The 69,407-nt window shown below is 37.9% G+C and overlaps 2 protein-coding genes and 1 long non-coding RNA gene across 10 annotated transcripts in view; all 3 read right to left on the bottom strand.

The window, feature by feature from the left end:
- Nucleotides 1-29,192: 29,192 nt before the first annotated feature.
- On the bottom strand, nucleotides 29,193-40,516 carry rnd3a (Rho family GTPase 3a). Its single transcript, XM_081385558.1, has 5 exons — nucleotides 40,193-40,516; nucleotides 39,953-40,040; nucleotides 33,491-33,600; nucleotides 31,973-32,107; nucleotides 29,193-31,631 (listed from the first exon to the last, which is right to left on the bottom strand). Exons 1-5 carry the CDS (start codon nucleotides 40,340-40,342, stop codon nucleotides 31,383-31,385), a joined length of 732 nt encoding a protein of 243 aa, XP_081241684.1. The 5' UTR covers nucleotides 40,343-40,516; the 3' UTR covers nucleotides 29,193-31,382.
- A 9,569-nt stretch (nucleotides 40,517-50,085) lies between these two features.
- Nucleotides 50,086-54,507, bottom strand: LOC308702596. The gene is made up of 5 exons (XR_014031626.1): nucleotides 54,396-54,507; nucleotides 54,214-54,279; nucleotides 52,153-52,226; nucleotides 51,433-51,576; nucleotides 50,086-51,288 (listed from the first exon to the last, which is right to left on the bottom strand). It is a non-coding gene; the product is annotated as an uncharacterized lncRNA (long non-coding RNA).
- A 13,140-nt stretch (nucleotides 54,508-67,647) lies between these two features.
- The window catches only part of r3hdm1 (R3H domain containing 1), a 44,598-nt gene continuing 42,838 nt past the window's right edge, over nucleotides 67,648-69,407 (bottom strand). For 7 of the 8 annotated variants that reach the window (XM_081383687.1, XM_081383690.1, XM_081383684.1 and 4 more), the window contains one exon: nucleotides 67,648-69,023. In XM_081383687.1, the coding sequence (XP_081239813.1) occupies nucleotides 68,680-69,023 (344 nt within the window). In that variant the 3' untranslated portion in view covers nucleotides 67,648-68,679. The remainder of the gene's footprint in view (nucleotides 69,024-69,407) is intronic. The other variant, XM_081383691.1, reaches the window with a different exon arrangement.

The following is a 69,407-nucleotide window of genomic DNA, read 5'->3' as shown; positions in this document are numbered from 1 at the left end:
AACTATAGACTAAAATACAGAAACATAAGCTATATTTCTCCATGTAGCTCTCAAATCCAATATGGCACCATCATTGGACAAAACACACTTAATATTACAAGTAATCAACATGATTTTATGGATGTTAAGGGTCAAAAACATTTAGGCAGATATCAGGATAATAAATTATGTGTAATTACCTGAGTTTTTACTGTCGATTGATGGAGAGAGTTCTGGCTCAGTTCTGTGTTGACACAAAAATGCATACGTAATGTTGTTTTGGCATCTCTGATTTGTAAAATTAGCATACTCTTAAACATGCCGTCATGAAATTAAAACTGACCTTATTTTATGTCTTACAGTGTAACCAATTATTTCATTCTGCCAGCAGCCATATCATCCTGTAGCCCAAGACTGGTTGCCCACTGAAGCTAAGCAGGGTTGAACCTGGTTAGTACCTGGATGGGAGACTTCCTGGGAAAACTAGGTAGCTGTTGGAAGAGGTGTTAGTGAGGCCTGCAGGGGGCGCTCACCCTGTGGTCTGTGTGGGTCCTAACACCCCAGTAGAGTGAAGGGGACACTAGCCTATACTCTATTACTGAAACAAGCACAGTCTTTCGGATGAGACGTTAAACCGAGGTTCTGACTCTCTGTGGTCATTAAAAATCGCATGGCACTTCTCCTAAAGAGACTAATTCCAAATTCCATCCATTGTCCCTTGCCAAACTCATGGCCTCCTAATAATTCCCATTCAAGTGGATGCTGCACACTGGTGGTGCTTGAGGAGAGATCCCCTGAATTGTAAAGCGCTTTAGGTGTAGTAGTACATATGAAAGCGCTATTTAAATGCCTCATTTATTCATTCTGCAAATTCGTTATGGCAATATAATAGCGACAAGTGACTGTCTTGAATGATTCATTGACTCGTTAACTCGATTCGTTCGAACACGTGTTGTTTTAGTTAGAAGGTCACTGAATAAATAATTCAACCGAAGTAATTCGTTCAAAAACAGATTTATTCTGGAACTAAATAAGCATCTGTTTTTTATTAATCAAACCGATTCATTCATAAACACAGATGCAAAGAAACGAAGCAAAATCGTTCATTTTAATGATTTGTTCTGAAACACCCTGTGTGTTGCTAGGAGTTACACGACGGTAGTTTTACTTTGACTCATTTGAAACTTGCGAGTGGAGCAAAAATACAAACATTGTAACAAGTAACATTTAAACATTTCTTAACCCTTAAATGCATGAATGTTTTCGACAATCATAACATATTCGGGTCTTTAGCGTCCCGGATCTAGGCCTATATCTAACATGAATATCTCTAAACTCTCCTCATATTTTCATAACATTTACAAATGAATAAAATAAAGCATATTTCGTTACCTTTTGGACATTGGAAGGGTTCAATTTACCGTCGTCATCGTCAGAGCTCATTTCACCAGTACATTCAGCATCTGGATTATATTCGCGAATCGCGATAAACCTCACGTCAATTTATCAGACATTGGCACCTTGTGGAATAAAGGTGAATCGCACTTTTTATCTGAGAAATCAATAGTCATCCGAGATTCAATTAGAAAAAGTACACTATTACATACCTCGGGTCACTAACGACCCTATTCATCTTTTACAAAACCTTAATAAGTAAACAGAAATTATTTTATATATTTTTTCTTGTTATGTTGTTGATAATGAATAGATTGAGGAATTCTAAGAAGGTTGATGTCTAATTTTAAAAAGCGAATAAAGGGGAGGTAGTGAATGACGTCCTGGGTCGATAAAGAACGGAGGTATGCGTTTCAGGGTTATGCGTTTTAATGAAATGCAAAGGAAATGTCCATTTACTACAGTAAATCTGGAACACGGCACAAAAATAATAATAAAACAAATCACTTGATTAGGTATTCCATGTGTGTACACACACACACACACACACACGTATACACAAACTAACGTAATAAAGACCCCATGATGGAGTCACAGCATGCAGGCCTGCGGGCTTTTGACAAGGTGATTAAGAACACTGCGTACATGCACATTTTTGCATGTACACACACACACAGACACACACACACACACACACACACACACACACACACACACACACACAACAGTGTATGACAGGAGCCTCACACAAATAAGCTACAAACTTTCTTCCGGAAGAGCTTAAGAAATAAGCTGCACCTCAAGACCTATAATGTGTGTTTGTGAGAGAGTCTCTCATGCACTTGTGAAACATTCCTGCAAATCTAAAAGGGAATATGGGAAAAATCATAAAACATGATGTAATGATTCACATATTTTGTTACAAAGAAGCATGTTATCCTTATTAAAAAACGTTTCAAGAATTTTTAATGAAAGACAGAGGTTGCATGTGTTGATTTCATGCCATTTTATGTTGTCTCTATGCATTATACAATTTAATATGCATACTTAATGAAGGTTATTATAAAGTGTTACCAGTGAAACTTGTGGTTGATGAGTGAAATTGTACTTTTTTAAATTATAGAGTGTCATGTATTTGTAGTGCATAGTGTCTTGTTTCCCAAAATGAAATAAAATAAAAATCTTCAAGATTATGTTTGATATTGGTGACCCACACACTTACATTGACCCAGACAGTATTAAACATTACCCAGCTGGCACAGAGGGCCAAAATGCCACAATGAACCACATTAAAGTGAAAATCCTCTACCTATCAAAAGTGCACTTTGATCCAGACTGACTGTTAATGGTCACATGCAGCGTCTGTAAAACACAGAGACTTACACGCAGTTATTCTGGCCACACAGGTAGATAAAGAGACCCACTAAAGCTGGTAAAGTGCCACGTGAGAGCAGTTTACTTGATGAACCGTTTATGAAAAAACCTCAAATACTCACAGAAAACAGTGCCAACCCTGCTGGAAAAAAAACTAAACCAGTCTAAAGTGGTTTGCTGGTCTTAGTTAATCTCCAAACTAGGTTAGGCTGGTCTACAAGCTACAATGCAATAAAATGCAAATTAATTACTTAAAAATCATACAATGTGATTTTCTGGATTTTTGTTTTAGATTCCGTCACTCACAGTTGAAGAGTACCTATGATAAAAATTACAGACCTCTACATGCTTTGTAAGTGGGAAAACCTGCAAAATCGGCATTGTATCAAATACTTGTTCTCCCCACTGTATATATACTGTGTATAAATCTATAACAACCCTGTAGGTGTGTATGGCAGTCTTAAAGCACAGCAGGGTGGATATTGTTTAGGTTTTGCGCTGAGGGGGTCGTTTTACATTGAAAGGAAAACAGCTCACGAGAGGCTTTACAGCTGGTTTGGAGACATAAATATCTCTCTCTCTTTCTCTTTGCTCATAGTTAATCACGTGCAGTTCCGCAGACATCTGGCCGAAAGCCAGACCTCAGAGAAATGTGTATGTAACCGGATCCGCTTTACAACATGTATGTGTGTGCGAGCATACTTCAGCCTCAATGAAGGTCTGGATGGAGAACAGACCTGAGGTCAGATTTGACATGTTGTTCAGGGACGGTTATAACTGTGTCTGGCTGATCCAGGTAAACACAGACAGGGTTTCTCCATCTGGTTCCAGTGAAGCTGACTCCTGCACTGTACAGTGAATGATTACACCTCCGTCGAGGGCAACGGTCCAAACACAACCTCTCTACAGCAAAAACATGACGTAAAGCACATGTTTGCAATCAAGTCTTCTGACCTGACCTATTCAGGACTTTTTTTTTCCCAGAGGAAATCAGGTAACTTGTTTTTAAAGGTGATCTAAAGCCTGTCTGGATCAAAAGTTTTTTTTATCCCCCAGCAAACTTTAGTAAAAACTGAAGTGAATTGCCTGTTTTTCAGCTAACGGCATCCTCTGAGAAATCTAATCCAGTCAGAAATGTTTATGATTGTGGTATGTACATTTTTTAGCAGGCAATTATATTCGTTTCCATCGTAAATGAAGCCTTGTGCGCTTTCATTATAAGTAAATGTCAGACCAGCAAAACACCAATATGTTATAAAAATAAAAAGTTATTAAGTAACATAAAAAGCATAAAAAGTTAAGTAACGTAATTAGTTACTTTTTAGGGAGTAACAATATTGTACAAATTCTGGCTGATACTGATAAGCCAACAATTATTTCCATGACGTGACTGCAAAAGGTTGATATTAAAATTTTGCACTATTTTATCTAAATATATACAAAATATATATTATTATTAGTATATATATTGTTCTATAAATGTATATAAATAATATATATTGTTATTAGTCTAAAGCATATTATTTTGTATTTTTATTTATCTTTATTTTAACTAAAGATTGCATTTAACATCATTATTAAATTATTTGTGTATCATTAGATGAAAGCAAAGGTGTAAAAATATGGGAAATAAGCATACAATAAACTATTGACAATACTGAAATTGATATATCATCTGATAATACATCAATATGATACTTATACAGTATATATATATATATATATGTACATGTACATATATATATATATATGTATGTGTGTGTGTGTGTGTGCATATATGTGTGTATATATATATAAAGTAAATAAGTAAATATATATATATTTACTTATATATTTGAATGTACATATAAAAGCCAATTTTGAGGAACATTTTTGCACCAAAGGATATATCACTATACAACCTTGAGAAATCATCATCTAATTTTCATAATCATAACTGCCATGCTATAAATAGACCCTAGCAAGACCCTGTAGGATGAAAATACATCCTCTATCTTTCTCCCAATGGAATTCTATAAGGATATACACCTTTTCATTAGATGTTTATGTTATATTATTCACGCTATGTCCATAAATGTACATAAAATGCACTTCTTGCTTCAGTAAAAGTGGATTTCTTTCTACATGGGAGATGAAAATGGTCCTAAATCTATTTTCAAAATATAATCTCTTTTCGAGTCTTTTGATTTTGGGGTGGAATATGATCCAAACATGCTCCTGACAGTTTGGGTGAGATTTCCCCACATAATTTAGCACAAATCACATATCGAATGCAGTCCTCAAAGAAAGAAGGTCAGCCCTCGACGCTACTGATGTTCAGAGATGTCACACAATAGGCAGTTCACTTTTTTTCCAGGGCATAAAGTTGTGACATTCCGGACTGTAAAGACCCAGATATGTCATAAAGGTGATATTTTGAAGAAAATGTCATCTCTTAACTCAATCCAGTTCCACTCCAGTGGCTGCGGGTTGCTTCCAGATTGGTTTTCTATAGATGATTCTGTCACTCTGAGTAAACATGACAAAGAATATGTGACGCCCCTGAGCCAATGCTGCAGTGACTGTGGGCGGGTTTATGATGAGACACTAGAGTCTCATTGGCCAGGAGCTGACGAATTAAGAGGAATCCTGACATCCTGTTGGCTAACAAGTCGAGCGCTCAGTAATTGTTGCAGAGACAGCCACAGGCAAAACATGCTGTTTACATACAGTGCATTCATACATTTCTGTGTATTCTCGAACTTAAAGATCATAGAATATCAAAATGTACCCTAATAAATGTCAATGGTTTTATTGTGCTTGACTCAGTGTACACTATAATACAGATAGATAGATAGATAGATAGATAGATAGATAGATAGATAGATAGATAGATAGATAGATAGATAGATAGATAGATAGATAGATAGATAGATAGATAGATAGATAGATAGATAGATAGATAGATAGATAGATAGATAGATAGATAGAAAGATAGATGGCTGGTTGCCAGGATGTTGCTATGTGGTTGCTAGGGTATTTGGGTTGGTTGCTAGGGTGTTCTGGGTGGTTGCTAGACAGTTTCTAAGGTGTTCTGGGTGGTTGCTAGGGTGTTGCTATGCAGTTGCTAAAGTGTAGTTGTTAGTTGCTATGAAGTTGTGTTGCTAGGTGGTTGCTATGGGGTTTTGGATGGTTGCTGGAGTGTTGTTAAGCAATTTCTAGCGTATTTTATCATGTTTTTAGCTTGTCTTAGCATGTTGCTAGCATGTTTATAAAGATTTAATATCTTTCAACGTTATACTTTTTTTTTTTTTTACTTACGTAACTAATGCGTTGTGGAAAAAATATATTATCCAATAATAACATTGGAGTAACATTGGATAATATTATTATTTTCACAAACCAATCAAATCCACTCAAGTCCCGTCTATTTACTTTTTTTTTAATACACGTCCCTCAACTTCTGCTAAATTCCTCAGCGCACATTTTTATAAAGAAAAAAAGTTTATTTTCATCAACTTTCATGAAAATGTGATCACATCCACATCTAAAACGCCCAATAATAATAATTGTAGCCTGCTTTCACGATCCAATCAAATCCAGTTTATAAAAATCAAGTCCCGCCCACATTATTTCATCGACAATTATTTTCCCGCTCGAAAATACTTTGCATTATAAAAGTTACACGCGTTTCATGTTGTCTCCAATACATTTAAAATGAAATCAGAAAAACAAACATAAATGTGCTAAAAAAAGTCATCCAGGTTTATGAACGATGACACCACAATAACTCAAACTATCTTCCCTGCCGGCGCTGTCAGTTTTATTCCCACACTGATGCATTCGTTTGCCATTTAACCACTTCGGCACATCCTTGTTTTCTTTGCGCTGTGAATAAGGCAACTGCTGACACGCGGATTATGCAGAGTCACATCAGCATGTTAATATCGCCTGAATGCTTTATGATACAGATGGGGGGGGGGGGGGAATTGCAATATTTCTTTCTTTCATCTTTTAAAGCTGAGGTGCTTGTCAGCAGTGCTGAGCCGAGGCTTGTGGGTTGGATTGTATAATGCAGCAGTGACAGTGAAAGGCTTATGGAAAATCATAAGCCAAAAACCTCTCCTCGCGCTCTGTCGTTCTCTCCTCGTTCTGTCCATCATGTCCAAGAAGTGCTCAGAATTAGGATAAAACCACTCAAGTGTCAAACCACTATAGCCATCAACCCCCCCCCCCCCCTGTAAACAAAAAAAAGCCTGTAAACAAAGATATGGTAAATATTTCTCAATATTTCAGCTTGCATAATGTGGCATATTTCTGAGCGGTATAATATAAATAATAAATTAGACCTTATTTTATTTATAAAAAGTAAGCTGTTACATTATTGGTTAAAATTGTTTTTCCCCGCCACTGTGACTTGTTAACATCAGCAGGAAAGTTGTTACAAAAGCAAGTATTTAGTGAATTTTAGTAAGAAAATGAGAAACAGAAACAAACAAAATGTGACCAAAACTTATTTTGAGCCAATCACCTGAGCCGTAAATGCCATGTGACTAATTTCCCTGGGGAACAATAAGGCAACGCTGATTGGCTGGTGGCAGTCAATGGCATCAATATCATTGGAAATATCAGTGATGTCAAGCAAACAAACAAACAAACAATCAAAAATTCAAAGATACAGTGACAAAGATGCAAAATTCAAGATAAAAGTCATGAAATTACTTCAGAATAAAAGCTGAAACAAGGAAAACAGTTGGGAAAAGCCCATTAAATATTACTATTAATTAATCAATAAATTATTATATAAATATTTGATATAAATAAATATTTAAAAGGCAGCACATATAAGACATACGATTTTGTTACAAAAAATTTAAGTACAAATATGATACAATATTCAATATAATATTATGTTTTAATATTTAAAAAAGACTATTAGAAGGATTATTACATTCAAAATTATATACAAATGATTAATTAAATAAATATTTTTGATTTTCTGTTCAATAAATGATTAAATAATTACATATCTGATATAATTAACCATTCCATTTTATTATATATATATTTTTTAATGTGAATAATTATTACATTTAATTTGATGTTTTATATGTAAACATTTGATTAAATAATTAAATAAACATTTAATATAATTCATTGTTTTAAAATAGCACGAATTGATTAATTGTAACCAATACGACCAGTGACTTTTATTTAAAAAGTAATTGCAATTTATTTTGTGTTCATTATTTGTCTTAAATATAAAAAATTTGGAACAATCAGGGGGAATGCATCAAATATAATACAAGAATTTAATTTCCCTGAAGTTTTCCTGAAATCACCTCAATATGAAAGACTTACTGTAAATTATACATCAGTTTATCATATATTATACCATGGTCTGGGTGAATACTCGATTCTGATTGGCTGCAGGGTGCCCATTAAAAAGTGATAGAGGAGACCTAGTAAATAAACCGTCAGGCGTAACCAGGGAAACCAAGTTATTGTTTGTAAAAACTTTAGATTTCGATTGTAAAACTAATTAAAATATAAACTAATGTTTTAAAAATGTGTTATTTGGCAAGTGACCATGGTATAAGCGGGTTAATGCCCTTCGAGGTGTCCATTGTCAGGTATTAATCTTCACGCCTCGCCGTCGTCCATTAATACCTGACAATGGACACCTCGAAGGGCATTAACCCTAACATACGTAAAATAAATAATTTAAATACTAATTTAAGAGGATCAACAAGTCTCAAATCAGATCATTTGCAGTCAGGGTTGACGTCAATAACACTAAACGCCATGGCTACTTTTATGGTCATTTTGGGGGATTTTTTTCAAGTTTGACTGTCAGAATATGCCTTTGTTGTATAGAAAAAGCAGCATGTTCATCAAAAATTCTTTCTATGCGTTCAATAGAAGAAAGAAAGTCGCAGAGGTTTGGAGGGACATGAGGGCGAGGGGTGATCTATACCTTTAAGAAGTTCCTGAGATGAATGTGTCCTCTAGAGAGCAGGTTGAACTTCAGAGTCCTATACCAGTGTTTTTGATATGAGATCACAGGCAACCTTACCGTCTCCATATGTGCGGCAGGAAGCCGCGAGTTGTGTTTCCATGGTGCCGTGAATCATCTCAGCACTCGCGCACATACATACATGTATGCTTTATGAGGTGTTGGAAAAATTGAGTCAAGGATTCGGCTACTCCAACTCCCCTAAACAAAGGAAAACATTCATTTCCTTTAGATGTATCCAGAAGTAATCAACATTCCAGCTCTTTTCAGGAAAATTCATGTTAGGTTTGAACCTGACTCACTAATGCTAAAGTTATTACCTTGTGAGATAGCAGAACCTCTTGCAGATGTAAGAACTCTCTCTTCACTCCTCTTCTGAGTGCATTATTCTGTAATATTACATAAGTTTGTAATATTATTATAAGTAATATTCACAGTGCACATTTTTATTGTAGTAAAATTATCACATGTTATTGTGTCAAAAAAGCATAAACAAACGATATTTAAAAAATATGTTCTGAATATTGCGATATTGGATACTTAAAATTTATCAGTCAAAAACATGTCAATCTCAATTTCTTCGTCAAAAATAGGTAAAACCTATGTTAAACTGCCATCCATGTGTCTTGTTGTGAGAGTTTGAATGCTGAATTTTGTACTCACATATTGATATTTTAGGAGATGTGGCCTACATTTCTCTATGTTTCTTCATGATGTTTCTGACAAGTGAAGAGTGCATTTCTGGAGTTGCAAAAAAAAAGATGTTTTAAAGTGGAGTTTCTCAAAAACCTGCGGAAAAGATGCAGAGCAAACAATCTGAAATGTCGTGAAAAAGAGCCAACGCATGTGTGTAAAGACGGGGTGTAACTCCATGACTTCATCAGAACGAATGAGGCCAAAGTTTCAGGTCAAAATATTGGCAAGACGAGGTGGAGCCCAACAAATGCATCCAAATAAAAGATTCTCTTTCACACACACACACACACACACACACACACACACACACACACACACACACACACACACACACACACACACACAGAAATACATGAAAGAGTCCAACTGGACTGCAAAACCCAGAATAAAACAGCTTTCTGTTGTAATTGTGCCTGCTGGTTTTGATTAGTAAAACATTAAATCATAACACGTACAGCCCATCAATAAGAAAAACAATTAAAAGTAATGAAACTGTGACAAGTTTGTTTCCTTGACAACCTGGTATGAGTTCTGCTCATGTTTTTCCGTCTGGTGGGGTCGTGTAGGGAACACACACACAGATACGCACATTCATATCCCTAGCTGAGAAAAAAAGTAAGTATGATTCTACATTGTCTTATTTCATTTGGGTAGAAAAGCCTGTTTTTAATCACAAAGAAGTGAACAAACCACAACATTTTTGTGACGGGTTATTAGTGATGGATATATCAGAAAGGCGATTAATCGGATGACATTTGGCCATTTTGAGACTATTGGCAAGTTATCTTGAGGTTAGCGCAAAACCCATTTACTAGCTTGGCTGATATATCAATATCTAATAAACCACATTAAATGTACTCTGGGATTTTGTGGTTTGCGATTAAAACCAGACTTCCTTCCACAGAGCTCGAAACTGCTGTACAACATGATGTAATCACAACCATTATTTTAGATAACCAGTTATGTGAAGCAACATTGTGGACATGTAGTGGCAGTTCATAAAGTGAATGATTCACTGACGCATTTCCTGTGCGGAAAGCAAAATTAAGCAAAACTTAATGTTGTTCCACTATGTTATTGTATGTGCTTAACTGTAATGCTGCCACCCTAATTAAGATCCTAATTATTTTGTGTAAGATTAGCCTCAATGTATAGAGCTAATTGTCTTAGTTAAACTGTAGCTTGCTAAGCTAAACGAATCATTTAAGTAGCTTCCCAAAAGTGGTTTATGAATCTCATTAGATAGCTTGTAGTGTAGTTAACTAGTTTAACAGCAGTTTGAAAATGTAACTTGCTAAGCTAATCATAATGCTAATCGTACCTTTCCCAAGACAAATTTCTAAATCTTGAGCTGCTTTTGTTAGCTTGTAGTGTAGTTAACGTAGCTTGAATCTTTAAATCCTTGTGAAATACAACTTTACACTGACTAATTCTTTTCTGATACTTCCTCATAGTTTTCCTAGCGGAAATAAACTACACCTGAGGTTACATCAGTGACAGGATATGACCTCGTCAGATGACTTCCTGCATCCTGTGAGATTCAGCTGAAGGGAAGTGCTGTATCCGTGTTTGGATTGGCTCATTTCCCTCCCTCCAGCATGATGATGGACATGAACAAGAAACATTGGATGCTTTTTTAGACCTCTTACAGAAAATACACTGTTTTACCATGGTAAAATGATGGTATCAGATGATAATATAATGGTAATTTGATAAATATGTTCAATATACCACAATACATGACCAAAAACATGGTACATGCCATAAAACATGGTATTTATGGTACTTTTTGTTATTATCTAGCTAAAATACATATTTATTTTCAAGCCACAAGTCTTCATAATATCATTCTAGTGATGTTTTTACCACAATTCACAGACACACAGCACACTTACACAAGCATTTCTTTGATTAATTATTAATGCACCTGAGGCGTATTCTCAGATTCATCCGAAGTGGCCGTCAGCCACACAAGATGAAGATGAATTTGTGTACGATCAGACAATAAATCACCAATATTACAGTTCAAAGGGCCGGAGAAAATCTCCACACTCAGCGAGTCAAATTTCATGTTTACTGATGAGATGAAATTAAAAGTCAATCAGTGACAGAAACTGAATTGAATTTCTTAAATAAATGCCACTTGGTTTGATATTTTGCAATGACATTCAAGCATTTATAAAAATGTCCAAACTCATTTTAGGGCTACTGTATCTAAAATTCCCGTTTCATTGCATATTATAGGGATCTAGCTGGGGATCTAGGGCAGACACTTACTAGACCAGCCTGAAAAAGACTGGAATACAATGAAAAAAGTGCACGCAGACACACACACACACCTTAACAGGTCGTTTGAGACGCATGAGAGCGCGATTAGAAATTTGGCTAAAGAAGAGCAGAAATGAATCATAAAAACTAGAGAAGTAAATAGAAAGCGACAAGGAAGAATAGTCAGTGTTCCAGGCTTAAAATTTGACAGTTTCTATATTAGGCAGAAGAACATATGCCCTAGATCGCTTGAAGCGTGAGTGTGTGTGTCTCTGGGGTCATAAGGGTCAAAAAATCACCTCCTTTGACGTCATAAATCCCCAAAGGCATCAATAGAAGAACTATTGCAGCACAGCGTTAGCATAACCTTCACAAAACGCTGATGAATTGCCATGCAGCCAGTCCAATATGTTTCTCTTGTATAACTAGCAAATGCAATTTTATATGCAGAGTACAATTCATTTTAATGAAATGGCTCATTTGGGTGATTTGTTTCAATGAACCGGTAGTGCAATATATATGTTAAAGGCAAGGAATTAAATCTTTCGCGACACTAACGACACCAAATTGCTTACAATTTTTGAGAAATCAAGATAATAAGAATAAAAACAAATAACAATAATAATAGAATTAATACAAAACAATATTATGAGCACATGAATTTAATTTGTATTTTTCATTTAATTTTATGCAAGAAAATGTACAAATATCGGTACTGGCCGATATATGTTCATTTTTAATGTTGTCGCTATCTGCCCAATAACAAAATTTGGCCGATATATTAAAGCCGATAAATAATGTATTATTTCCTTCAGCTGAGACACTTCAGATGCCATGAGAGTTTTGAATTGCTTGAAATATGAGTGGAATCACTTCAAAAAAGGAAAATACAGTTCAGTGCAACATGTGCAACGCATGTCTGTCATATATAGGCTACATACAAATTGTGTGCTTGGGACATGACTTTTAATGGTGAGACTTTTGTTTTTGTGATCAGGCTCTCAAAAATTATATAAAAATTTGGATTTCGATTTATCGGCCAATATATCGGTTATCGGCTTTCAAATCTAAAGAATTATCGGTATCGACCAAAGTTCGTGAGCTTTGATCGCAACCGCACGTGACAGTTATATCCTATATAATATATATTTTCCACATAGAGATAGAAATATATTCCATAATCAATATAATAAACAAAAACAGCAATTTTTAATTGAATGAATCACTCAAAAGAATCAGTTCAGAAGAATAATCTGTCACAATTATCTGGTTGAATTTGATCTTCTAAAAATTTGAGTTTTCACACTTTGATTTCAAGTTAACCCTTACTGACGTAACACAGCAGACAAACTTGTTTAATACAAGTCTGTACACCCATAAAACAGGAACTTGCAGACACAAATGGCGTTCTTGCGGATTGTGACACACTAAAGCTGTCAAAAACTTACAAACAAAGATCAACGTTGTTCATTGGCAGCTGATGTTTTCCAAATCTGTTCTTTTTGGCCTTTGTTTCTTTTTAAACTGATAAACGGCTTAAAATACTGTCCGTTGGCAGCTTAACGGCGGTTTCATCATATCTGTATCTCTCGGGAAGCAAGAAATAGATCTGGGAAAATGTGTCTGCGGAAACCCTGAAAACAGGAACATTAAAGCCATTTCCTGATCGTTCTCCTCAGGCGAGATGTGGCGTAGTCAATTGCTCAGCGTGGCGGCAGAAATTGCATTATGATCGAGGACCATTGGAGTCCTGCAATACTCCAGCACTGCAATGCCTTATCAATCTATCCTGAACTGGGATTGGTGGAGTTAGACCATCTTAACACATTGCTGCTTATTCTGGCCAAGAACCACCCACTCAGGCCATTAGTGTACATACAATACATCAAACCAATACAAGTGGGTGTCAAACAAAACTGTTTCAATTATTTAAAACTATTAGTTCCTCCTCCGTACTCATTGTAATGAACTTTCCAAGCTAAAGGCACCCACACATTACTAGATAATCAGGCTGATTTAGGGCCCAATTCTCCCCTTCCAACAATCCTAGGTAAAGTCCTGATTATCTTGATGGTTCTACAGATATCAGATTTTCCCATGAGGTGTGTTAAGAGTGACTGAATCTGCTCAGAAAAACGTCAGGGCCACACACCGATCTCAAATCGTAAAAATCTAACATGTTAATCCTGTTGCGTGGGGGGAACCCCGAGGACAAACGCACACAAAATCTGCAGAATCTCACGTGGAACGAAATTATACCCAATCAGAGACGACTTCTTCCAAACCTTTTCCTTTTTTACGTAAATTTTCTGTAAAAAGCAATCCAAACACTATTATTGCCATTTCTTCTTGCCCGTCGTCCGCCATGTTTATTTACTCTAAAGTCACGCTTGACTGCGAGAGATTTTGCGTTTTTTCCCCATCTTCACAGTCAAGTCTCTGGTTGTTTGTGAATGGAATCATGGCCATATTTTGTCTTCACTCATACATTTAATATAATTAATCTTCATTAAAGCTACAAAAAGTGATTTTCTCTTTGTATTGTTGTTGTTTGATTAACAGACATCAGCAGGATTATTATGCTGCGGTCACTTTAAGTCTGAACGTACAGAACCAATATAATGATACGCATCCGTTTTCTTTCTTAAATGTTTACGTTGACATAAGATATAAACGTCTGTGTTTACAAGGATACTCACTGAGACGGGGAGTTTGACTTATATATATCCGTTCAAGCAGGGCTGGACTGGGACAGAAAATCGGCCCTGGCATTTTGGCCCAGACTGGCCCACTATGACCATAAACACCACCAATCTTTGCACGCCCTTGAATATGTTTTTGTTCAACTCCTATTCATTAAAATAACTAATGCCATGTAATGAGTGAGTAGGAACGAGTTAACAGATGAAATAAGTTCAAAATTGTCATTTATTAATACAATTGAACAATACTCCACAGTCCACAGTGATGCATCCAAAAAAACAAGCTATAAGCTGCATTGGCATAGCAATACCAGTGTTTCCCACAGGATCTTGGTAAAACTGTGGTGGGTGGACCTCTGTCCCTCTAGGGGGGTTCGTGGGTTCGGGGGCATGCACATACATATATATTTTGACACATTTTACATTGTCTGCTTTAAGGGCCTGTGTCTATTTTTCACGCTATTTCTCTGTACATTCCTTGCGTTTCTTCTCCATCTCTCAGACTATTTTGACAGATACACACTTGACACTGCACGCTCACTCAAAGCCCAAAGGGGGAGGTGTTTAAAGATGTGATTGGGCCAGCCCACTGTCAATCAAGAAAACAACCAATGGGCCGCTGATCTACGGGTTTTCACGGGTTTCAAAAAAACTAACGCTTACTTTTTTTTGACCAATGCATTACACCGGCACTAACCCAGCGCCGTCAATTAAACAAAACAAAACGAATGGGCCGCCAATGTACGAGTTTTATGGGCCGTTAAAAAAAAAAGTATTAGATGTATCGGCCCAAAAAGCACGTTGGCCCACCGGGCATTTGCCCGGTATGCCAGATTACCAGTCCAGCCCTGCGTTCAAGCACAAATAGGCGCGAAAGAGAACGGAATTCGGTGTTCGCGTGCTGTCGGTGCTGTTTCTGAATTTAGGTCTCTTTCGCGTCTTCTTACACTCAAATGGTCTAAAATAAGCCTAGAAATCTAGACGCACCCTAGCGGCAGCAAAATTTATTTTGCAGCCAGGGTAGTCTAGCAACTCTCCGTTGACTTTCGAGCTGTAAAAACCTAAATTGGGTCAGGCCAATCACGTTGTGTATAGAGTAGGTGGGGCGGGCTTAACATAATGACGACAGTGTTGCGACGGTTCCCTACTACTTGCAGAGCCGGATTAACGCAAAGGCAAACTAGGCACGTGCCTAGGGCCCGATTGGCGGGATGGGGCCCAGACAGAGGGACAAAAAAATAAAAAATAAAAAATAAATAAATAAATGTACAAATGTCCTATCTACAATTTATTTCAAAATTTATTAATTAACTAAAAATAGTGACGATGTTTATCTTAACCATAGACTGTTACATTACGTCACATTAACGCCAGCCCATGACTGTACAAAAGTCTACATAGGCACGCAAAGAAGCACAGCTCGTAATGCAGGTCATCGATTTTGGAGTGATTGCAATGTATTTTAAATATAAACGTGTGGGCTACTGTAGATCAGCGTCATTTCTGGAAAAATCATTCACCGCTTTGTTAGTCTACGAGTTTAAAAGAGTGCGAGCGTCATTAACGTGCCCAGACGCGACGCTTTGAATTTGCGCGTACAATGAATAACATCGCGTTGGGAGCTGACTAGTAAAAAAGCTACAAAAGTAAAAGATAAGACGTTTGTATTCAAAGTTAAAAAACCAACACACTGCAACATTTTTAAATGTTTCAAATAAAGGATCTCATATCTATGGGTCTATCTTCTATATTCTGCTGATGATTAGATAATACCCTGACATCATAGCCTATACGAATATTAGTTTAGATTTTTTTCCCTGCTCAGTAGCGATCGTATCTTTCTCTTCCACTTGATTTGTGTATAGCATATTTAAGGTAGCAATGCAATATCTGCCCATAACGCAGCTATGAAAACAATTATAAAAGCACGTTTATGTTCATCTACTGAAGTGGTATTCTGGAACTGTGAATAAACTGAATACACCAGCAAAATAACAACAAGAACAATAACATCTTCATTAAACAAAAAAGAGATTACTTTAGATAAAGTTTGATGTAGTAGGCTACCAGTAAAAAGTCTGGACCCATTACTATTTTTATTGTTTTTGAAAGAAGTTTCTTATTATGCTCTACAAGCCTGCATTTATTTGATCAAAAATACAGAAAAAAAAAAAACAGGAATATTCAGCGAGGATGTGTTAAATATATAAAAGTGATAGTGAAGACTTTTTTAAAACAACTTTTTAATAATCAAAAAATCCTGAAAAAAAGTATCACATGTTATAAAATAAATATTAAGCACCATTTCTAACATTTGATAATAAATCAGAATATTATAAAGTTTTCTGAAGGATCACGTGACACTAAATTCAGCTTTGCATCACAGAAATATATTTTAAAGTATAGTAAAATAGAAAACCATTATTTTAAATTGTAATAATATTTCACTATATTATTTTTCTGTATTTTTGATCAAATAAAATCCAGGCTTGATGAGCATAAGAGACTTCTTTCAAAAACATTAAAAATAGTAATTTGTCCAAACTTATGTACTGTGTAAGTAAAAATATACTAAATTTAAAATGAAATGTTGTATAAATAAAAAAGTTAGGAATCATATTTGTTTCAAGTGTTTTTTATTGGGGGTGGGGGGCCTCCAACATGAATTTTGCCTAGGGCCTCCAAATGTCTAGAACCGGCCCTGACTACTTGAAAACAAAGAATGGCTGCTGCTGCTGGCGAACAGTCTTTCGAATCGGCTTTGGCCGCGACTCTGGAGGACTTGGAGTTTTTCTTTGAGAAAAGAGCAAAGAACGGCACTTAAGTCATTTTTAAAAAAGGAAGATGTGTTCGTAGTTTTGTCGGCCAGATTCAAAAGTTGAATCTATCAACTAACGTTAGCTCCACTGTTGGGAAAACGCTCTGGTTGGTTGAAGCGCTGTCCTATTGCGTGCAGAGTGAATTTGAAAGACAGCCGTTTATCCCGCCCCTCGGCTTGAGCCGTGTCTATGGTGAGTTGCCAGACCAAACATCTTGTAGGTCTGGCAATCACTTGAATGTGTAAACTGACAGGACCTAAAACAAGTGAAAATCATCAACCTTCGCTTTATAATGTTTAATTATTCCAAGAATCACGTGCGTTTTGAACCGAGGTGGCTGGTCTGTACGGATCAATTACGATCCCTATACTTGACATCGCACATTCTGTGATGTGACTATCGCAAATGCGAACATCGCGATATCGTTGTTAAAACAGTATATCGTGCAACCTTAGTTTTATCATGTTGCTTTGTGGTTGCTATAGTGATCTGAGTGGTTTTAGCGCACTTCTATGTGTTTGCTAAAGTGTTCTGAGTGGTTTTAGCAAGTTGCTATGCAGTTACTCATGCCAGAATGGGTTGTTCTGAAAACTTGGTATTGATATCGATTCGTCCCACTCCTAACCTCTAACGTGCCAATTCCTGGTTTTAGAAGGACAGGAGCAATTTTTTCCAGCCTAGAACCACGCAAAATTGTTCTAGATTCGTCTCGGGCACCAACAAAGGCACCATTTGAGACGTGAAGACAAATTCAGGCCTGTTCCCAAATGTTTTAGGAGGTACAGAACACTTAAGATTGTAGGATTTAAAATACCCTATAGCTTAAATCCCTCTATTTTTATCTCCAAATTCCCTTCTTTAGCGGCAAGCTAATAGCTTAAGCAGTGAACAAACGGAGTGAAAATGAGACATGGGGAGTTCTCTGCTGAGCCGACCTCAAAGAATGTGTCCATATCAGGGTGGAACGCTACATCTGCAGAAATGAGGTCAACAAACCCTCTTGCTTATTTCTAATTTTCTCAAAAATTGCCCAACATCTTGCAGAGGCTCCCCGACCAACCGTTCCCAAACACATCTGGACCACAGCGAGCCAGAATTCGCTCCTAATCCATCCAGTTTTCCTTGGCTCATAGGATTTGCCACAGTGCTGCCAAAACTCATAAAACAAACAGTAGGTTAAACCCAAAATCCCCCACTGCAGACATCAACAGTCAAAAACACAGTTTTTGCCCTGTCTAACAAAAAGAGAGGGAGATGTCTCAGATTCGCACAGATTTAAACGCAATCATGTCAGAAACGCTATCAGATTATTGATTAGCGGCTGCCAGGAGATGATAAGACCCTGCGGCAGCTCGGATTTGAGCCCAGATGGCATCCCGGTTCACTCCTGCCCGATAATATGGAGTCCATGCCCCGAATGCTCAGAGAGTCCCTGACATTGTTGGCATCTCATATCTCTTTGTTTATTTCAGGTGCACTCATTAAAATACCCCAACCGGATCCCTCCCGCCTCGGATCGCTCTGCTCCTCTTCTTCGTTCCTCCATCCTCCCTCAATCTCCCCGTCCCTGAGGGCGTAATAATGTCTCCCATCTCAGAGCACATTAGCATCACAATTAAAACCATATTTAACCCTTTAACACGCAGCTGTCTGGAGGGAAGCACTCACAACTGAGAAAGCTGTAGATGATTCAGATCCATATTTGCAAAAACAAGAGGTTAAACAAGATGATTATGTTTGTTACTGGGGCACTTTCCACGAATTGGGTACAAAGAACTGTCAAGTAATAATAATTGAATGTTACTAATTGATAACTTTTTATTATTTAAATTAAATATATAATTTAAATATTCAAAATTATTTTAAACAAATGATAAACATATTAAGGTGTTAATAGTAATATTTGTGTGTATTTTTATTGTAACCTGCTGAGGCAAAAAAATAAAAAATTCGAGAATAAAGGAGTAGAATAGATAAATCATTTTTTAAAAGAGTTATAGCTCTATTTTGTGCCCTATTTAATGAAATATATTAAGATATTTAGTGTAAATTCCTGAGGTAAAAATAAAATAAAAAATCAACATTTTCCAGTGAATTCTTTTTTCTCATTCAGATATAAGCCCATCTTGTGCCCTCTTTGCGGAAAGTACCATAATCACTCTTTCTTTCACTGTCAAACAGTACCATAACAAACCATGATGGCAGCCATTCATAAACTGAATAAAGTGAAAGGGTTTTTCTTCAGTTCAGAGAACAGAGGCAGATATTGAAAAAGACCCCCTTCCTATGTCTCAAATGCTGTTAAGCTAATAAAATCTGTCCTGGGTTAATGAAATCTGTCTTGGGTTAATGAAATCACTGCTCATGTTCAATTAGTCTCCCAGACTCCACCCACTCTGAGAATTCTTTGCTCCCTGATTGGTCATTTCCTGTGTTGAAGCGTTCCAATGCACCACCCATGATAGCAGTAGCATACTGAAAATGGTTTGCAGTCAAAGGAATAGCTGATCCTACTGATATTCAGCTGATTATTTTGAAATTAAAGGGATAAAATATAAAATATCATTCAATTCAAACATAGCGCATTAAGACTACACACACACATACTGTACACATTTACACATATTCATGTTAGATGCGCTTAATCCCGATTAATCATGTCTATACATACACACACACACACACACACACACATATATATATATATATATGTATATATTATTGACAAACCTTGATGCGATTAATCGCAATTAATCGATTTGTCAGCACTAAAAATAACCAATGTCGTTTGACATAACTAAAATCAAACACAAGCAAAAACTGGCAAAGAGCTACATTCACAGATGAAAACAACAACAAACATAGAGAAAAATTAAATTTGTTCACAATACTTGTCTGTACAATAGTACACAGTACAATATCTGAATATTCAACATGACAGGCATGAAAACTTACCTAAACTTTTATGAAATCATCCATTTAATGCACAACAAAGAACAAACCTGAAGGCAAAATGCAGAAAGTTAACTGATTCACAACAAAAGGAAAGACAAAACACGTTCAGAATAGAAGACTTTAAGACATTTCAAAATAAAAGTCCAACATGAATAAAAATCAATCAACAAAAATCCGTTTTCCGTTTTTGAGTGAACTGTGCCTTTAAGTTGTTAACATCCAGTTCATCTCTACTTCTGCCCAAGAAAATACAATTTGACAGAGAATAAATAAGATAACAAGCCCAAAACCACAGATGTCCCTAATCACAGAAAGGCACATATTTTAGACATCTGCGGCATTTCAGCGCAAATTCCTGCTACTTATTCACTAACTACTGACAATTTCGTTTAAACAATTTAATTTGACCATTACAGCACTCCGAAATGACCTTAGTGTCAGGAATTGCACCAAACGCTATTTTGTGCCATTCTAGATTGACATAATCCCTTTAGTACTAAACAATGCATGAGCAAATAAACAATGTTATCCCTTCATTCTAAGCTAATTCCTCCCTGAATCTTGAAAGTTGGAATGTTTGTGTTGGATTATTCCTATCCACAGACATTTCCCTTGTAAGTCTGATCTTTTAATAACAATAAACATTATTATATATTCATGGCCGTCTGTGTTGTTTCCTGCGCAGCACCAGAAACAAACGTCTCTCTCTCTCTTGACACACACACACACACACACACACACACACACACACACACACTGTCTGATCTTCATTCGTGGTTAACACACAACATAATTACACCATTCCGTGCTTAATGAATGGATTAAATGTGAAAGCACTCTTTGGATACACGAGGGCTCCTTTTCCGTGCCCTACAGGGTCACATGAGCACACCCAAACAGCTCTTCACACTGACAGCATTTTCTAAAGAGTCCATTATTGGACTGGACCTATTCATTAGCGGGGGAGAGACGGGCTCGTCTAGAGCAGGAAGACAGGAGGGCCGACAGACAGGCGAAATGATGGTGAATATGGTGAATATTGTTGGAGACAGCTGGCTGATGGACTGATAATGACCCGAGCGTGTCTCTGTCTCGCTTTTTCTCTGTCGCTAAAATTTGGTCAATCACTCCTCACTGGGGAGCGGGTCATTTTACCAAAAAAATCTAAATTATTTTAAAGAAATTATATTTGCAAAAATACTATTTAAAGGCCATTAAGATTTTTGGTACTAGGACATTATTTTCTTGGAAATTAAGCAAAAATTAGTGGATGTTTTATTTTTATTTTTTGCAAAATTCACGTCACGAAATGCAAAAAAAATAAAAATAATTATTGAATATATATTAAATAACATGTACTACATAAATTAAAAGCAGTATAACATATACTATTAAGATATACAGTATATATCTATATATATATATATATATATATACACACACACACATATATATATATATATAATTGTTTGCATTATGTAAAGAGAGTGATATTTTTTACATTAAGGTAATGAGAATTCAGTGTTGTTATTGCTAACTAAAACTAACTATTTAAAATCATTTTCGTAAAAATCATAAAATCTTAAATAATAATAAAATATTAATATTTGATGAAAAACTTTTTAGAAAAACTAAAAAACTTAAGTCAAAGTGCAAAAATTCTTAAAATTTAAATAAATTAAAGCTAAATAGAATTATTCAAATTGACAAAAGCACATAACAAATTTACTAAAACAAAAACTGAAAATGTAAAAATAACAGCTAATTCAAAATATTAATAAATACAGAACTATAAAAATAATAAAACTGCTCATAATTTAAAAAATCATCATAATTCCAAAATATCTTAATGGTCTTTAATGTATTTAAGCAAAATATAATGACTTATTTTAGCATGTTTTTGGCATGAAATATGACCCCGGACATGTTCTAGACAGGTTTTGTGTGAGATTTTCCCTGGGAATTCTTTGTTTCTCGGACAATTTCTCTCTACGCTGATCCCATTATGATAAGAGACTCCCCGCTAATTGAGTCATTAGTGAAAACCGACCGGTATTATCACACGCACGTGCTATTTATTCCAACATACGACCTCAGAAATTAATTCATTTTGTACAGAAGGGTAAAGACGATTTCAAGCAATCTCTCAGATAATTACACACCCTCACATCAGCAAATAGCAAGACCCAAACATACACATTTCAAGCTCCCAAAAGTTGAATGTTCATGCATCGCAAAATTAGCATGACCTTTACCACACACACGTTTGTCTTGTTTATCACGTATAGCTTCTGGTTCCCAGAACAGACATCCTAACATTCTCTGTTGATTATCCAGAAATGTTTTCTTTACATAAATAGAACATTTAGAGAATGTTGCTAACACTCCCATTACGCTGCCAGAACGCTCTGAGAATGTTCCCCTAACCTCTTTACTCCGATATCATCCACAGTACCCTGCTGTTCATCAGTAACCATCTAGCACCTGTATAGTTCTGGGAAGCTTAGTTTTTTATTTAAAAAAAAAAGACAAAAAGAACCTAAACATGTCCATTAAAGAATGTCCTGTTACTATACAGTAGCTACGTAAAACACAGAAACTCTAAATTAATCAAAAAAGTGAATTTGTTTGGTAAAATATTGAACATGTAATGCAAACGCCTCAGATAATCATACACGGTCAAGAACACGTTTCACACACACACTTTGCCAAATTAGCATGACCTTTAAGGTGAGGACCACACACGTCAAGTGTCACACATACAAATACACAAAAGTAAATTGTCCTTTCCAAATGCACATTCAAAGGATGATTAATAGACTCCTTATTAAAATGACAAAATGATCAAACGGAAATGAAATGATGCGTGAAAGAGTATTAGTTCGAGAGTCACAACTCATGCTCACACTGGTGGCCAGGGCCAGGTGTGTATCAACCGAACACAGTCTTTCTCTCACACACACACACACACACACAGAGGCCAAAGAGCATAGCAGATGGCAGAGATAAATAGTGTGTGTGTGTGTGTGTGTGTGTGTGTGTGTGTGTGTGTGTGTGTGTGTGTGTGTGTGTGTGTGGCCAGAGCAAAAGGCACTTTAGCATATGTTCAACTGGCTGCCCACTGTGAGAGAATTTACGATTGTGTGTGAGCTAATGATGCAGCTATTGTACTGGTGTCCTTTATCCTCTGTGATCTACAGAGTAGTGTTTGTTTTTAGTCAGGGTTCATAAACACAACCATGACTCACGGGAGGCATCATTTAGTCAACCGGCTATTAGTCATTCTTGCAAAATAAATCCCAATGTGAGGTGGAGAGGCATTGTAAGACTGAAGTAGAAGCTGAGAACGAGAACCGGTTCTTCTTCAGAATCTCACTCCTCTGGCCTCAAGAGGCGCACTAGCGACTGACGCTACAGGCTGCAGTCTTTATCATCCTTGTCAGCATGCCCACCTCTCATGCCTGAAACAACAGTTTGAATCCCACTCAGACCGGTGGGGTTACATTGGTGCCGTGACCCGGGTGGGAGTGAGGATTCGGAGGGTGAGTGTAACAGAGGCCAGTTAGTAAACTTCACTCCCCTGATCTCAAGAGGCGAACTAGCGACTGATGCTAGTGGCTGCAGTCTATAACGTTCTTGTTAGCGCACCCGCCTCCCATGCTGGAAACGCTAGTTCGAATCCTGCTCAGGGGTGCGTTTCCCATACAACGTCGTAACTCGCTGCATCACTACCATAGTACGATGCATCGTTGGTGAAATCAACTTGCTAGTCACGACTGTTTCCCGAAACCATATTGTCGCAAAGTGGTCATTTAACCACCTTGGTTTATGACGTCTCGCACGTGGTGGAGTACTAACCTATTTTAATTAAACTGTCTGAGATCGAATTAACGCTAGATGTTTTGATATAAATTACAGACATGGCATCTGAGGATTATTTTCTCCTATTTTCTAAACTCAATCATACGTCTCTTTGGTCGTGTGTCAGCCAATTCAAAATTCAAGAGAATATAATTCTAACGTTAGTCGTTGTCGTTGTCTAGGACATCTCTCCTCTAGCTAATTTCCCTCTTCATGCTTCTCTCTCCTCCACTCCCCACACCCCCCTTCATGTGCACGCGCACTAACCCTCCAACCCCCACCCCCAAATCATTCTTGTCGGTTATTGGCTGGAACACTGTTTGTTATGTTTCGTGGTCCAGGCTGGCCCAATTTGTTTTTGTTGCCATTTCGGAGCCTGGGCTGTCTACAGAGACCGCGTTTTTTTACAGTGTGTTCATGGGACAGATTGCTAGCGGATAGTGAGGAGATGTTTGCTGTATGTGACAAAAAATGTTTCAGCCTAAAAAGCGTGTGAGAGCGCCTTTAATTTTTATTTTGGAGTGAACGGTCCCTTTAAAATGGTGCCGCCGCCCCAGCATTCAACATGCCGTGACGTAGCTTCACATTCTCTATAATCTATAATCACTACTTACTAAATTTACAGCAAAATAAGAAACATGAAACTTAGAACTTTATTTGCTTATGTCAACAGTGAAATAGTTTAGTGTCAATCTATGCAAATATCTGAGCGCAGAATGTTGCACTTGACCAATCAGAATCAAGTATTTCAGAAAGCCACGTTATACGTTTTATTATAAAGAAAACTCATTTCAATTTAACCTAAGATCAAAAAAATTAATTTGAATGATTGAACAAAAAATCCTTTTTGTTCAATCATTCAAATAATTCAACTAATTTAATGTTGCTTTTGAAAGTCTTGTGAGCGTTTAATTGTACAGGTAGCTGTTCTATAGCGGTTTGCTTTGTGTTCAGATGTTTTGATCACACAAATCTACACACACACACATACTGTGGCCATTGTCTGATTTCTCTCTGTCTGTATACTGCAGCTGTGCATGACTGATTCTCTCATGCAGCCCCAGGATTTACAGAACAAAGCTTTGCAGACAGCACCTATTGAGCTTGCATCGTGTGTGTGTGTGTGTGTGTGTGTGTTACAGGGACACGGAATGGCAAGTGACATGTCTAACATTTGAGAAACACCTCCTTGGGAAGAATCACTGTTTCAAAGCCCAGTGAGCTGCCTTGCTGTCTTTTCCTTATACATAAGCAGACTAAAACATAACTTTGTAATATTGTTTTGTTAGTCTACATATAACGTTAGGTGTCATAAATAACGCGTGAATCACACGGGACTCTAACCTGGTTTCAATCAAATTTGAACGAGATACTGTCATAGAATCTGATAAAAATCCATTTGGCTCTCTGTTCGGAAAAGCATTTATGATGTCTTAATTAGTGGTGCTTCATTTTTGCGAGAATCTGTTGAGTGAAAGAATCATAAATGTGGTCGTATTTTGATTGAGTATGGAGTGTTTGTTTGACTTACACGACCAAAAGCATTCGAGCGCGGGCTGTGAAGGAACATTTCCATTGGTTGGAACTACAGAACGGCCACGCCCCTTCACAGGAATCGGCGAAATAACTTGTTTTGGTTTCACTGAGGCTGCGTCAAAAATCGCATAATGTCTGTGGTACTTCTTTTGAATTATTTGGGTCGTTACAAAAGTGAGGTAGCCTATATTTTTTACAGTCTATGGGTAATGCAATCCAGACCTACTATATTCATCATGTTGTCGTCTTGTGACCTACTGTCACTTCAATGCCATTCATAATTCCTCAGAAGCAAGTCATCCAGGTACAATTTGAATACTATTTTATGAAAACTATGAATTTGGATGTACTACTCTTTTCACATCCCAGACAGCAACATAGTGTCGGCCCAGATCCGGCCTACATCTGGTATGCCTGGAAACCACCAGATGTATCAGATGTGGCCCGGATCTGGGCCGACACAATATTTATTTAGCTATTATTTCTAAGGGAAGTATGCATATTTGGATGCAGCCTATGACTTTTTGAACAAATGGATTCATTGACTCATAACACACAAAATCACAATAATTGAATTTCAAATAGCATACTAACATACTACTCAGTGTTTTTAAATAGTAGTACAAAAACACAGTATTATAGAAAGCGGAACTGCATACTAGTATACTCTTGGTCCTTTTACAATACATTTCTATGACAGGAGTAGTATGCTAGTAGTATGTAGTATGCTCTAAACAAAACGTCTTGCGTCAAAATTGGCCACAGCAGCTTCTTCAAGCTTCTTTCCCCAAAGGCATCATGGTTAGGCGGGTCAAGACAGACACCAAAAGCACAATAAAAGTCAATCACCCGTGCGGCCCATTGCTGATCTGCTCTTAGGGGCCATTAAGAATGGAATTTCAATTAGTGCCTGTCTTATCAGCGCTGTATGTGCGTTTGGGTGTTTGTGTTTCCAGCGGTAGGACATGATTTAATTTCCTCCCTGTCTGACAGGTGTTAAAGCGATGCGTGTGAATGCACTCAGTCGTCTCTATATAAGTTACCACATATGTGCCATAAAATAGCTGTATATGAGTCCATTATGACACTGTATCCTGAGACACATGAACACATATGACCTTTAACCCCTGTTCATCTCACAAAAGCAATAAAACACGTACAAAGAGGTTCAGGTCTGAACGTATTGATTTTTTTTGCTGGAATCCCAAAGTGCTAAATGGTTTCCTGATTCACCCAAGAGAAAAACGCAGTTCTTCCGGAGATGTTTTGAGCGCTACATATTGCTTGACATTTCATCTGTCACGTACAGTAACCTTGGTCGATTAATGCAAAATGTGAGAACAACGACGGTGACATTTACGGGTATCTGAGCACACACGGCGTTAAAACCCGCCAGGCATTGGTTTCAATATATCGTCAAATATTCAGAGGTGTTAGAAAACAAAAGGCCAGACCAGACACAACACATCGACGGTTATTGTTATCAGATCTCTCCTGTTCTCCGGCTCTGACATTTGTCCTGACTGCAGCTGTTGCTCACATTCGAGCATCCGTTCAACCAGAAAACATCCAGCAGAGATACACAGACACACTTACTCTAAACATCTACATCAGATATGATTGTAGCTTGTCTAGCTTGTTTGGGAAGGTTGGCTGAAGCTACAACTCTCAAATTTGAGGAACAGATGCAGAACAACGACTTTTTGACGTTAAAAGGGTTCGAAATTACACTGTATCTCGAACTACATTGGATTTTCTGAAAAAATCTGATGCATGCAAAAGTCGCCGCCGGAGGTGTGGTTGCTTAAAATGTGGTAACGTTGTACCATGATAGTTTTACAGTTATTTGGGCATGGAAATACCATGTTTTTTGGACTTGTAGCTTGGTAATATTGTGGTATTCCTTCAAATACATTGGAATACTATATTAATACCACATAAATATGGTAATCATCCAATCACTTACAAAAAAGTACCATGGTATTACTACGGTAATTTGTACATGATGGTATTCTTGGAAGTACCATGGTACTTTGGTACCCTACCATGGTATACAAAAAATGTGGTATGTATAATTAATAAATATTACAAATAATAAATATATTTATACATATAAAAAAATGCATATTATTTATATAAAATGTATATTTTTTTATTATTTAATATTTTAAACTTATAATTTTATATATTATATATAATATTTTAATTCACAGTATATGAAACATTTTATTTACAATGTTATTACAAAATTATTTAAAAATATATATACAATTTTTTTTAAACATACCAAGATGTATTATGGTAATAACTAAAAATTAAAATACTGTATAACATTTTAAAAAATATACATATTTTTTCTATATAAACTTATTTAATATAACTTTATGCAAAATGCATATAGTTTATTTATAGTCATTTTATATATTCTATTTACATTTTATATATATATATATATATATATATATATATATATATATATATATATATATAAAACATGATATAATTTTTTTATTTAATAAAAAAAAAAAAAGTAAAATACCATGTGATGCTGTATATTTATGTACCAAAGTATTTCCACAACTTTTTTTTGGTTTTGTTTATATGCACAAAGGCACTTTAAATCTGACAGGCCTGTGTTATCATTCATCATGTTTTGTATGAATCTATTCCATGTTTCTGCTTGTGATATATGAGCTATCATGCATAAAGGAAACACTATTAATGCGTGTTCCAGTCAGACGCTGCTGTAATGAATCACTTTCACTCAGCCTTGTCTCCACGTAACAACAAAGCACTTTCACAACTCTCACACAATTAATCAAGGCCACAGTTCGGGTTTGTAATGGTCTGGATTTATCTCTGCAATAGCTGTCTGTCAGAAACGAAAATACCGCCTGATGCTCTTGACAGAATAAAAGTGTGTGTTTAGTCTGCATTCACACAAAGAGAAGACGGCGAGGATGAAAGAATGAATCCGGCCTTGACTGAAGCTCGTCGATGTGGCATTTCTATACCTGATCGACAGCTTTCACATTCAGAGTTAATGATGAATAGTGTTCATCTGAACCACATGGAGAATATTTGATGCCATATTTGTCTGAGGAAAGCCACATTTAATGTTTTGAATGGTATAGGTCAAAGAGCTTTGGCCATCTCAGTGTGACTTCATCTACACAATACACAACTGAAATGAAGGAAAATATGCCTATATTTTCAGCTCTAACTGCATAAGATGAAGCTAGAACGCTCTGAACTAGACCCCTGGGGTTTGTGAATGAAGACTCCGGAAAGGGCTGGGTGAAGGTCATCTGAAGGTCATTTCCTTCCGCAGGGGGAAGTGACCCGAAACCGCATGAATGAATTTCAGGAACACACAGGAAGCGATCCGATGCCCAGGGCAAAGTCACACTTGGAATGTAATAAGGAATGAGTCATTAGGAATGAGACGATGAATCTCAAACACATGCCAGCTTATATATATTATTATAATGTATAGTATCTATGTATATATATATATATATATATATATATATATATATATATACACACACATATACACTCTGACATCCCCTGTAGTTGATGACCCACAAGACAAGCAAAAGGAAAACATTTCATATCAAAAAGATCCTTTTCATTTTATTTTTGGATTTATTTTGAAGGGAAAAAAATATATAATTCAATAAATAATATGGCAACATCAACAAAACAGACATACATGGACCTCAACACACAGAAGGCATTAAAAAAATTACAGACATCCTACATTAGGAAACATTTTGTTTTTGTTTTTTTATAAGCACCTACACATTTCTCAACATTTACACACACCAAAATTTGTAATACTGTCTATGCGAAAACAAATTTGTGACACGGTCGAGAAATTTCTCTCTGACCAATTAAAAACAAAGACAAATGAAACAAAAAGGTTTGTTTTGCGCCAGTTTAAACAAAAAAAGTGCAACTACAAACATGCAGCAAATGAGATTTTGCAGCTAGCTTCAAACTTCGGAAGATTTTTGTTTTGAGAAACTTTAAGCACTACAACAGCGGAACGCATATTCTTCCACGGCTCTGCAAGGCAATATACCGAGTCACAAGAATTTTTTGTTTTGAAAGAAAGAATGTGCATTAATCGTTTTTTTCTCAATCCTCTCGCGTGTGTTCAGAAGCAGACTGCATAGTTTAGTAGAGAGAGGAGAGACATTTTTTTCTTAACATGCCCTTTAAAAAGCATTATTTTCTTTAGAAGCGCATGTTTAATATGACCTTGAATTTGATGTTTGATTGTTTATTTAACGTTTTAACAATTGTGCTTAAACAAAAGAATGTCACAAAAGGCACAATTGTTCATGTAACATTTTATAGATAACGACTTTAACAATGAAAAGCTAGTCATGTGCTTGTTCAACAATCATTTGTTACTGCAATAGTGTTGTTATTCTCATGAGGCGTTCACACTGACAGAGATTAAATCACTGGATATCGCCAACTTGCTATACAATTGGTTTCTAGTATGTGTTTCTACACAACGATCAATCAGTAGTACAAAAACTGACTTGTCGTTTAGCGAGGTTGTCTAGTTTAGGAGGATTTTGTCTGAAATATGTTTAATTTTCAGAGGAAATGCTTAAATAAATTAGCATGCTAACAGCCAGCATTATTTTTGTTTCAGATTTGCATGAAGTTGAACTGCATTGCAGTGTAAACGGTCTCTCTAGCTCATGAGACATCAAATCACCAACTCTCATTGCAAATTAAAGACTTCCAGATGTTTTGTCCCTGCAAATCTCTGTCAATGTGAATGCCCCTTCAGGGATAAACCGAATGCAAATGAATACTAAATGATCGGGTCAATTCTCAAATGTCATATTTGCGCTTCCATATAAAGCGGAACCATGTTCTTACGGAACCGTGAAAGAAATTCTCATTGATCCACCAAAAGCCCTCAAACACACATCCATCATGCACTCCAGAACGTCAAACATTGATTCATCCGACTTGAAAACCTTCCAGTTCTTTGGTTTTTCTTTTTCTGAATCCTAATGAACCGTAATGTGATTATGAGGAGTTATACAGAAAACAGTGCGAGTTCAAATATACCAGCGGCGTATCCATGGTGACGGTTTTAGCTGAGCTTAGCATTAGAAAACGAAAACCACGCACACACACAAACTCGTGCTCTTGGTCTACAGAAGAAACAAAAACAGGCCGAGAAGGATCGGAGGAGGAAGTGATCCGTAACCACAGTGATACGCTCTCGTTTCATATCCTCGTTAAGCTGTACAGACTCGAAAAGAAAGAAGCGAGAGTTCAGAATTTCGCCATTATGAAAGTCATCTTCCCCTTCGCTGTTTCGTTGCACGGCCATTAACGCCAACTGAAATGTGCATCTTTTAAAAATAGCTGTGAACCAAAGCTCAGCGGAAACACTGGACTCAATGGTTATGTGATTCTACTTCCTCCTTCCTTTCCTGCAGCAGAAGCTTCCAGAAGGAACCCTCCAGAGAGGAAGCAGTTTCACATCCAGGAGCAGGAAGGAAGGCCTCTGATCGGCCGAGAGGGTGGTGACATCCTCCTGCTGAGTGGATAAGTTTAGGAGAGGTGGTTGGGGCCGTACTATGGGTTTACGTCCACAAGCTGGAACCCTCAAACCGGAGAGACCGGAGAGATTCAAGGACATCAAGTAAACACTCCCGCTCTCCACTTTTGCTTTGTCAATGGAAGGAATTCCAGACCTTTCTTGCTTCCACAGTTCACCCTCACCGTTTCCCAGAATAAATCTTTCCCCCCGGACACCTTGCACTACATGACCGTGCAACTCTTTGCTTTGTCTTTGCGTAGGTCTGTTGCAACGGCAGTAAGATCTGGTCGACTAGGCATGTGTGAGATGCGTTTGGTGGCACGTGCCGATTTGTTGCGCTTGATGTTTTTGTTGTTCTTATTTACGCAAGCCAACGTTGCAACGTGGAAAATGTCCCGCACGCTGTTCTCCGACTGCACTGCGGAGCATTCGATATAAGGTGCGGAGATCTGCTTAGCCATAGCTGAACCCTAAAAGAGAAAGAGGACATAATGAGCTTTGATCAGCAATTAACAGTTCAGTCGCGATTAGTTCGTGAAGTTCTACGATTACTGCTTGCAATTTCATCAAAATTAAGTTCAGCTTTGAGCACTGGAAGATTTAGCTCTTTATCACCCAGACATTTAATGCACAGATAAGATTAGTAACCCAAACCATTGCAATGTTGCTGAACTGCCTTTGCTGCTAAACGTAATTACTGGTAAAGTAATAAGATAGGCGTTAGATAACTTGGCAAATTAAAGATCTAAAGTTGAGCGTCTCAATGCCGTCCATCCAAATTTCAAATGCAGTTTAAAAGAAAACCACCCACCTGATCATAGGACACCGGCATCTGTCTGTGATTGGACAGCTCCACTAAAGTCGTGAGGTCCGTTCTAAGGTCTGACTTGCATCCGACGAGGAGCATCTTTGTGTTGGGACAGAATTCCTGGATCTCTCCTTTCCACTGTGAGAGAAAGACACAAAACCAACATGGAAAGATGAAACCGACTGGCCTTGATCCAGAGGACAAAAGACAAGAACAAGTGTTTCCTGTTTCCATTCTCTTAGCGGATCACGTTCCATCCCATCCCTTTTTTCATGAGCACAAGAGTATTAATCTTCCTTGCCTCACACATGCTTCCTGTGGGGATAAAGCTTGCACTGTAATGACTGCTTTTCAGGGTGTGTATCTGTGTGTGCTTCTTCCCAACAATGCTACAGGTGATCTGCATTCCTGTCCTTCCCAAACAAAGCATTTTTTGTGTCGGTGTGGCATTAAATCACCGGATTTAATCTGGCGGGAGACAGGCGGGTACAACACAGCCATACGATTGTTCACACAGGAACACGGACACCCTACATTCCCTCATTCCCATGATCCTTTTGTGCTCACCTCTGGCTCCCAGAGGCCTCAAAGTACTAGCTTATTCCAAGCAAGGACTCACGTGTAGCCTGATCGTATTTCCGATTCTGCGACCCAGTTTTCAACCGTTTTAAGACAATTGGGCTGAACTTCCACTCACATGGTCTGGTTAATGCCAGCATAATACTATCAACGGGGGCCTAACCGAGTGAAACAGAGCCATAGGCCATTTCAGACACCTGACCCCAGACTGAAAGTCTACGAGAAGACATCCAACCCTACCAAACAAAGGACGACTTTATTGGGATGCAACAAAGAGTGAGAAGAACACAAAGGACTTGTAGAAGAATTTCTCTGAATCACAGTCAAGGCATTTAAAAGCCAATTAGACTGTTTGGAACCAGTAAGGTTAAGCCTACGGTTCGATATCCAAGAAACTCTCCAAATTCAGTGCACCACACCCGTATTTTGCACCAAGACGTCAACTACTTAGACAATAAATCATTTTTCTTTGTCATCAATATGAAAGGAAGGTTGCATGTCTTTAATCAAGACCCTCAGGTGGAGCCCTAAAATCTGATTGGTTGATAGCAATGTCATTCAATCCCTAAAACCCATCTCCAATCCTAAATTCTGACAGGTTGATGGGAACCCCAACCCCAGTCCTAAAATCTGATTGGTTGATAGTAATGTCATTCAATCCCTGAAACCCATCTCCAATCCTAAATTCTGACAGGTTGATGGGAACCCCAACCCCAGTCCTAAAATCTGATTGGTTGATAGCAATGCCATTCAATCCCTGAAACCCATCTCCAATCCTAAATTCTGACAGGTTGATGGGAACCCCAACCCCAGTCCTAAAATCTGATTGGTTGGTATCAATATCATTCCAGGAACAACAATGGATGTTAATAAAGGAATATCCTAGTTGTTTAGCTCACATCAAGTGTGTCAGCTCAGTACTACTGGTTTAAAAATGTTCACCTTCTTTAGGACACTGTCCAGGGTCTCCGGCCGGCTGATGTCAAAACATATGATGACGGCGTCCGAATCTGGATATGAGAGTGGTCTGACGTTGTCATAGTATGGGGAGCCTGTAACACAAAAAGGTGCATTGGTCAGGAGGAACAAGTTTGCTTGAACATTTGCACGCTCAGAGAACTGAAGGAGGATAGTGGTTCTGTCTGCAGGGCAGTCAAAATATTACTTAACCTCATTTAACTTTCACTCAGCGACGCAGTACAGACAGTAATTTGAAAGCATTCATGAATTTTTAAACCATTGAAGCTCCTCTTCAGACACACTAAACATGAAACTTTTACAGATAATTGCACGCTTTTGCTTTCCAGAAGGAATGAAAAAGCCTTTAAATTGGTTTTTATTCATAAAACCAAAAAAAAAATATCTCAGTACACAGAACACTTCCAGTTGTTTGTCACTGGTGCAATGCGGATAGTTTATAGTGCAAAATTATGATTGATAACGATTTACACAAGCACAAGACACTTCTTCAAATCCCTAAATCAAAGTATGAGCAATAAAAATAGTGATGCTTGCCTTAGCAATGACAGTTAATAACTAGACCCTTGCCAGATGTAACATTTCCCTTCCTGGCTAAAACCGGAGATGTTTTTCTTTTCGAGGACAGTACAATCCAGGATTTACTCTGACAGAACGAAGCATTCCCACCCATCGCTACTCTGCCAGACACGGTATGTAAAATCCACACAGGACAAACACATTTATAACGTGCCAGATTCCAGGACAGAAGTGGTGTTTACGAGAGAGAGAGAGAGAGACAGAGGGAAGGGAGGGCTGTTTAGTTTGACAGAATGATAATTCACAGTGCCAGAAGTTAAGTAGAAAAATGTGAAGTTAAAAACACATGCAGCCGCAGGACTTTACAGCTCATATTCCAGCCACAGCCACAGGCCAAAAAACATGAAAACAACGAGGACAACGTTTTACGGTTTCACGTGATATATTTGCCTTTTATTATGGTTAATTATTTAATCACTAATTTGTAATGTCAAGTAGTAACTACATCTGTATCTAGATCTAATGATCAGTTATTTTGAACAAAAAAAAAAAACAATACTTTTTTGTTAGAGTGGCCTTCTGCCTTTTCTGAGACACACAACAGATGCCCACACACACACACACACACACACACACACACACACACACACACACACACACACACACACACATGCATATACACACTCTCTACTACTACCCCCCACACAGTTTTCTCTCTAAACAGTAAACACATTATTTTATTTCTCTGTCCAGTGCACACATAACAAACCAAAACCCAGCTGAGCGTGTTTCTGTACAGTATTTATGTAAGTAATAGCTAACTGCAGTGACACACACACTTGTGGGACACCATAGCTATCACGACACAGACTGTGTGTGTGTGTGTGTGTGTGTGAGGGATACTGACAGCTGATGGATTCCCTCTCTAAACATGTGGTGACTACAACCACGTAAAAGCACACACACACACACACACACACACACACACACACACACACACACACACACACACACACACACACACACACACACACACACACACACACACACACACACACACACACACACACACACACACACAGTAAAGAATTCTTGGCCACTGGCATTTTTTGGCTTAGATCCCTCACTGTCTTCAAACAAACAAAGCAATAAACAGAAATAATTCTCCAATTCTGCAAAGTGAATATAAAGCGTAAACTAAGCTATACAAAATCCGCCTGAAAACCCCTTGATGAGTTGCTAAACCACTATTACAAACTTTTACAAAAAGGTCTTTTCGAACTCCACATCAGTACACAAGTTCCTCCTGAATGTAATTTCCTCCTTGACTAACAAGGTAAGAATAATTTCAGAGAACATAACGGTTCACATGGCAGTTTCTTTTCCCCTGACGGTCCACCACACAATAGCTGCTTTGTGGAGAACGAGAGCAAACCTTTCCTCACAGGAATGTTAGGCATGCGGGCCCAAATCGCCGAGGTTAGAAATATGATCCAACCGACAATAGCTGACCAGCCTTGAGGAGTAGGTCTGAGAGAGCCTGTCCCGGCAGGAGCCCATTCAAATGATCCCGGGAACGTTTTGTTTTCGGGGGTTAGTTGATAATGAGGTCTTCCCTTGCTGATAACAGTCAAGGGTTGGATTAAGAAGGTTAGATAACAATGTCTTAGGTCAAAACACTGAAAAAACGTGCAATAGCTGAATGATACTTATTTACAAAATAAAATGTAGGAAGTGTAAGACGTTTTTGAATGTATAAACAAGATTAAGCAAACACTTTTAACTTCTAAATCTACAAATTCCAAATGCAACCTCAAACGCTTAAGATTTCTCTTTATTTCAGCTCTAAATACAACAAAAATTGACTACTTAATTTACCTACTTAATTGTCCCTGGTGTAATTCTGCAGCTTTGTTTTCATTGTCTTTCATCAAAATGTAACTAGATTTGTACAATTTGCAAGAAAGAGTGGACAAGTGTGCTTGCACTGTAAAAAAAAGTTGCTGCCTTAAACATCCAAGTTGATTGTACTTAAAAATGTAAGTAATTTCAACTTAAATTACATTAAACTGACTTTTAAAAATGAGTTGAATCTTGTATAACTTCTAAAAAATGTGAAAATTGCTTAACTTATTTTGATGAGTTAAAGCAATATAAAAACATGTTGTAACTTATTGATCATATAATTTTTTACAGTGCATGCAAAAACAGTGCTAGGGTGTTCTGAATAGTTGCTAGATGGTATCTAACTGGCCAAAGTCAAAGAGCACCCAACACCCTAAGCCTCTAGGATATCCAACTAGTAGTGATTTTTGACCATAAAGAACCACTTTTCAAGATCCAATCAAATTTCAATGAATATCAAGCCACACCTTTCATTATTTCCCAATTAATAGCCTATTTCAGTGTAAAATACATCACATTGCAGAGTTTAAGTTTTTAGGCTCTGTGCTAGAGATTCACATTACATTTTTGTAAGGAAGTATCTATTACAGCCCACAACCTCAGCAATCAGATAAAGGAGTTTGATAAAACATTTCAGCTGCAAAAAAGTGACATCTCACAAGGTCACCCAATCAAAGTTGCCAATTCAAAGACTCCATCCAATCGAATTGTGTCATGACAGCGTATCTTTCACCGGCCCAAGGGCCAAAGAGATCGGACGCTTGAGGAACAATGGACTGAATGTGGCACTATAGTTTTCCGAAACAATATGCTTATTGTAAAAATGTACAACTCACAGAGGAACAAAACGATCCCAGAGCAGTGTGCATGTATTGATTGATCATGGTCTGACTGGTGGATAAGGATCCTTTCAGACAGGCATGTCAAGATCCTGGCTTCAAATCTACAGGGGGTTTCTGGTCAATAAGTGTCTGGAAGAGCAGAAATGGGGGAAGGGGTCTGATTCCGCAGAGAATCGGCTGTTAGGGGATATACACATGCATGCTCATGGCCATCGAGAAGATCAGAAAGCGCGCGGTCCCTCGTCACCGGTAGTGTAATCCTGACTTCTTGTGTTTCGTATAACACACAATACATGCACATACACAATTGGGTTTCAGATTTAGAAGGCCCTTACTAAACCCTAGAATCAATATACTCAAGAAACCCCTAATGAAACATTCATGCGGCGGACTGACGACGGCATTTTGACATTGAAATAATGAACAAAGATTGCTCGGTTTTGCATTGCCGTAAACAGAAATCATTTTAACAAACGCAACAATGGGCGACAGTCCTAAAAAAGATGTTACGCAAGAATTGAGCTCAATCAAAACTAAAACAAACAAAAAGAAACACATTTGTATTCACCTCTTTTGTACTCGACAAAAAACTCTAGGTTGTACTTTCTCAAAAGCGAACTGTTTGAATTCGGATTGGTACGCACGTATTCTACTGTATCAATGGGTTCCATGGCGGATCAGTGACGGATATCGCCAGCTGAATGGTGAATGGGGTCGTGACTCAACAGCTGATTGGTGGACAATGACAAGAGCAGTCAGCCTCTTGGTTGACGGGGGTGGCAGCTGTTGGAAACAAAGCAGCAAAAAGAAGAGATGCCAAGAAACGATCCATTCGGGCAATTCTAGGAGCAACCCCCGAATTCATCGACTGTTCCCAAGGAAATAAATGAACGATTATTTGAGGACAAATGCACAAGGTTGCCTAGTCCACATGGTCTCTTTCTTTCATTATCTGGAATGTGCTCAGGTGTGTTTGGAACTTGTTAAATCCCGGACTTAGGCATTTGAGAGGAAAGGCCGCACACACGCTGGGGAGACCTTGGAGCCTGTCTCTGACACAATAACTTACACAGTAATGAACAGCAGACTGGAAGCCCACAGCCTGAAACAAGCAACTAACTACATATCCAAACGTCAGTACCAGACGGGCGGCCCTGCCCGCAGACGCCTACCGCAGACATCTGTCAGCTGAACACTTTCCTGTACCTACCTACATCACAAACCAAACTGAACCACCATGCATTGAATTATCATCAGATATAGCTCTAATTTGAGCTTTAAAATGGCTCTTGATTGAGAAAATAATTCTGGATTTAAGCAATAACTCTAGATTAACACTTAGCTCAAGTAATTCTAATTCAGGACAGACTATTATTCAGGAAATTGATCCAGATGAATCCAAATGTTGGAATTTGCTCTCAAGATTGTAGCACATTCCTCTAATTTTAGGGAATAGCTCAAAATGTTATGTTTAGACTTATAATATAGATTCAAAAAATGGCAGCAGATTTAATTTTAGGTCAGTTCTCTAGATCTAGGACTGATTCTACCATGCGATTATAACAAACTAGGATGAATGCCATTTTTTACCACCAGCATTCAAAAAGCCTTTTTGCTCTGTGCTAGCCTTTCAGCAGGTCAAATTAGCACATGGTTCTTGATTTAGGAAATGACTCCAGACTGGTACTTGGTTTAGGATGCAAGAAATTGGTTCAGATTGAGAATACAACTTTAGGAACAGGAATTTACTATTTGCACATGGCTGAAAAGACCAGCTTAGCTGATTTGGTGTTGGTCTACCTGGCCAGGCTGCAAAACCTAGCTGGTAAAGTTGATCAAACAGCATTTCCTTCCTGGTTTACCTATTTAGGAAGCTTGGTGGCTTAACATACACATGGGGAAGGAAATATTTAGCACATAACTGTTCATTTTAGACCACACACAGCACCAAACAACTTAAAGCCCCAGATTCAGGTCTGAATGCATTTACCCCAGATCATAGCTAAGCTCCAAAGAGGCCACCGTCTGAAGCAGTCTGTCTGGCTGGATGCTTTACAGGGCCTGTGATTACCTCCAGACAGCAGGTCTGATCTCTCCTGGGTGATCCGGGCGCAAGCTCTGGAAACGTACCAATACCCTACATTCAGACGGAGCGAGTCAAGACCCTCCTCTAATATGCCTGTGTGGTAACGGCTGTTTGGTTTTGTTAAACGTGTGAATTGCAGCACGACCCCAGCTGTGGCAACAGTTTTGGTTTCATTTGTTTATCCAAAACATCACTTACAGCGACGTTCCCGGTGATACCATACTAACATTCCTTAAAAGTGAGGTTTCCGCGGATCATATTCCACAGATGGGTGGAGTGTGTGAGAGTGTATAAGCAGGGTGTGTGTGTGTGTGTGTTATTAAACGCTTGGCAGGCTGTCGTACTGACTCAACGACCAAGAATCGCTCATCCGTTCAGAATAAGAAAGAAAAGCTATTAAACAAATCCAGATTTTCCTCCAGGCATAAACGTAAGCGCTAACAATCACATCATTACCCTGCACAACACACTGATGCATCAAGATGATGAAATGTTCACTGGCTTTATGAATAAACACAACAAGTCTGGACATGTCTTGAAAAAACATCTTGTAAATAAAATACAACTTCTGAAGCTTCATAGGTAAAACACTGACTTTTTAAATTGTAACAAGGCCTGCATTTACTGAATTCATTGTATATTAACAGCCACAATGTTCACAACATTATGGCATTATATAGTGCATATATATATTTACGCTGCATATCAATATTACGGGTGTCTTCAAAGGGGGTCTGTGATGCCACTGAAGGTAATTCGCAAATTAATATTTGATATAAAACACATTTTTATTATTATATATGAACTTATTCAACTCCAAATAAAATTAAAGAAGCTTAAGTTCAGCATAATACGATAATATGGTGATATATGCATATTATTATAGACCACACTTAACCTCATTTTTATAAAATATGTAACAAGAGGTCCCGGCTCTGGTTCTCTATTCACCAAAGGGTCCTGAGAAGGGATGAAGACCCCTGTACTACAGTATATATTTAGTGTATATTCCACTTTATAATGCAACACATTTTAACTAAATCGTACATGACAAAAACATGATTTGAGACTCACCTGAGGTGTCCCACAGGCTGAGCTCTATTCTCTGCTTGTCAATCTCAAAACTTGCGGTGTAATTCTCAAACACAGTAGGCACGTAATTCTAGGATAAAGAAACATGAAAGAAAATTGCAAATATTATCAAACATGTCTATTTTAAGAGATTAAAATGTAGATAGATAGACTACAGAAATGAAAGAACATGCCCAAATCGTAAGGCTCAGTTGCGCACCCACTGGATTTTACGCATCTCACCTCTGGGAAGCAGTCCTTAGCAAAAACGTGGAGCAGAGCGGTTTTCCCACACTGACTGTCCCCCACGACCACGATCTTACATTTGAGGCTCTGACTCGGATCCATTCCGGGCTGAAGGGACAGTTTCTGGATAGATCTTCTCTCCTTCATTGATTGTTTTTACGCGCAAGTCCGCGGAGGAGCACACACGCACAGCTCTCTATAATCACTCTTGGAAAGGTGCGGATTCCCTCTGTCCGTGTTCTGATCTCTCTCTCTACACGCTACACACTCTCTCCCTCTCTTGCAGGGATATACATCAACTGCTTGAATTACAGCCCTCTCACTTTTTGGGTATGTGCTGTGTTTTATATGCGCCTGGTAAACCAATGGCTGTCCTTGAAGACATCCTGAGATCCTCCCCTTTCCTTCAGCAGGGAGAGGGAAAGAGCGCATCCTACAGGCCGTAATAAATATGAATTTGCTTTTAGCTCTATGAAGAGAAAATGTGATGCATCTCCAATGACAAAATGCTCGTTTTTTAGCAGTAGTTTAGTATGATTTCAAACATCTCGTTCAGACTGTCTTGAATATACATACATTTTTGCCCTTCAAACTACATAACAACAATTCCATCATCATCATCATCATCACCATCATACAGAGATGTGTTAATGATGTAATAAAAAAATGATAAAAATAACTAAAAATAACCATTTCTGCTGTTTAATGTGCTGACTCAACTTTTTTCTTGTTATTTAAAAAAATAAACCTACACTGAAATGTGTGACAAATTACCCCGGTTGACTCAATAATACACAATAGACACTATAATACCTTCTGGAAGACACGGACCCAGCGTATATTTATCTGCTATATACACATTCATTCCATCAGCAAGTCATTGGCTCTTACAGTAGATGCTGTAAACTTGACAACATATATTGTCCAGAGGTTCTGTGGTTTGACAATTTAATTTTTAAGAGTAATACTCCATGTACATTCTTCTCAATAAAATAATGACAAAAATTCTGTTATATTTTAGATGTAGTATTTCATGCTATCTTCCGAGTTGATTTGTTCAGATTTCATTTATCTTCCGAGTTGATTTGTTCAGATTTCATTTACACAGGAGAAATGTGAAGTAATAAAAAAAAACATGAATATAAATTTGACCACAGGAGCAGGTGTGTGTTTAAATGGGACACACACACACACACACACACACACACACACACACACACACACACACACTAAACTGATCTAATAATCATATCGGCTGTAGAGCAGTTGCCCAGGTGCGGAGGCACTGGAGCAGAAACAGCCCTTCTGGAAGACACGGAGCCAGTGTATATTTATCTGCTACACGTTACATCTGCAAGTCATCGGCTCTTAAAGTAGATGCTGTGAACATGTCTGTCTGGCTGAGAGAGAGAGAGAGAGAGAGAGAGAGAGAGAGAGAGAGAGAGAGAGAGAGAGAGAGAGAGAGAGAGAGAGAGAGAGAGAGAGAGAGAGAGAGAGAGAGAGAGAGAGAGAGAGAGAGAGAGAGAGAGAGAGAGAGAGAGAGAGAGAGAGAGAGAGAGAGAGAGAGAGAGAGAGAGAGAGAGAGAGAGAGAGAGAGAGAGAGAGAGAGAGAGAGAGAGAGAGAGAGAGAGAGAGAGAGAGAGAGAGAGAGAGAGAGAGAGAGAGAGAGAGAGAGAGAGAGAGGAGAGATTACTAACAGACAAAAGCACCAAAAAGTACTATGGCACTATCATGCCTGTTTGGACATGCGCCAAGGTGACAGAGATAGATAGATAGATAGATAGATAGATAGATAGATAGATAGATAGATAGATAGATAGATAGATAGATAGATAGATAGATAGATAGATAGATAGATAGATAGATAGATAGATAGATAGATAGATAGATAGATAGATAGATAGATAGATAGATAGATAGATAGATAGATAGATAGATAGATAGATAGATAGATAGATAGATAGATAGATAGATAGATAGATAGATAGATAGATAGACAGACAGACAGACAGACAGACAGACAGACAGACAGACAGACAGACAGACAGACAGACAGACAGACAGACAGACAGACAGACAGACAGACAGACAGACAGACAGACAGACAGACAGACAGACAGACAGACAGACAGACAGACAGACAGACAGACAGACAGACAGACAGACAGACAGACAGACAGACAGACAGACAGACAGACAGACAGACAGACAGACAGACAGACAGACAGACAGACAGACAGACAGACAGACAGACAGACAGAGATAGATAGATAGATAGATAGATAGATAGATAGATAGATAGATAGATAGATAGATAGATAGATAGATAGATAGATAGATAGATAGATAGATAGATAGATAGATAGATAGATAGATAGACAGACAGACAGACAGACAGACAGACAGACAGACAGACAGACAGACAGACAGACAGACAGACAGAGATAGATAGATAGATAGATAGATAGATAGATAGATAGATAGATAGACAGACAGACAGACAGACAGACAGACAGACAGACAGACAGACAGACAGACAGAGATAGATAGATAGATAGATAGATAGATAGATAGACAGACAGACAGACAGACAGACAGAGATAGATAGATAGATAGATAGATAGACAGACAGACAGACAGACAGACAGACAGAGATAGATAGATAGATAGACAGACAGACAGACAGACAGACAGACAGAGATAGATAGATAGATAGATAGATAGACAGACAGACAGACAGACAGACAGACAGACAGACAGACAGACAGACAGACAGACAGACAGACAGACAGACAGAGATAGATAGATAGATAGATAGATAGATAGATAGATAGATAGATAGATAGATAGATAGATAGATAGACAGACAGACAGACAGACAGACAGACAGACAGACAGACAGACAGACAGACAGACAGACAGACAGACAGACAGACAGACAGACAGACAGACAGACAGACAGACAGACAGACAGAGATAGATAGATAGATAGATAGATAGATAGATAGATAGATAGATAGATAGATAGACAGACAGACAGACAGACAGACAGACAGACAGACAGACAGAGATAGATAGATAGATAGATAGATAGATAGATAGATAGACAGACAGACAGACAGACAGACAGACAGAGATAGATAGATAGATAGATAGATAGACAGACAGACAGACAGACAGACAGACAGAGATAGATAGATAGATAGACAGACAGACAGACAGACAGACAGACAGAGATAGATAGATAGATAGATAGATAGACAGACAGACAGACAGATAGACAGACAGACAGACAGACAGACAGACAGACAGACAGATAGACAGACAGACAGACAGACAGACAGACAGATAGATAGATTTTATATTGTCTTCAGTTTATAGATCTCATTTATTCTCTGTGAAGATATACTGCCAATATAATACAATGAGCTGTGTGTGTGTGTTGAGGGAAGGTCATTGTATATTGACACACATTCCTTCAAGTTTGTTTCCGTGAAATGAGAGCAAATATTGACCCAATGTACAGCTAATAATTTGAAATCTACCTTGCTCCTGTATCCAATGGTAACTGCATGAAAACCCTGGCCTGTAGCATCCGTCACACAGCTGTAACATCTCACATCGCTCTGTGAGGTGAAGCGCCGCGGTCAGACCTGTCTGCGCACATCCCAGCTCAAAGATCATTAGATGCGTCAGCAATGATGCTAATTAAATCATGATTTTTGGGAGTCTAATGAAATCACCTACGCACTTGGTAATGCCATGTTCTTCCTGGTCAAAGGTCAAAGTCTGAGAGCACTGAAATAAACCCGCTTAGCCGTCCTAGCTGAAACACATAAACAATGTACATATTCACAATTCAAACTACACTATAAAACTGAACAATTAGCACAATTATCAGCAATGCTAAACAACTTCTGTGTGGTAGACATCTTTATCAAGCTTATCCATTTGCTATCAAATTAATGTATTAATATCAAAAAAGGTTGAGGTCAAGATATTTAGTGTATATAGTGTTTTTATTTTATTTTATTTTATTCAGTGTAATAAAGACCCTCATTTCCTGAAGAAAATGTTAGTGATGCTAAGTACTACTATGTTAACATTTAAGTACTTTCTAGGGTGTTTCTATGTGATTGCTAAGGTGTTTTATATGGGGTTGTTTACTAGACAAACTCAGAAGAGATTGCTAACGCTAACTATTAGCAATAGCAATAGTGAAGCTAGCCTTAACACACCAGAAGTGATTTGATTGAGTATCTGTCCAATTTAAACACCTTTCTGTTGGTTTTATCACAGTAAGCGACTTAACATACCTCATACTGTTATTTGTTTGTTTATCCGTCATGTCCATTGACTTGTGTTTAGTGATAATGGCAGATTGTCATGGTTATTCTGCGATGCACGGTGACAGTAAAATGGCCCTTTTCTTCTTAAATTGCTTTCTGCTTCACAGATCTTTCTGTCAATAGTCGTTCAGGCAGACACGCTGACATTTTCCTCAGACTAACACTGCTCAAATCCTGCTCGCTTTAAAGGGAAGATTCATTTTCCTCAAGTGGAGGTGACTGCGAGATGAGATCAGGACTGCGATGAGGCACATTGAAGGGAGAATTTCAAACGTACATCACTGGGCGACAAGTTGATACACATAATATAAGAGAGAACTGCGGGAAAGGTGTTGCAATTTGACAATTTCCCTGAGCAAGACCCTCTAACTCACACACACACACACACACACACACACACACACACACTTGTTGGGGCCGGTCAACTTTAAAAGGTGTCGGCTTGCACTGGGAATGGGAAACAGATCTATCACTTCAGAGCTTTGTCAGTGGGCCGTTCCAGTCTTAAACACACAGAATTAGTAGTAACTTGAGATCACAATTGACACCATTTACTTCCTACACAAGTATTACAGTAATACATTCTTAATTTCCACTCAACTTTACCTCAGAAATGTGTCACATTACGGAATGTATTGTTCCAAATGGGAGTTAATGCTGTTCCGCTTCACGTTGTCAAGACACAGAATATAATGAAGACAAATTTCAACTACCATACATTCTACTCACTTTAAATTAACATTTATGGGTATAACTTCTTATGCTTTTACATCTTATTGCTTTGTTTGTGCTTTTAGGGAGTGCGTAGTACAGAATTATCCTGCGACTGTGGAATGAACCAGAAGCATTTCACAATTATTCCACCTGTCAATCACAGGGTATGTACAAAAGACCAAAACATGTCCCTACGTTCAGTTTTAAGTCTGTCTTCAGAGGCTGAACTGTTCATTTAAAGGTCATTAACATGAAGCCAGGTTTTGTCAAGATATAAATAAGCGAACACTGCTGTAAAAACTTGTCTAATGAAATTAAATACAACGTGTCAGCTTGACATATACGTGTAACTCCAAAAATCCCCCAGGGTGAGTGAAGTAAATAGCTACCAATAACTACAGTTCCTGGAAAGACTATGTTTAGGTTCAGTTTATTAAAAAATGATTTGCGTTCACAAATTGTTCATTAACTGGACTGAAGAATTTGTTCACAAACTGGACAGAATGATTCGTTCACAAACTGGACTGAAGAATTTGTTCACAAACTGGACAGAACGATTCGTTCACAAACTGGACAGAGGAATTGGTTCACAAACTGGACAGAACGATTCGTTCACTAACTGGACTTAAGAATTTGTTCACAAACTGGACAGAACGATTCGTTCACAAACTGGACAGAACGATTCGTTCACAAACTGGATAGAACGATTCATTCACAAACTGAACTGAACGATTCGTTCACAAACCGGACAGAACAATTCATTCACAAATCAAACTAAAGCATTTGTTTACAAATCAGACACAACAAATCGTTCATAAATCAAACTGAATCATTCATAAGATGGACAGAATGACATGTTCACAAATCAGACTGATATGAACCTTTTGTTCACAAATTAGACTGAATGAATCATTTACAAATCAGACTGAACAATCCGATCATTTATCTGACTGAACCATTCATTCACAAATTAGACTGAACAAATCATTCACAAATCAGAATGAATGATCTGGTCACAAATCAGACTGAATGAATCCTTCACAAATCGGACTGAACCGTTAATTCACAAACCAGACTGAACAAATCATTGTCAAATTGCCAATCTGATCAACTCCCTGAAAAAAAGAAAGTATTTTAATTTCCTAAAAATGATACACTTCACTTCAAGTCTCATAAAAATGAAGACAAAGCTAAATAAAACCATCAGGATTTGTCAAAGAAGCACTTAATCTGGGACTCTGTTGGCGGCTGGTTTGTGCAAGTTCCCCTTGATTGTCTACATATGTGGTATTTTACGCTTTTGATCCACAGAACGTGACAAACTGATTGGAGACTTCATACAGTGCTTATGAGTTATGCTTGTGTGACAAGACTCCCATAATTCCCTGGGTGTGGACAGTAGTGACATAGGGGAAAGTCTTTTGTTGTAAATCTATCCCTGAGGTCTTTGATGTGGAGTCGAGGATGTGTCGTTTGTCAGTGTCACAACAATAAAAGCCAAATCTCATTACCGGCCCATTCAGATCTCACTGTAGAAAGGCGACTGCATCAAACTGCCGTTTGTTGGCCCAGCATTTCCTCCACAAATATGGGAGCCCAAGATTGAACCCTGAGGTACTCCAGAACGAAGAAGAAAACTATGTGGAGGGAAGCGTCTGTGGTAAATGCCATAAAAACTGCAGGTCGTGAGAGAGCGAGTTGACAGCTGCAATGCAGATTTGCGATACCACACACTCAGATAACAGAGACGGAAGGGAGCGCGGACCACTTCCACTCTGGCACACAGGATATGGGATTCAATAAATGCAGCAGGAAAAAATGTAGTGCTTTCAATGCTTAAATGAGTAGTTTTGAAATTTTAAATTGTGCTCATTTCTTAATCACCCTTATGTCATTCCAAACCTGCATGATTTGATCTCATCTGTTATACATAAAAGAAGGTGATTAGTAGAACTTATAGGTTGCTCTCTTTCATACAATGAATGTGGATGGAGAGTCTAAAACGAAAAAAAGTAACTATTTCTCCATCCATCCTTAAGCCATTCTAATAGTGGGTGTAACTATTCTTCTTAAAGCTCTATTCTTGTCCACTACTTTTCTCTCTATCCATCTGTCTTTGTTTGTATCAGGCTTTTGTTTCTCCCTCTTTCTGTGAGCTGCAGAGGGAGGCGTTCCCTCCGGAGCAACAGCGTGCCAGTCCCCGTTGACGACGGTGGCGGTCTGCGTGTGTTTAAAGGGCTCAGTTGCGGTTCACACGCCGGGAGATCGCATTGGCATGCAGCCTTTGATCCTTTGAGGGTTCTCAGAGCGTCCTCTGGTTTTAGGCAAGCATGTGTGTGCGTGTGTGTGTGCGCGTTAGTATAATTAAGTTATGGTTCACAATTGAAAAGGTCAACGGGGCACGGTTTTGGGTTCTTCTACGAGAACAGTTTCTCACACAGAATTCTGTCAGCATACAAACCTCAATGAGACAAGAAAGTCATAGAAACTACAAAGAGAGCGAACTACATAGGCAGCATTGAAGACAATTTGATAGTAATATAATTCATTCAAAGGCAAAACTAGTGATAAAACAATAGTTCAATCCAATTAAAATGCAAAAAATGCAACTATTTTACCCAATCTTTGTGTTTTTATTCTTATAAGAGTATTATAAAGTTAGCTTAGCAACATGCTAACACCATTTCAAAACTATTTAAATCAAGCCTCCTGTTATAAATGCTAATTGAGGACATAACTGTGTAAAGTTGCTGCCGATGAATGTTTCTACATTTCTAGTTAAGTTGTTGCTGTTTTAGAAGGCGGTGGAAAACAAGGCAACTCGCAAGGTTTTGGAATGGAGGCACACTCTCTGTAATTCTCTCCATAAATTCCACGCTGCGATACAGATGCTAACGCCGCATGCTGTCAGGGCCGTTTTAATAAAGGCACTAGAGCAGGAATCTCTTTGAACTCCTCTTTTATGATGGAAGTCCCTCTTTTAATGATTTCACTTACATTTCCTTGCCGCCTTCACAGGACAGACAGTTTACTCAAACAGCTTGTCTTTACACGCTGGCCCTGAGCCCTTTATGAAAGGTGTGGCAGCTTTTCTGTAAAAGAGAAATACAAAAATTTTACTAGTATGGTGTGATAAGTTATTTTGTAGTTTTTTTTATAGTTTAAAATAGTTTAATTATTTATTTTAATTATTTTAAAACTCACGGAGTTGCCATAAGCTGCTAAGAATTTCAGGGTTTATATTAAATTCATAAAAAAATCATATTTATATTAAAATAAAATTTACTTTTTGTAGCGATATATTAAGCATCGCCCACACATAAGCCAATGTATTTTGCTCAACAAGGTGATTCACATGACCAACTGAACCCATTGTGAAATCTGGTTTCGCTCTCACATGAAATTCCCATCTCGTGGATTCACTTGAAAACTTGCGAAACAATGGTAAACGTAATCAAACCTTCAAAAAATGTAAATAGCGCAGAGACAAATTGTGCGTTCAAAAAGATTGTATTTATGAGTTGAACGCACATGAATGGAACCACAAAGTCGGAATTACAAGTGGGAAACTGGGATTTTGTTGCCGAGAAAACAGTGGATGCAAGGGATGCAGTATCTGTAGTTGTCAGTAAATTTGTTAATTTACTATAAAACTAGCAAAGTTACATGTGCAAAATATGATATTGTTCAAGTATGATAGGATATATAACGATTCAGAGTACAGTACCTACTGTAGAATGACTAAAAACAGTGAAAAAATTGTCAATGTCAATAATAACTTCTCAGGAGGCATCTAGTTACTTAGTGGCCATCTTGTATCCAAGGCAGCTTACAAGTACAGCTTTCATCAACTTGAATGAGAAATCTTCAAAACCTACATTGGAATGTACCTTCCAATAACATTCCATTTTCTTCTCCCAGTTCTTTCCTATCATCTTTCTACTTTCCTATAGATTAAAAAGAGATGGCAAAAAGATAAAAAAATAGCAGGCCTATACATAATGACTTAAGATTAGCATTAGCGTTAGCGCTTACCTTTTGCCTGTTAGCATAGTAGCTAACTCCACAAAGCTTGAAATCCAAGAAGTCCCAATCCATTCATCCGATTAGCACTTCCGCATGCCATTCCTCAGTATTTCACCTCACATGGTCTTAACGGAGGTCCTCCTGCATGCCCAGTGGCCAAATGAACGTGATTATGATTTAAAACGTCTGAGCCTGACTCAAACAGGGACTTTAGCCGTTCACACTGACCCAATTCAGATGATTGCCAGGCTTAATGGATGCCTGATTTTGATCTTTGCCAAATATTGTTACTAAATCACATAAAATATCAGAAATAGCAGCAAAGTTTCCACAAAAATTCCAATTTCTACAGTTGAGTGTTCCGAAGATATGGCTGAACAATCCATGTTTCAATCCAAATATATAAGCCAATACAACAATTCTTGGATTATCTCCAAACATTTGGTCAGTTGGCTCTTGCAACATCCAATCTGGGCCATAGACAGCGGGGGACAACCGGGAAAGCTGTCCAGGGGCCTGGGCCATGGCCAATAACTGGTGCTGGGACCCCCTAAGGGCCTCCTATATGTGGGACCCACCCACAAAAAGATGTTATTGAGAGAAAAAAACTGTCACATTTAAGCAACAGAACGGCTTGAATTATAAAAGCATCTGCTAAATTAATAAATGCAAAAGTATGTTTATAGATCTATTCTTACTTTTTAATTTAACAAAAATGGATATGGACAACATGTCAGCCATTCATTTCTCCCCAAGTATCACTCACTCTCTCACACTGAATATTTAATTATAAGCCAATTAGCAAGCGCATAATCGTTTATTGAATTTGCAGTTATGAATCCTGTGTACATGCAGGTGCCGCTGCGTGGGCGAGTTTTGCTTCTGATAAATAACCGAACTCTTAATGTCTTTTTTCCACGGCTAATAGTTCTGAGAGATACCTTATGAACAGCACGCACACAAAACCAGTCCCAAGAGAGATGAACCACACAAAAATGATGCTTTTATGCAAATATGCGGTGTTGCTTGGCGCTTTTAAACTCGTATAAGGAGCACTTTTAATAACCCTGTCTCATTTACAGAGCATTTGGAAGAACATATTACAACAGCGAACTGCAAGTCACCAAAACACCACTGTTTTAAATATGCACTGAAACTTTTTACTCAGAAAAGTGCCCTAAAGAACTCAATGTAGGCTGTTTCATGTTTTTTAACACGTCTTAAATTGACCTTAATCGAGATTGTTTTGTGAATGCGATTTTAGCATAACATTTCAGCAAAGTATTGTGCCATATTGTGTCAATAATTAACACTCGAGAGTTTGTTTTTGTTGCAATTATTAAAAAAAAATTATCTCTGCGTCCAAATATACTTAATTTCCTACTATATAGTAGGTGAAAAACAGAATGTGAAATGAGTAGTAAGTCCGAATACATAGTATTCATAAACAATAAAATAAGCGGATAACACTCTTCCAAAATACTTTTTTTTTTTTACACAAAATTGAATTAAAAATGCTAAATAACCATATTTTAATATTTAAAATGTTGCATATGCATAAAGTTTCAAAATTAGTATAAAGCGTATACTGAAACACATCTGGTAAGTCGTAAGCCAGCAACCCTTTCCAAACATGCTCCAGTCGTACCACGTATACGGCAAAACAACATGCCAAAATGTGTTAGTGCTCTGTCAGGAATTCTCATTAAAATCTGTCATTTGAATCAAACCCTCTGTACTGATGCATACTGTGCTTGGTATTCTCTGTAAAAGTCCTGCCTTTCTTTTTCCATATGGCTTTGGCGTATTAGCATCATTATACTAGAACGCTTAGCCTGCAGCTATGGACATTAGCATAGCAAGAAAATCCTGTCCGTTAAGGCCTGCTGCCAGTCGCCTGCAGACGCATCAGTGCGAGCTGTTTTCCAGGCAACTAGAGATGTCTCCAATGAAATCTCTTCTGGAGATAAATCATCTCGGATAGGTGGTTGATTGATCCAAAAGCTGTTAGGAAAGCAGTATAAACTTTAGGAAGTGTATTGTTGTGAAGGGCTTCAGGACATTTGTATGTGCTTTTGACATATGGACTTTTAGATGCATTACGACTGGTAAAAGAAATGGTTCCAACCATCTTTACCCATTTGTTACCTCAGGAAAAAGTCTCATTTCTCTTTTTTTCCTCTGTGGGATCTCCGTGCAGACTGGATGGAGGCAATGAAGTGCGTTTTCTGGAGTTTGCGCCATCACTCACACGACAAACAACAGCACTTGGGGGATTGCATCTATCAAAACCTGAGAGGAGAAGATGTTCAAACGACCTCTGATCTATCAATCATTTAATTTATAAAACCTATTGAGAAACCGTCATGGGTCATGAGAATGAAAGATAGAGAGATATGGGAGGTGGAGTAACCACAGCAGATAAATTGTGCCCATGCAGCTGATCTGTGACCTGCCATTGCACATTGAGACAGTGGCTGCAGCTAGTGCATTTAACCCCAAAAGAGGACCTGAGTGAGAGCAGGACCTAGCGAATAACTCAATAAAGGTGCCTCAAAACAGCAGGTACTCCTAATTTTGGCCAAATTCTAAGGCAACACTGCACAAAGCCTAGGAAATCTCACAATGCATCACAACTCCAGAATTCTGATTATCAATTAATTTAGCATATTAAAAGAGGATGTTATATATATCATTTTGTTGAAATTAGATAAAATGGCTAGCAGTACTATGCAGGCGTTTTCCCCAAACTAATGCTAATATTGATTTGTAAAATCTTTAAAACCGTTAAGTGCGACCTTCCCCTCAAAAATCAATGTGAGTAAATAAATAATATATTAACAATTCGTTTTTTCCCCCACTGGTTACCTTCAGGAATAGTGAATCAAGACCTCTGACCTGCAGAATCATCCGAGAGGCCACATGTCCATTTCCGAATCTTTCTTTAAAAGGAAAAAAAAAAGGGAATTACAGCACAAAGAATCTGCAGGTTTTGAAAAGGGACAAAAATGTTGGAGAGGAAGTCAAAGAAATGGAGAAATGACGAGAACCTTGGACAGACAAAAGCAATTAGGATGATGGTGGGGGTGGCCATAGTCGTTCAACATTTGAGAGAGGGAGAAACATATCAATGGGGTGGAGGCCTTGAGTGAGATGAAAGACCCCCAGAGTGAAGGAGAGGCCCCCGAACAACAGGACCCTCGGCACTGGAGTGTGTGCGCGGGGGGGGGGGGGGGGGGTGTTTCTGTGTCCAAAATTGGCCCTAAACCTCTTATGATTACCCCCCTCCCCCTTAAAATTGTATAGCTGGGATGGCTTCCATCACGTCACTATGGCAACATGGAGTGGCCTGATGAAGGGTTTGTAACAGTATTTCAGAGTCACAGAGCTCAGACAGATGGATCTATTATAAACAGATAGATAGATAGATAGATAGATAGATAGATAGATAGATAGATAGAGACAGACAGACAGACAGACAGACAGACAGACAGATAGATAGATAGATAGATAGATAGATAGATAGATAGATAGATAGATAGCCTAGATAGATAGATAGATAGATGGATGGACGGACGGACGGACGGACGGACAGACAGACAGATAGATAGACAGACAAAAAACTTCAATTGTGTGAAACTGGAAAATTCAATTTATCTAAAATTGCATTTAATTTTTCAATTAAATCATGAATATATAAAGAGAGAGAGAGAGAGAGAGAGAGAGAGAGAGAGAGAGAGAGAGAGAGAGAGAGAGAGAGAGAGACAGTATGGTGCTAAAATAGGATTAATTTCTTTATGAAAAGTTTGCTATTCAGCTGTGTGCTGAAATGCACGTTTCTGGACAGCCGTGTGAGCGAGATGCCTCTGCTGTCCCACAGCAAGGTGGACAGTTGACATGTGACCCCTGTGGAACCAAGGTCAAAGGTCAACAGGGTCACAGAGGGTCAAGCTACAAGTCATTATCTGGCCCAGCTAAAGCACTACACTGATTACAATGACAGATGCACTCCATCTATCTATGAATGAGGTGAATTTCAAATGTAACTTTTTATATTTTATTTAAGCGTCTCTACCATCATTATCAGTGAGAATTGAATTACATCAGCCACAATGAGTATCAGGTGAACATGTCTAGGCATGCAGAAACACGTCCTGCCATTGGCTCTGACAGACAGGACAGGAGTGTGTAGGACAGCTGGTCTGTCATCACACCCTTGTCCTCCTCCTCTGGGCCCACGGCCACCGGAGTGCCACAATTATCCATCAAATCCAAATCGACAGCATTTCAATCCTGAAAAATAAAGACTGTGAGCACCGCCCAGGCCCAAACTGGTTATTCGGAGCTCTAAACAGCATTTTTCTGATCTCGTCCCATGCAAACATCTTTCCTGACACCTGCTATAGGCCAAATGGCAAGACACGCTTGTCGGTTAATTTATGCGGGACACACACTCGCTGTCGACTGGCAGGGAGCCGCTGCCCCATATTTTGTCCTTACAAATTATCCATCTGGCATCAATTATATGACAGAAAACCAGGGAATAGAGGTTTAAACACTTTGAGCTCATATAAACAGTGATATTACTGTCCTAATAAATGATTTAGTTTTATATTTAGTGTAATTTGTTACTGAAAAAGAGCATATTTTGAATAGGCTATATGCAAAGACAATTTCAAGTCACAAAATTGTTATGACAGTTAATAATGGGGTGTTATTAAAATTGTATTAGTTTTGATTGATGAGGTCGTTTGTATCCAACACCTACTGTCTTAATCACATGGAAATGAGCCAAACACAGACGTGGTCCAATAAAACAGCCTTAACAAAGGTTATGAATCTTAAATGTGTTTGAGAAAGATACTATATCTTTGCTATTAGAAAATAAAGTGGTCATAAAATGTCAACATTTGTCAAAGCAGAACATACCTCAACGGACAGCTACCATATCCATCAATGTACTTCGTCCTCGTGACTCATTAGCGTTAAGCGATTCTGCCGCCAAAAGTTAATACATTTGTACACAAAGTATCTGTATTTAATTCACGCGCTGAATTAAATATGCAACGAAATTCGTCGTGTAACAATAATATATCGCGTCAAACACTTACTGCAACAGTTTCTCATTATATTCATGTACAATTTAGTGTGAAGTAGCCTAGCCTATTATAGAAAACAGGAGTTTAAAGCCTTATCAATGCTAGTACAATGGCGCCCTCTGGTGTTTCGTTGAAGGGTTACAGTATAATGTACCGTGCCTGTGTCTCGTTCTCGTCTCTCTACTGTAGCTTTCGTAGAGTAGGTGGATAGCAGGTATTATGCATCTATTTTGTTTAAGGGTCAATGACGTGATTCTCGGTTTGCTGTTTGTTTGTAAGAATCTAGTAAAGTCATTCAGAAATTAAATTACTTAAATAGGCTTAGGCATAGGCTACATATGATCTTAAAAGTAAATTTGAGATTTCTGTGGGTCTATAATAAAGGTTAATGGTGAAATACTATTAGTTTGGCATAGTCTTTTATTATTATTGATTGTTTAAAAAAATTGAAATTATTAAAATATGATTACTAAATAATTAAATATATCCCAGCTACATGCATTAATTTATACAACATATTATTAGATATGATCAGATTTTGTTATATTTTATTGAACTTAGCTTGTACGTGAACACACATATTACATATCTAAATAGTAGGCCTAGCCTACATGTGTTTTAAACGATTTTTATCATCTCTGACATCTTTATTTGACATGACCCCTATGCAATCCTCCCTGCTGTGCTAATGTTTTGTCGAGGTTTATAATCCTACCAGACCTTTCAAACACATTCATCAGCATTTCCTGTTTAAACATTCCAGGTGAGTTGAGGTTTGCGCGTGCACCCGCAGCTGCAGCATCCGTTCACGCGCTGCTCCGTTAAACCGCCCACATCCTGTCAGTGTCAGGCTCTTCCGCAGGGTGTCTGAATGAAAGCACACGTTTCTTTGTTTGATATCAGACAGGCATGTGAACAAAGACAAACACCTCCGGGGATCCTCCGGTGTGTAATCCGGGTTTGACAGATCCTTTTCGTCTCCGCAGCCTGTCTGAGCAGGTCTTCGTGGAGTTTTGAAGCAAACATCCGTCTTTGTGGATCTGGGTTCAATGATCATGGGAATGTGGGTCAAGAACTTTAACAACATGTAGCAAATCCACACAAGAACATATCCTATAGTTTATAATATAGATAGCTACGGTATTATATTATAGCGTATTTTCCCCATCCGGTTCTAGGCTATGTGTGTTCGGTTAGCCTACTGACGATACCGTTTTGAACGGTTGTTTGTGCTGGTGTTTCTTTGAGAAATTGCAGTATTTTGTTCTGGTCCAACACTGGTCGTTATTTATGGAGCTAGAAGAGTGTCAATAAAGATAAATGCACAAACTGCATTCACATATGCACACACAGGATACACAAATGCACACACATGATTCATAAATACACACACAGGATACACAAATGCGCACAAAATTCACAAATGCACACACAGAATTTAAAAAGCACAGAAGATTCACAAATGCATACAAAATTCAGAAATGCACACAAAATTCATAAATACACACACAATTCAGAAATGAAAACAAAATTTACAAATGCACACAAGATTCACAAATGCTCAGGACAAGATTCAGAAATGTATTTCTGATGCACACACAAATATATCTTGATTTACAAACTGCTTGCGGTCTGTGAACTTCACTGCATTTGTGTGTGAATTTTGAGACTCCCCTGACTTGGCTCAACACACAAATGCCTTTTTTTAAAGGGTAACTAAACCCTAAACCAACTTTTTTTATTTAATGATTTGTAAGAATGAGGCTTTATTAGTGCTGTTCATTGATTCGAGTAACTTTTTTGACATTTGGGTATAAAGTGTTTTAATTTTACAATATATGGTGTAAAAACGTCTGAGTGCTGCCCTCTTAAGGTTGAACGGTGGCTACTGCAGTTGAATTTTCCTATTGGATGTTGCGGTGGCAAGTGACGTAAAAGGTGGCAGGTGACGTAAGCAGGTTCCAGCTCTACCACGCCCCTGGTACGAGCTCAACACGCCCTTGGTATGAGCTAGCGTAGATTTATCTGTGTACAGTGGTCAGGAGGGTACGTAGGTGTAGTGTTGCTGGTTGCAACAGCACTGCTGGACTGCATAACTAGGCGCCAGTGTTTGCATGCACTTGGCCTTGAAGACCGTGAGTGTGAAACATGCATTTTCGCGGGATTGCTTCTCCAACGCAATAGAGGTAGAAATGGGTTTCTCCACACAGCTCGCGCTGAAAAGCGACGCAGTGACAAACGCTGCTCCTCCTGCATGGACTCCACCACAGCAGCGGCGTCTTGATGTGAGTGATCATATTTAATCACAATTTATGGTTAGGCTAAAGTTATTCCTCTGGGGTCGACAAACGCGTCGGCGCATTTTGCTGGATTTTTTCACATAGCGGCAAAATATGAATGTGCCTATATAGAGAGCGCGCGCTATTGACATCAACTGGATAAAACCAGAGAATGACGGGCTCTGATAAAACTCATCAGATGCATGTACTTTATGTCGTCTTGCGAACCTGTGAGCAAACTCCATTTTAGAGTCTGACAGCAGGTCTCAGGTGCACGCCCACCCCGCTCACGGTTCGTCCCCTCTCTCTCCGCTGGGGTCTGCCCACTTTTCTAGCATTTTTCAAATATTGACAGTGGGTGGAGTCAGGCTCTGACCAGGGGTTTAGTTACCCTTTAAACAGGGAATGACCTGTGACCAATCAGATACCTCCCTTGTTTTAGCCAATCACAAGAACGCACCCCACGTGGGAGATTGTTTACTTGTAAACCAATCACATGAAGTGTGGGCGCGAGCGCTAGAGCGAGGTGGGTGGAGTTCTGCCAGTTGGTTTAGACCGGCTTCTTAGGCGGTGGGCCAAGTCCGTCTATCTCGTTTAGTTTTTGATTTGACAGTTACTCAGCAGCTGTGTGGCTCATTTTTGTCTGTATGAATAATTCACAAAAAGATTAATGATTGTTTCCAACGCCAATTGTTGCACATTAAAGTATAAAAATAGATTTCATTTCGCTAGCTGATCACAAACGTTGGCCGGAGTGAGATCCAATCAACGCTTGTGTTGTTACCTTGTTGAATAGATTTGGCCAATCACGTTATTCGTTGAACCGACGTCGCGTCAGTTTTGAGTCTAGTACAGTCTACAACCCAACGTGAAGAGACCGGTGTGTCTCGGCAAGACAACGTCAAGGTAAGATTTGTTTTACAATGATTATACACCCCTATATCTTAATGCTTTTCATATAAGTTGTATTTAAGACTGCAAGCTATAGTTCGCCGTGAGTGTTGTCGTCAGTGATGCGCGGGTCAATGTATAAACAAACCGCACCCGACCGACGTTTTCAAGTAACCCGCCCGCAACTCGGACCGCAAAAAACGAAAAAGAAAATATTGTACCCGACCCGCTTCCTGACCCGCATTTTTTTTAAGTAGCTATAATGCTCATCGTAGCTATTAATATAACTTAATATTCTAATTTTGTCAAGAATTATAAAAAATCGTCAATATAAGCTCATAATTTGAACTAAAATAGTCTAAATGTTTAGTTTTAAAAACAAATTTAAAAAGCTGGCATTGTCTATTTTGATGTTTCTGCGCAAGTTCAGCAGACAGGTTCGGGTTTGTTCCGATCAGAGCTCGTGAGCGGAGAGCGCATTTCTGAATATTCCGCTCCGCTCATGGTCGCTCGTCCAACCCAGATGGCCTGCTGGTTCGAAAATATGTGGAATAAGGGCTGCCTCCGACTATTTTTTTTTCTTGTTGACTAGTTGCTCATTTAAGCCATTCGTGGACAAATCGCCCCTTTATATTAAATTAATTACTTAAAGGCTAGCCTACTGGAATACGCGTAATGACCGCACGCTTAAAGCTTGCCACAAAGAACCGGTTGAAGTAATGATTATGAATGTGTCTAAATTAGCAAGGAGACATTTCATTGTTTAGTAATAAACTGGTGTTTTCTGTGTCGCTGCAAATATGAAGTTGACAATGCGGAGATTGCCGACTCGCCATGAACGCCAGAGAGAAATGCACATTTCATATGGATTAGCCTACATAATCAGAGAGTATAGCCTATTTATTTTGGTTTGAATATTTTCGTTTAAAAGTAGACATTTCAAGCTTTCTGTAATATATAGCCTATATTTATCAAATCTGTGAGGCACAAGTTGAGTTTCGGCGCCCTCCAGTTCACATGCAGTGATCGCGTACCGGCGCCTTATTTTGTCTGCTATATGCTTCTTATTTAATAAATACGGGCAATTGATTGACAAAACATTGATCAAAATTAAGATACAATTTATACAAAACGAAAATCTTTTAAAAAGAGTTTTCTATAAAACAAAACTTAATGAAGTCGTCAAAATCATGTTTTACCAAAAACAGCGCCGTTGCTAGGAGGGCGCCAGCGCCTCTGCCTCTCAGCACCTCTGCCTCGCGAGTGGATGATAGCCCTGAAGACGCCTAGCAATGATGTACCTTTAGTGGTAGTATACCTTTAGTTAAGTTATCGCAGCGCGCTAAGAGACAATGTTGTCGGAAAATGCAGCCCAGGTATATTCATAATGGAGATTCCAAAGCTCTCTTCTTTGGTCAGAACCATGGAGAGCGATCGCGGATTTACTTTTACAATGCAACACAATATTTAAAGAGCATCAAGCTATTACAATCTATATTATGTATACGCACAGATAATATAACAGTAGGCTATATTAGTAAATATTTTTTTATTCCGTGATTGGATAACGTTTTTTTATTTTATTTTTATTTAACGTTTTTAATTTAAGGCCCACCCACAATTGGTCTGGCTTATCCAAAACTGGAATCCTGGCGCCGTGCCTGGTTGGTCGTGCCAGTTTTGTGGTTATCAAATGTGTAAATAGCATCGCAAGAAGTAGCCTACACATGACAAAACCAGCACTTTGGTCATCATCTTTCATTATTTCGGCAAATGTCTCCCACCCTTTGCTCTTTCTATTTATGTATTTGCGGAGCTTCCACTCCCCAGTCTTCACCTTTTCTCTTGCCGCCTCCATCTCTACCTGCAGACTGAGCTCGTGCGTCATCTTCGCGCCAGTTATTCAGCCAATAAAGTGTAAATTAAATTTAAAACGTATTCATAGAAAATTGTGTCTAGAACTATATCAATTACAAAGGTTTAATTGGCATCTTTATTTCAAACGATCCGACCGACCGCGACCCGAATATCATTAAAAATATTTTTGGATGACTCGTAACCGCAGGCACCCGCTCATTTCGGATCAACCCGCGCATCACTGGTTGTTGTTGATGAGAACAGTAACGTTAGCCACGAAAGAATGTTGGTAAGTGGAGCAGTAAAGCTAGGTCTATAACGGTATGCTGCTTAGGCTAATCCAAAATAATAATTCGGTACATACAGAGCCGGTTCTAGACATTAGGAGGCCCTAGGCAAAATTCATGTTGGAGGCCCCCCACCCCCAATAAAAAAACACTTGAAACAAATATGATTCCTAACCTTTTTATTTATACAACATTTAATTTTAAAAGCAGTATATTTTTACTTACACAGTACATAAGTTTGGACACATTACTATTTTTAATGTTTTTGAAAGAAGTCTCTTATGCTCATCAAGCCTGGATTTATTTGATCAAAAAAACAGAAAAATAATAAAGTGAAATATTATTAAAATTTAAAATAATGGTTTTCTATTTTACTATACTTTATATTTCTGTGATGCAAAGCTGAATTTAGTGCCACGTGATCATTCTGATTTATTATCAAATGTTAGAAATGGTGCTTAATATTTATTTTATAACCTGTGATACTTTTTTTCAGGATTTTTGATTATTAAAGAGTTGTTTTAAAAAAGTCTTCACTATCACTTTTTATATATTTAACACATATATTTTTTTTTCTGTATTTTTGATCAAATAAATGCAGGCTTGTAGAGCATAATAATAAACTTCTTTCAAAAACATTAAAAATAGTAATGGGTCCAGACTTTTACCGGTACTGTACATATTAATCAAACTTTATCTACGGTAATCTCTTTTTTGTTTAATGAAGATGTTATTGTTGTTGTTGTTATTTTGCTGTTTTATTCAATTTATTCACAGTTCCAGAATCCCACTTCAGTAGATGAGCATAAGTGCTTTTATATTGCATTGCTACCTTAAATATGCTATACACAAATCAAGTGGAAGAGAAAGACACGATCGCTACTGAGCAGAAAAAAATATATAAAGTGAAATTATTGGCGTAATGTCAGGAATCTAATCATCAGCAGAATTTAGAAGATAGACCCATATATATGAGATCCTTTAGACTATTTGAAACATTTAAAAATGTTGTAGTGTGTTGGCTTTTTAACTTAGAATACAGACGTCTTGTCTTTTAATTTTGTAGCTTTTTTACTAGTCAGCTCCCGACGCGATGTTATTCATTGTACGCGCAAATTCAAAGCGTCGCGTCTGGGCACGTTAATGACGCTCGCGCTCTTTTAAACTCGTAATAAAGCGGTGAATGATTTTTCCAGAAATGACGCTGATCTACAGTACAAGTTTATATTTAGAATACATTGCAATCACTCCAAAATAGATGACGACAACTCTCACACCTGCATTATGAGCTGTGCTTCTTTGTGTGCTTATTAGGCTTTAGCCTCGCAGCATCTGATGGATGCGTTCGTTACACATACTTTCAGATGCCGGCACACATTAATTGGTTTAACTGCAGTAATGTAACAGTCTATGGTTAAGATAAACATCGTCACTATTTATAGTGAATTAATAAATATTGAAATAAATTGTAGATAGGACATTTGTACTTTTTTTTTTTTTTTTGTCCCTCTGTCTGGGCCCCATCCCGCCAATCGGGCCCTAGGCACGTGCCTAGTTTGCCTTTGCGTTAATCCGGCTCTGGGTACATACACAATAAACTAAGCAGAGTTTTCAAATACGGGATTATTACGGGAAAAATTTTAAACGGGAAGACAGCAGGAAATAAGTCTGACTAAGGGAGAATCACGGGGTAAACGGGAGGGTATGTCGAGGTTGGTTACAGCAAGCTACCTAGGCTACAAGTAAGCTAGACTAATTATCAGCTAAAAAGAGTGCAAACCAAAATAAAGAATGATTTCAAATCAACTTTATAGTGGTAGTCATGGAGTTATTTAAGCCAATTATGGTTGATTGTCAGTTTATACAATGACACAATTCTGTGCATGGTACATCTGTCAGTGGTTGGGCTTCACCTACACAACAGAACAGGTATAAGATGGAATATGGTGGAAAAATATTTTAGTTAAAGATGGCTGTTTTTGAGCTATTTAACAAAATTATTTGTGGTCAGAACTGCAGTAGTCTTAATACAAATGTCAAGATGAAAAATGTGATTGAATATTATCTAGTAATGTGCGCTTTCTGTGTTTATTTATCTGAATATAATTCAGTTGTTTATCTAACACGGACAGGACAACATCATATCTCTCCACACCCAAATGACTACAGAGGTGATCGTTGACAATCATCACATCAACAGCGCCATGATGGAGCAGGTCAAGATCACAGAGTTGCTTAGTATCCACATCACAGATGACCCATCTCGATCTATCGACACCACCAACAGAACCTGGCCAAGAAATTCCAAAAGCCTCTGCACTTCCTCCCACAGTCGAGGAAGGCTCATCTCCCAAAAATCCATCCTCTTAACTTTCTATAGGGGAATCATAGAGAGCCTCTTCCTTCCACCCCCACCCTCCAGTAACCTAAGGGCAGCTGATTGACTCTTGCACAAATACACTGGTAGTTTACACTATGATGCTGCTACATTGTTTTATTTTTAAATTTGCTATGAACATTTGACCCCACTTACACTGCCTTTGCTACTTGTCATGTCATGCACTTACACAATAATACTATATTAATTAGGGATAAGGCACGATTTTCAAATATTCGATTAGCTGATTTTATTATAGAATAGGATGTGCGGGATGATTGTCTTTAAAAAATCCCCATGTTTTAGTTGTGGTTATAAGTTGCAATCCTAAATTCACATAAAATTTTTATACATTTAATAAATATATTCTTAATATTTGTTGTTTTTGTTTGTGTTTAAGCGTGTATATATATATCAATATTAATTTTGAGACTTGAAATGTAAACTCTCAAGGGTTGGATTTCTAAATATATGTTGGTTATGTGTCTATTCAGAATGACTTCTGAGCAACAACCTTTTTTTTGGGGGGTATGTCATATGCATCACTTGCATATCATTATTCATTCACGTGAAAACATGTTTAACAGTACCAGACATTAGGAAAATATGACATACGGATGTGCATTGTGCCGTTACAGTCAAGTCAAGTTTATCAAAGCAGCTTCACAGTATTAAATTAAAATAATACATCAATGTTTGTTTCTAGTGGAAAACGTCCACGTTTGGTAATGCTGATCAATATTATTGTTGATTGATTAATTAAATTAAATATCCCCAACTGAGCAAGCCATAGGCAACAGTCCATTGCATTAATAAAAATAATTTGTGTGTAGCCTAGGCTACATTGAACAGACTTTGCCCAACTTGTCTGGGAAAGGAGTTACAGGGCTTTTTACATTTGAGGCTAAACGGATAAAACACCTCATTTTTACTTCAGTATTACTGAACTACATTACTAAAATTACATTTTTTAAGATTAAAGCAAAATTAAAATTTAAAGAACGCAGCTTCTTGGTCACTGACAAAGATTACTTTGCCTCCGCTGTAGAAACTGTGTTCATTATTTATTGGTTGTCAAGGAAACGGGAGGTTTTCTAACGTTATGATTAGTACTCCTGCTTACTTGCCGGTTTAAAAAAGTAAGAGTTTGTAAGGACATTTTGCGTCAAATGTGCAAACAACAAAGTTGGAAACAATGTCTGCAGTACTTATACGATTTTATTACATGGCCTCAGCAAAAAAAAAAAAAAAAAAACGTACACAGCTGAGAGGTAAGTATTAAATTCGTAATTTCGAGGTCCGGCCCACCGCCTCAACCATAGACTGTAAAAAATGGTCTCAACCAGAGCCATAGAGTTGCGACACTCCCATAGACCTCCATTGTAAACAATGGCGGCGCTTTTAACCGCCCACTTCCGGGATTTGAAGAGCGGAATAGTTCTAAACACTGTCATTTTGGCGTTGGACACCATTCACTTACATTGCTGCGCGTCGAGTTGTTCCAGAGTTAAGTTGTTGAAATATCGACCTCTTTTGAATTGTCAACTGTCTATTTTGTATCAGAGGCCCTTTGCGATGCTTATACTGGTCTTCATTTGTACATGCACAGCGTGATTATTTATATTTTATGTTAGTTGTTTCAACCAATTTTCAAGCACTGCCTGCTAACTTAGCTAGTTAGCTAGCGCGACTTCGTCAGTTAAGAGTTCGGTAATGAATCGCTGCCACCTTTATAGCAACTTTTATTTAATTTATTTTTTGGGGATATACTAACTTTTCATTATGTTTTATTGTCTTGAGTGAAGCGGCTTGTGAGAACAATGCTGGACCTCTAGGATTGTTATGGCCATCACCAGTGTGTCTGTTTCATGGATCACCTGCCCCTGATTTTTGCTTTTCTTGTTCACACAAGCACACATTTTTGTTGTCTGTCATTGTTTAATAAAAATAATTTATTTGAAAACCTTCATTTGTATCAGCAATGCTTATAAATTCGTTTTTAATCTGTTATAGTTTTGATAATGTGTATGGCTTAATATTAAAATAATATTCTTAGTCTTAACATGATAATGTTTCACGTTGTGGTCCTGGGGTGGCCACTTTCATTAGAAGAAGTGAGCTAGCTTAAGCGAACTCTGAACGGACCGCCACGGCAGACCTCTTTGCGTGATCACGAAGGTAGGCTAATGGCTGAATCAAAATTTATAAGCAAAATCACGGGAATCAATAACCTAATACAGCCCAGTTGTGCTAAAATAAATATCATGAGACGTCCATCATCAGATGAATGATATGGAAAAGTTAAGTTAGAGCCGCTAAAGACATGCGAACATGAACACTAAGCTTTTCCCTCCAAAAATATAGCCTAAAACTTGTCTCCAAATGCAAAACTGACATTAACAAAATGCAATAACAGCTGAAAAAGTACTTGGGGTGTGTTTTATTTTATATTTACCGTTCAATAATGCAATCGCTGCTGTCTGTCCCATAGAAGAACATGACAGCCAGCGTATGTTTTAGAACTATTGGGGCTTACATGAACCACGTGACAGCCATAGCGGCGACATCAAAGAGTGTCGCAACGCTTTCTCTCTATGGCTCTGGTCTCAACCAACTGGCAGAACTCCACCCACCTCGCTCGCTCGCGCCCACACTTCATGTGATTGGCTTACAAGTAAACAATCCCCCACGTGGGGTGCGTTCTTGTGATTGGCTAAAACAAGGGAGGTATCTGATTGGTCACAGGTCATTCCCTGTTTAAAAAAAGGCATTTGTGTGTTGAGCCAAGTCAGGGGAGTCTCAAAATTCACACACAAATGCAGTGAAGTTCACAGACCGCAAGCAGTTTGTAAATCAAGATATATTTGTGTGTGCATCAGAAATACATTTCTGAATCTTGTCCTGAGCATTTGTGAATCTTGTGTGCATTTGTAAATTTTGTTTTCATTTCTGAATTGTGTGTGTATTTCTGAATTTTGTGTGCATTTCTGAATTTTGTGTGCATTTCTGAATTTTGTATGCATTTGTGAATCTTCTGTGCTTTTTAAATTCTGTGTGTGCATTTGTGAATTTTGTGCGCATTTGTGTATCCTGTGTGTGTATTTATGAATCATGTGTGTGCATTTGTGTATCCTGTGTGTGCATATGTGAATGCAGTTTGTGCATTTATCTTTATTGAGACTCTTCTAGCTCCATAGTTATTAAAGCTATTTTAATTAAAAGTAAAAAATGATAATAATATAGTCACATAAAAAATGTGGTCATTTTGTCAATGTAAATTTAGCTAATTTAGGCCTAAACATTCAAGGTTGCTCAATTTATTTTTTTGACAGGAATGAAAAGTAGGCTGTGAGGGAAAGGATTAAAGTGCTTCCAATGTATATAACAACTCCACAAAATATATGTTTTAAAGTTCTGAGATGTGAAAATAACCTTTATACAACATTTATGGCTTCTGTTAACTAACACCTTCAATGTCAGTTCAATGTCAATTGGATAAAATTCTGCTGCAGAAATGTAAGACTTACCTGGCTAAATCTCAAATGGATCAATTGGAAATAACACTAGAAGGACAAAAAATTTTTGTGAGGCTGTAGCCTAAAATGTAAACACTAGCCTATTAGAGATGCATTAAGAACCTTGTCAAGATGCACATATGAAGAAACGAAACATGTGATTCTTCAGATTTCACCAGTTTTGATTTGGTTGTTATCAATTTAACAGGAAACTCAATATGCCAAAAGAGTTTAGTTTTGACATGGTATTAGTTGCACCATCTTAGACCTAAGACACTTAATACCCACAATGCACCATAATAGCACTGTAATTTTAAGCAACATTTAGGGACCGTCTCTAAAGTGTATACGACTTTGGTATACGTTTCTAACTTCTATATTATTCGAATAGAACGACTTACAGTCATAAAGCCAACTGTAAAGTGTTCATGTAGTGTCAGGCATAATGCGCTCCCTTTGGATTTTTGATATTTATTCAAATAAATTTAAGTTTGCTATTGAAGTTAGAAACGTGTATGCCAATGTTGTATGCAACTTTAGAGACGATCCCTAAATGTGCGAATGTCAAGCCAATTTTACATTTAGTCATTTAGCAGACGCTTTTATCCAAAGCGATTTACAGTTAAACTAACAATAGGAGGACAACAATATGCAAGTGCTATGACTCTTCCCAGTTTAAGCTAATGCAGTACACGTAGGCATACTATATATATATATATATATATATATATATATATATATATATATATATAGAGAGAGAGAGAGAGAGAGAGAGAGAGAGAGAGAGAGAGAGAGAATAGAATAGAAAAGAAGAGAAAGTTTGTATTTATCAAGTGTTGATTTTATGCCAGTATATCACGAAACGCTCAGCATGAAACTTTGCGCGTTAAGTTTATATTCTGAGTCTGCTTGAATGTAGCCTATATAGTAGCCTAGCCAACAGCATACATCCCCAATAAGGTGCGAGTTTGGTCTTTTATATCACTGTATTAGTCCATTAAGCTACGTTAAGCGTTTTGTCCCGATGAATGGGATGAGGTATTGAGGGAAACCGATTATAATCCCGTTCATAGAGAAAGCTGATAACATGTAGGCTACACAAGTTATTGAATGAAACAAACACAGCTTTTGTGTGTTTATCATCTTTTCCGCATATATACTGACACAGATAATCATTTTAATTTTATGAATGAATGGCTTGTTCTAACTGTTGCGCGTCAACAACACGCGCTTTTGCACCACCTGCTGGTGAGGTCGACTAACAGCAGATGGAGAGTATGCTCGGCAATCTACTGCTTTTCCTGCAGTTCCTGGATGTCAATGTTGAATTTACTGTCGAATTTGAACCACTGAATTTGTGGAAGCGAATTTGCAAAGCGAAATAAAATGGACCGAAACTTGCCTGTTGAATATTATAGGTTGTATTTTTAAACAGTTTGAATATTTTGGAAGTGAAATAAGAAATGTGAATATGGATTATTGAATTTTTAATAATGAAAATGTGTTTGAGATGTTTTTAAATGAAATATTCACTGCTTAAATATTCAACCATGCTGAATTTCAGCCCATAAAAATGCAAGCCCTAAAAATACAATGCATTAAAATGCAAGCATGCTTAATGCAATGGATATTTTTTTCAAGTAGTGCAATTCAACAGGCTTTTTGTTTCAAAAACATTTGACACTATTTTACTTCCATACTAATTAAAATTCATAAAATATATTTTATGTAATCAATAACATTGTACATTATATATATGTATATATAATTTTAAATTTAGGATGCATTTAATTAAATGCATTTTCAAAAAATATATTTAAAAACATGAAAAATACAAATTGCACTGTAAATTACAACAAAAAAAATGAATAGTTGTTACACCTGAGAGAAACATTAAGAAAAAAAAATATATATAAAAAATATATATAATGTATTTTTCATTTTAAATGTAAATAAGATTTAATTTAAATGTAATTATGAAACATAGTTGTCAACAAGTTTAAAGTTGTCAATCCAATTGGACTTTTATAGTCAATAAAAACATTTGGGACATGGAAAAACCATTATGTGTAAACATTTATTGGTTTCAAACTGAGATAAAAACAACTTGCTCCAGCAAACATTTTACAGCCTTTCATAGTCCACACATCTCGAAACAAAAATAAAATAAGAGAAAAAAAACGCATTAAAGAGAAGAGGGGAAAGACGTGAGAGAGAGAGAGAGAGAGTGCAAACCTTTATTCCAGTGACTTTTAATAGGATAATAAATCTAAAAACCCATAAATGGACTGTTGTCCGTCGCCCCAAAGACAGGTAATGAGAAAGAAAGCGATAAAACCTTCCGTTTGGCAACTGCGCCGTTTCCATCAACGTTTAAATTAAGTTAAAAATTCAAAAACACTCAGTCCACATTCTGGAGAGCCAAAAACTGGCACTCGGCCGAAGGAAAAAAATGACTGGCTTATTTGGATTCGGCTACAGTATAATTTACGCATTTTTGGACGTTGTTTTTCTGGCTTAGTCTTTGTTCAGCGTAAACAACGCGTCCCTGTTTAAAGGCACAGGTCGAAGTGTTCCCTTGTGTCCCGTCTTTAAGTTCATGGGTCAGTTGTAACATGTTTGGCTGCTTGTTTCCATTCGTTTAACAAAAAATGGCCAAAAAATTTGTACGAACAATATGATGCGTTTCGTGACATTTGCGATAAAAACCCCACAAACAACATCCTCCGGTTTCAGTTTTGCAATCCTGATCTATTCAAAATGAACAAAAAAAATAATAAAATAAGCCAAACATCTTATTTTGCCTTCGTTTTGGTTTCTTTTAAATAACAAAGCTAGATAATTCAAATTCGCCTGAAACCGTGAAAGAACAATTCAACTACAACATTCGAAATGTTCTCTTTTTTTTTTTAAACAAACTAACGTGAAAACCCCATTCGAAAGTAACAAACCCGTTTGGATCAAGCCATAGTGGTGCAAAAACAAACAAACAAACAAACAAACAAAACCAGGAAGGCGTGTGACTGAAATGGCAGGAAGTGAGCCTGAGGCAATGGTGGTGATTGGTGGAGAGGGGGAAGGGGCGTGGCCTCACTGAGAGCTGGATCTGGCGAGCGTGTGCTGTTCATTATGTCCCCTGCTAGTTCTCAGTTTGAATTTGGTGATGGTGCTGTTGAGTTTTTGAAGCGCACTTTGCGCCGCGTACTTCGACGGGAACAAGGCCAGGATGGTGTACGTGGACGCCAGGTCGTGAGGGGGAGGTTTGGGAGGGTCAGAGTTCGTAACGTCCGCTCCCTCTGATTGGTTGGGGGACGGGGTTTCGGGCAGCCATTTTATGAGAGCGCCAACTTTGCTCAGTTCTGCCAGTAAACAGTTCGCTTCCACTCGAGTGATGCCAGCCGGAAGGTCCGTCACCTCAAAAACACGGCCCATGTCTGGACGCACAAAAATAACGTTACTGAAAAACTGATTGTGTATACTAAAACTCATAGTGATGCATGCATACATACAGGATTTTATATACAGACAACCCAAAAATTATTCAGACACCAGATATAATTTTTTATATATTTTTTTTTACTAGTGGGTGCTGGACACTATAGTTAATTTATGTAAGTGAGGATAGCTTAATAAAGTAAACGGTAACATATAATACCCAAAAATTCTTCATACAGTGGACTACCAGTAAAATGTATAAAAATTTGGGACCAAAACTAATTCAGACACTTTGACCTGACCATGTTTTGCTTAAGTGTTTTTTCTTTAATTGCTAATGTGACCTTTAAAATTAAACAGTCTAACAGAAGGATGGCCAAAAC

This window comes from Scardinius erythrophthalmus, assembly GCF_964197995.2.
Source record: "Scardinius erythrophthalmus genome assembly, chromosome: 14".
NCBI lineage: Eukaryota > Metazoa > Chordata > Actinopteri > Cypriniformes > Leuciscidae > Scardinius > Scardinius erythrophthalmus.
This window is presented reverse-complemented; position numbering and strand designations above follow the sequence as displayed.

Excerpts from the sequence above, each read along its gene's own strand:
- rnd3a (XM_081385558.1), bottom strand. The coding sequence starts at position 40,342 with ATGAAGGAGAGAAGATCTATCCAGAAACTGTCCCTTCAGCCCGGAATG. Across the intron at positions 40,041-40,192 it reads CTAAGGACTGCTTCCCAGAG|AATTACGTGCCTACTGTGTT; the intron begins GTGAGATGCGTA and ends TCTTTATCCTAG. Across the intron at positions 32,108-33,490 it reads TGGACAGTGTCCTAAAGAAG|TGGAAAGGAGAGATCCAGGA; the intron begins GTGAACATTTTT and ends TTTCTCTCACAG.